Source organism: Chamaea fasciata, unplaced genomic scaffold (assembly GCF_029207755.1).
Source record: "Chamaea fasciata isolate MVZ Bird 193981 ecotype frontalis unplaced genomic scaffold, bChaFas1.0.hap1 SCAF_32, whole genome shotgun sequence".
Taxonomy (NCBI): domain Eukaryota; kingdom Metazoa; phylum Chordata; class Aves; order Passeriformes; family Sylviidae; genus Chamaea; species Chamaea fasciata.
Window position 1 is genome coordinate 1807617 of NW_027094117.1, and position 68265 is coordinate 1875881.

At 54.9% G+C, this 68265-nt stretch overlaps 5 protein-coding genes and 1 pseudogene across 7 annotated transcripts; 2 read left to right on the forward strand and 4 right to left on the reverse strand.

Annotated features, from left to right (window-relative positions):
• Positions 1–2201: 2201 nt before the first annotated feature.
• On the reverse strand, positions 2202–4596 carry LOC136303357 (zinc finger protein 3-like). 3 transcript variants are annotated; one of them, XM_066207049.1, is made up of 3 exons: positions 3768–4596; positions 3282–3347; positions 2202–2810 (listed from the first exon to the last, which is right to left on the reverse strand). In XM_066207049.1, exons 2-3 carry the CDS (start codon positions 3288–3290, stop codon positions 2295–2297), a joined length of 525 nt encoding a protein of 174 aa, XP_066063146.1. In that variant the 5' UTR covers positions 3291–3347; positions 3768–4596; the 3' UTR covers positions 2202–2294. The 3 variants fall into 3 exon arrangements, with proteins under 3 accessions (XP_066063146.1, XP_066063147.1, XP_066063148.1); XM_066207050.1 differs by lacking the exon at positions 3282–3347; XM_066207051.1 differs by lacking the exon at positions 3768–4596 and having other exon boundaries at positions 3282–3409.
• A 1814-nt stretch (positions 4597–6410) lies between these two features.
• On the reverse strand, positions 6411–7777 carry LOC136303302 (class I histocompatibility antigen, F10 alpha chain-like; the record flags this gene model as incomplete). Its single annotated transcript, XM_066206997.1, has 5 exons — positions 6411–6563; positions 6637–7000; positions 7056–7162; positions 7211–7317; positions 7495–7777. Coding segments are annotated over 5 exons (1014 nt in total), but the record flags the coding sequence as incomplete, so codon positions are not given.
• A 4683-nt stretch (positions 7778–12460) lies between these two features.
• On the reverse strand, positions 12461–15742 carry LOC136303303 (uncharacterized). The gene is made up of 4 exons (XM_066206999.1): positions 15656–15742; positions 14638–15330; positions 14076–14216; positions 12461–12637 (listed from the first exon to the last, which is right to left on the reverse strand). Exons 1-4 carry the CDS (start codon positions 15668–15670, stop codon positions 12461–12463), a joined length of 1026 nt encoding a protein of 341 aa, XP_066063096.1. The 5' UTR covers positions 15671–15742.
• Positions 15743–17620: 1878 nt separating this feature from the next.
• LOC136303328 (zinc finger protein 135-like) lies at positions 17621–25907 on the forward strand (annotated as a pseudogene).
• Positions 25908–27391: 1484 nt separating this feature from the next.
• On the forward strand, positions 27392–29824 carry LOC136303365 (class II histocompatibility antigen, B-L beta chain-like). Its single transcript, XM_066207056.1, is given in 7 exon segments — positions 27392–27536; positions 28033–28098; positions 28101–28187; positions 28190–28294; positions 28732–29012; positions 29581–29688; positions 29789–29824. Coding segments are annotated over 7 exon segments (741 nt in total). The 5' UTR covers positions 27392–27451; the 3' UTR covers positions 29798–29824.
• Positions 29825–38445: 8621 nt separating this feature from the next.
• LOC136303347 (zinc finger protein 892-like) lies at positions 38446–44535 on the reverse strand. Its single transcript, XM_066207039.1, has 2 exons — positions 44477–44535; positions 38446–40010 (listed from the first exon to the last, which is right to left on the reverse strand). The coding sequence occupies exon 2, from the start codon at positions 39981–39983 to the stop codon at positions 39075–39077; it is 909 nt and encodes a 302-aa protein (XP_066063136.1). The 5' UTR covers positions 39984–40010; positions 44477–44535; the 3' UTR covers positions 38446–39074.
• Between the last annotated feature and the right edge of the window lie 23730 nt (positions 44536–68265).

The window sequence follows — 68265 nt, forward strand, 5'->3', positions numbered from 1 at the left end:
TGGCGACCAGAGTGACAGCAGGGCTTGGAGGGACACATGATCCCCCCAAATCAGCGCGGGGACGGAGCAGGGGGGCCCGGCCGGGCCCGAGGCCACGGGGAGGGGCAGCGGCCGCCGGCGGCTCAGGAGCTCTGTGGGCAGAGAAAAGGGGGTGACACCGGGCTGGGGGCCCCGGGGGGAGCACACACGCTGCGGGGGAGGGTGGACACGACCCCAAGGAGCCCCCCTCACCTTCTTGCGCAGGTAGAAGCCCAGCCCCAGTGCCGGGAAGACCAAGCCCAACCCGAAGGCCCCGATCCCCGTCAGCACCTTGCTGTGGGCAGCGTCCGGCGGCATCTCTGGGGGCCCGCAGGGTCAGCCCGGGCTGCAGCCCCAGGGCTCTGCAGGGCGGGGCTGGGGCTGTCGGGGGCACCGTGGCCAAAGCCTCCCGGGGCTCTGGGCACGGCACGGGCTACAAGGCCACAAGGCCGGGGCTGCTCTTGGCGCTTCCAGTCTGTCCCTCTGCTGTTGGGGGCCGGGTGTGGCCCTTTGTGACACGGGCGGTGTCAGCGCCCTCGGTGATGCAGGACATGGTGGTGCTGTCATGAATGAGTGTTTGAGATTGCTTAAAAATCAGTGGCAGGGGCATGAACAAAAGTCAGATTTAATATGAAGGGACAGAGCACAACAAGTTGGTTGGGAAGATTCACTCTGCTGCCTACAGCACAGCTAAGGCACAACAAGGGAAAACAAGCAAAAACAAAACCAAACCAAATCCAGGCAACCAAACCGGAAATGAACTGAGAACTCTCTAGGTGGTGTGGATGGGTGTGTGTTGTGTTTGAGTGAATGGGACAAAAGACAAGGCTGCCAAGGATTGAAAGGATCACAGCCCAAAAGCTTAACAACACTGAGCAGCATTTTAACTTCTACCTTAATTTGTAACCTAACTTATACCTTAGGCCTAGCAATTCATTGAGGAACAACACTGAACTTATACCTCACTTAACTTACAGCTTAACCTTCATTCAACAGAGGAATAACACTTAATAGCATTTAACCTAACTTACAGTATAACTTCCAAGTTCTACTTAGCAACTTAACAGAAAAACTACATTTAGCAACACATAACTTTGCTCAAAACTTCCATTTAACAACTTAGGAAAAAGGACAACACTTCCCTGCATTTCAGTATGTTCATAACTATAACTGAACCTTACTAACAGGCCTAACTTAGATGTCCAAGGTACTTCCACAGCTAAGAAAGCAGTATTTCTCCCAGATTTACTATAGCAAATGTGCAGGTGCACACTCACAGACAGGAACAGTCAGTGCAAGCAATGACTGTGACAAATTCCCCTCAGAGCTCAGTGAAATCCTCACTTGGGATGTTTTTGCATCTCCCGCTGGGTGAAGGATGGGGCCTTGAGGAGTGAGGGCATCGGCCCAGGACACGTCGTGTTTCAGGGATCCTCCAGGCAGAGCCAACCCGAGGGTTTGCTGGCTGTGAGAGGCCCCTCAGAGGGACATTGCTGTCACAGCCCACGGTGGCCCAGGAGAGCTCAAAGGGTCTCCTTTGGGACCACTGTTGATGGGGCCACAGGAGAGTGGGCTTCAGTCATAACAATGTTTCACCCCGGGCACAGTTTGGGTCAGCACTTTCTCGAAATGTGTGAGAACAGGAATGTTGAGCCATTCCGGCAAGAGGAATATTTTCCAAGGCTGGTCATAAGGAAAACAGGAGCCTGTTGGCAATTCCTGGTGGCGGGCAGTATTTCTGATAAGCTTGGAAAAGGCTGAGCCCAGGTGCTGTTTCCAAGGACAAGACCTAACGAGCGTTTCTCAGATCACACTGCAGCCTGGAAAGGAGGAGGGGGGAATGCAGCCCCACACTGGGATCTCAGGGGTGCCCATGGCAGGGGGTGATGCTGGCCCGATGCCAGGCACCCACCAAAGCCACTCTGTCCCTGCCCCCCACAGCTGCACAGGGGACAGAAAATGGAACTGAGGGGTCCTGGATGGGGACAAGGACAGGGAGAGATCCCTCAGCAAACTCCAGCACGGCCACAACAGACCCAGCGTGGCCACAGGGAAGGAATTTATTCCCAACCAAACCACAGCAGCAGAAGGAGAAGGGAAAGAAATCTCTCCAACACCTTCCCCACACCCAACACGGATCACCAGGACCATGGATCACCGGGGCTCTGCCCAACGGGGGTCACTGGGGATCATCCAACGCCGATCCTCCCATGGGGGATGGAGCTGGAGCAGCGCACGAAGCTCTTCCCGCACTCGGGGCACTCGCAGGGCTTCCCTTAGTGCTGCCTCCATTGGTGTTTGGTCAAGTTAGAGCTCCTGGAGAAGCTCTTCCCACACTCAGGACACTCGTAGGGCCTCTCCCCGGTGTGGACGCGCCGGTGCCTGATAAGGTGGGAGTTGCGATTAAAACGCTTCCCACATTTCCCACGCTTGTAGGGCCGTTCCTCAGTATGGATTGTCTGGTGCCGGATGAGGCTGGAGCTCCGCTGGAAGCTTTGCCCACATTCCCCACACTCGTAGTGCCGTTCCCCAGTGTGGATCTTGCGCTGGTTGTTGAGGCCAGACTTGCAGCTGAAGCTCTTCCAACATTCCAAGCACTCGTAGGGCTTCTCCCCAGCCTGAGGCTTCTCCACCAGTTCTGAGCTCCGGCTGGATCTCCAGCTGCCCTCCTGGCACAGGGAGGGTCTTTCCTCCTCGCAGCTCCCTGGGCTGGGTTTGCAGCCCCTCCTCCTGCGGGATCTCCGGGGCTTTTCCACCTTCTCCATCGGGCCAAGGCTTGGGAATGAGAAATCCTGGTTTGGGGGAATAAACAAGGGGTGAGTGCCTTGGGATGGGGGTTTCTACTGCCTAAGTCCATGTCAGGAAGTCACCGGGCATTCTGTGTCCGTCAAATTTTTCAAACTACCAAGATTCATCCCAAAACACCCTCCCAGGAGTTCCCCCTCTCTGATCTGCACACTTTGGTGTTTTGCGGGTCCCCTTCCCCGGGCCGATGGAGGTCCCGTGGTTCCTGCGGTCCCCCCTCTCTAGGATCTCGCTTAGGGATGATCCGGCGATCCCACATCCGCCCACGCTCCGCCGGCAGTGACCACCTGCACCCCTCCCCAAGAGAGAACCCCAAGCCGTCGTGGACCCCCATTATCTGCCAAGGGGCATTTGTGGTTCAGCTTTGCGGCCCTCCAAGGTCTGAATATCCACAACCCCCAGAAAAACCACCAGGAACGCCCCGGGATATTTGGGGGGAGCTTCCCGTCTCCGCTCACCTGCGGCATGTGGGGTGGAGGCGGGTGATGCTGCCGAGGCCAAAGGTGCTGCGGACACAGCGGGCGCTGGAACCGAGAATTTCCTCCTGTTCCTGTTCCGTTTCCTGCTCCTCTTCCTCTCTCCCTCTTCTTCCTCCCACATGGCCCCAACTCCTCCTCTATCACTCCACTGCTCCTTCCTCATCCCTCCTCCGCCACCACCCCTTCTCCCGCTCCCCCCGGGCCCAGCGCCCACCCTTTGTCCCCCTTTTTCCAACGCCGCGTCATCCGGCGGGAGGAGCCGGGATGGAGCCGGGGCAGGTCGGGCTGGGGCAGCGCTGGGCTCTGGGCCCGGCCTGGGCGCCCCCCAAGCGCCCCCTCCCAAATTCCCCTGGCGGCTTACGGGGGGTCCCGGCACCTTTTGGGGTTCGCTGGATGCCCTGCTGGGGTTCAGGTGCCTCTCAAGGCCCCCCCAGGGCAGGGTGATCTCGGGTTTGGTTCTCTCACCTGAGGTTCAGGTGGTTAAAAGTCTTTTGCCTCTGAAGGTCCTGAGCCAGACATGAGAAAGAAACGGAGTCTTCAAGGCCTTGTTTTTCTTGGTTTCCCGCGTTGTTTATTATTTTGTTATCTCACAATGTTCTGTGTGCCCGGCCGAGGTCTGTTCTGCTGCTCGGACACAGGACGACTCCCCCCGCAATGAGAGGTCGCTGTTTTTTTATCCAGATAACTACGTGTATATTATTTACAATTACGTGCCAATGCCTATCACCTATACCAAATGGGTCATCTCTACTCTGACCCAATCTCCTTGAACTACTTTGTGCCACCGTCACCAGAAGATGGAGGCCAGGGGAGAAGGAAGAACTCAGGGCACCACCCTAAATCCTCCCATCTTGTTCCCCATGCACCTATATACTAAGGACCCTAAAACTACAAAATTTTCCACCCTGTGACACACTGCACTACTGTCTGTCACACCTTTGTGACTTCTAATTAATTCTTCTCTCAGTGTTAGAAGCTTTTTTCCACGGACTGAAGTCAAAGGCTGGGTCTCTCTGGGCTCTGTGCCAGGGTCTCCAACCTGCCTGGACCGGCTCCACACCCCCCGGTCCAGCAATCAAACCCTCTTGTACAGATCTCAAACCCTCTTGCTCGGGTCCCAGTCCTCTCTGCTGAGGTCTGTGACCTGCCAGGGCGTCCAGAGGGATGCCCGGGACTCCAACACCCTTCATGTGTTCCCATCCCGTTCCTAGTGTCCCCAACCTGGTGTCCCCACCCTGCTCCTGGTGTCCCGATCCTGTTCCTGGTGTCCCCATTCCCCTTCCTGTGTCCCCACTCCTGTTCCTGGTGTTCCCATTGCATTCCTGGTGTCCCCAACCTGGTGTCTCCACCCTGCTCCTGGTGTCCCCATTTCCTTTCATGTGTCCCCACTCCTGTTCCTGGTGTTCCCATCCCACTTCTGGTGTCCCCAACTTGATTTTGGTGTCCCCACCCTGCTCCTGGTGTCCCCATCCCTGTCCCCACTGTCCCCACCATCCCCATTCCCACTCCTGACTCCCAGAGAGGAACTGCCGGACACTGGAGGAGGGAACGGGGATTTATTGCCTGTAGCACTGTGGGCTTAGATGGCGGTCGCTGCCGCCCGGTTCCCAGTAACCATCTCCTGTGGAAAAGCCACCTGGGGGGAATTCAGGCGAGGCGGTCAAGCCCACGCCCCGCACACGCCACGGCTGAGCTCAGCAAGGAGAGGCCGAAGGGCCTTGGCAGGATTAATTCCGTCAAAGGTTCATTCCAGCACGCCAAAGGGAGATCGGGAACAAAGGTCGGGCCACGAGCTGTGCACAGGCCTGAACAGAGGTCAGGAACCAAGGGTTTGAGGGCACGGGGGCAGGGCAAAGGGCAGGGCAAAGGGCAGAGACCTTTGGGGACAACGGGACGGTCACCAGGGGCACCATGGCCAGGGAAAGGAGAGACCGCGGGAATTGGGAGCACAGGGGAGACCAGCCTGGGGCAGGTCACACCGTGTCACAGGGCACTGCGAGGAGAAGACTTCTCTTCCAGACTCTGCGGTGTATTCCTCCAAGGCGAGGCCTGGGATTTTCCCCTGAGGGGTTCCAGGGATTCTGCAATTGCCCAAGCAGGATTTACTGCCCAAAGCAGGATAATTTCACACCAGAAATAAAGCATTGGGAACTATCATCATTCTTGACTTTAAAACATTGGGAAATGGGAAATTGATCCGTTAGCAAGAGTTGGGTGGGCGGGAGCAGCGGGGTGAGCTCTGTCGGCAGCTCTCAGTTTTCCTTGGAAGAGGGAGGGGCTGGATCCAGCTCTGTGGATCGCTCAGGCGGTGATTCCTGCCGGGATGAGAGAGGGTCACGGTGGCACCCTGTCCCTGTCCCCATCGCAAAGGATGGACCTGGCTGGAGCCCATGGAGAGCGGGAGCTGCTTCAGAATCCCACCTGATCCCACCCCAATCCTGCCTCAATCCCTTTCTGGAATTCTAATCTGATCCCACACCATCCATCCTGCTCCAATCCTGCTCCATCCTTCCCAGCTAATCCCACACTGGAATCCTGCCTTGATCCAGAATCCCACCTGATCCTGCCCCATCCCTCCTGCCCCACTCCTGCTCCATTCCATCCCACCTGATTCTTGTCTGGAATCCAGCCCTGATCCTGCTCTATCCATTTCACCTGATCCCACTCCAGAATCCAGCCCTGATCCCACTCTTCAATTCCATCTGATCCTGCTGTGATCCAGAATCCCCCCCTGATCCCATTCCATCCATCCTGCCCCAGTCTCCCTCAGGAATCCCACCCTGATCCCATTCCGTACCTGCAGTCGAGCCGTTGGTTCCCACATGTTTTCCTGCAGAAAGAGAAGATCCATGAGATTCCAGCACAGATCACACACCAGCATTAACCCCAGGATCCATCCTGGAATCCACACAGAGGGGATCCAGAGCTGGATCCGCCACTGGAACTCACCGGCTGCCATGCTGTATCCATTCCTGTCCCTCTTCCCTGTGAAAAAACAGTGGGATCAGCGTCAGTGGCACAGGATTCCTGGAATGGTGCTGGGTGGAGCCGTGACCCTTCCTGACCCCCATCCTGTGTGTTACCAGATTGGCGCTTCCAGATGAGTAATTAGATGAGGACAATGAGGATGAGGATGAGGATGAGGATGAGGATGAGGATGAGGATGAGGATGAGGATGAGGATGAGGATGAGGATGAGGATGAGGATGGCAGTGGTGATGGACACAGCAACAACCATGGTGAGATTTCCGCCCGATGTCAGCTCTGGGAAATGCAGGATGGTAAGGAGGGGAAGGGGAATCCCCATCTGGGAATTCCAAATCCCCAATTCCCACATTCCCAGCCTCACCCCAAGCGAAGATCCCAGGCTCCGGCATTCCAGGATGCTCCACCCTGCACCGGTACTGCTCCCACTCCTTCGGCAGCGCCTGGATCCTGGCCCAGGTGCGGAAGGTGCCGTTGCTGCTGGGAACGATCCCGACCCGCTCCATCTCCTGATCCCACATTTCATCCCCCTTCATGCAGTTGACTGCCATGGTGTTGGGGTAGAATCCGTACGCGTGGCAGGACAAGATCAGCGTCCCATGTTCCTCTTTGCTGGACACATGGACATCAGGGGGCTCTGGAATGGGATAACGGTGAGATGCATCCATGGAATTCCATGGGAATGGGATGGGGGTGAGATCTGCCCATGGAATTCTGACATGAATTACCGTGTTCTCCAATCCTCCATTCCCAAATCCCAAATTCCCACCCACCTTTGTGCTCCAGCTCATTCTGCCCGTATCCGACGTATTTCTGGAGCCATTCTGGGCATTTGTGCTTCAGGTAATTTGTCCAACCCTCAGCCTCGGTCCTGTCCTATTCCCAGCGCCTCCTGGTGACCTCAGCACCGCTGTCAGCTGGCACGAATCTCCTGAATCCCAGATCGAAGGAGATGAAATCCTGCGCGCTGTAGCCATCCTTGAAGGATCCACGGACACTCCCGTCGGACAGGAGGTCACAGCCATAAAGCACTGTGTGAAGACCTGGGGGGATTGTACCCATAGGGATCCATGAAATTGTGTCCCACCCCCACAGAGCCCCATTCCAGCCCTATGGAGCTCCAGAGCCTGATGGAGACCCACAGAGCCAAATCCCAGCCCCTTCGACCCCATGGATCTACATCCCACCCCCATGGATCCCATCCCAACCCCACAGATCCCCCCACTCAGCCCCGCTCTGGTTGCACTGGTCCCGCAGTGTCTCCAGGCTCCTGGCAGCCACGTGCTGGTTCTGCACACAGATCTGGGTCTGGCTATCCCAATATCCCGGCTCAGCTCCGTCCTTCATCCACTGTGTCAGCGGCTCCATCCGGCCCTGCTCGCTGTCGTAGCGCACGGAGGGGATCCCATCCACAAACCCCATTGCCATGAACTGGGGGACCCCCGGGCTGGGCTCTGACACTGCCACATCCAGGTAATGCGGGGAGTGGAGAAGTGGGGGGACACAGAGGTTTGGGGGGTGGTGGGGGAGAGGTCATGGATCAATCAAAGGGGAAACTGGGAGAGCTGGGAAGGGGTTTGGGGATCCCAGGGCCAAGAAAAGGGTTTTCAGGGGTGGGAGAGCTGGGATGGACAGGAAAGGGCGTGCAGGGGGGTCCCGGTGTCCAGGAATGGGGGCTCAGGGGGTTCCAGAGTCATGGAATGGGGGGAGTAGAAGGACTGGGAGAGGTGGGATGAGGGTTCCAGGGGATCCTCAGTCCAGGGAAAGGCATCCAGGGGTGCCTCCTCCCTCCCGTCCCCGGCCCCACCGCCTGCCTCAGTTTCCCCGTCTGACAAGCAGGCGCAGTGCCGAGGAGTCCTGGGGAGAGACAGTGCAGCTGCCAGAGGCTCCAGCCAGGAAATCCCTGGACGCGGAACAAGGGGACCCTTGAGCCTCCGGCAACTGGGTCGCCCCGGCGTCTCCTCCTGAGACAGGGGCGCTGCAGCCCCCAGTTTCCCGGAGATTCCCCCAAACCGGGATCCACCCCTGCTCGGGGAGGGCAAACCGCCTCTGGAGCCCGCCCCTGCGCTGGGCATCCTCGGGGAGGGTGACCCGGGTGTCGCCGCTGCTGGGTGACCTGGATGTCACCAGCAGGGCCCCGTCAGGGTGGGGTCCCGTGCCCCGCCGCGAGGGTGATGCCGGGCGAAGTCCCCGGGCCGTGACGAGCACCGAAACGGCCCGCACTTGTCAGCGCCTCGGACGTGCCGCCGGTGCCAGGTAATCCAAGCCTCGATTTATTTGCCCTACCCAGGTGGGAGAGGGTTTACCTGGGTGTGTTCCGACCCCCGACCCGCCGCTCCCCTCCCGCACGGGACGGGGGGACCCTGCCTCCCCGCGCCCCCAGGGCCCCGGGTGTTCCCACGGGATGCAGATTCCCTGACCGCTCACGAGCCCCTCTCGCTGCGTCCCCTCGGCCGCTGCTTCTGCCCATTTCACGGCTGGGCAGGGGGAGGCTCGGCACCCACCTGTGCCAGGGGCTGGGTGGGTGGGGGGTCCCAGGTGGGTGCTGCCCCGTGGGACCCCCCAGAACGGCTTCTGCGGTGGGGGCTGCTCCCTCCAACCCTCCTCCTGTACTTGGCAGCCTCCCCATCCTTCCAGTGCTCCCGACACGGCAGCGCCTCGCGGCATCGGGAGACCCAGAAGGAGGAAAAGCAGGAGGGGGGGCGAAAGTATTTAACAGTACAAAAAAAAAAAATCCCCCCCCTTTTTCTTTACCTGCCGGCACGAACTTCATTGTGAACCGCGTCCCGGGAGCGACTTAATAGGGATTGGTGTTGGCAGAGGAAGTTTTCAGAAATTCATATTCGTACTGGGGGACTTCTCGGGGTTTATATACCGGTCCGGCAGCCTGTGTTGTAAGAGGGGAGGAGAGGGGCTGGGGGAGAATCAGCCGCTATCGTACTTCTATTGAAACTGGAAATGAGGAAGTCGAGGCTTTGGAAATCATGAATGATTCTTAGAAATAAACTTCTGAAAAAAAGTTGATGTCAGAGGAATTTAGTGTCGTCTTTTGTTTCAGGCTCGCGGGTGGGTGGGCTGGGAACGATGAATTGAAACTCCCCAAGGGAGATGCGCGGTCGCATGGGGGGTTCGGGGGTGTTGAGGCACGGTGGCGAACGCGCGGTGCTGTCACTCAGGAGCCGCAAGCACTTTCACCCCCCCGTTTCCCCTCCCCGGGCCGGGGCTTCCCCGCTGGCTGCCAGAGCAGGCAATAAAACGAAGGAGGTAAAAAAAGGTCTGGTTTCAGGTTTTTTGGGAGTCTTGGAAAGATGGAAGGTGCGGGGCAGTGGTGGTGAGGTACCGCACTCTTTGGTCACGGTGGGATGGCCGCGGTGGCAGCGGTGTCCTCCAGCCCGCCGCAGGCTCATCTCTTTGGGCAAAAGTATTATCAGTAAAGGGTGGGTTTTCTGCAGGAAAAAGAACAAACCCACCCAGAGGGAGAGGCCCAGGGTTAACCCTTCCGTCGGCGGGGCTGCCCCCTGCCCGGAGCAGGCAGAGGGTGCTGGAGCAGACAGGAGGGCTCCGAGCCACCGTCTCGTGGGGATCCCATGGGATCAGGACACTGCGAGGCTGTTTGCTGCCCGATTTGGGTGAAAAACAGGTTAAATGGAGATTTTTTTTTCCTTCTCTGCATTTTTTTCTCACCGGGGCCAAACTGGAACTTTAATTAGGTTTAGCAAGTTTGTGTCCCGGCAGGTGAACCAGCGGTGACAGCCCAGGAATGATGACACAAGAGCCACCACAACCCTGGGTGTCCTCCCTTGGCGGGGAGGACACGGAGAAGGGGGACACGAAGACCCTCCCTGTGCTGATGGAGTTGGGCCATAGCTGCTGCGTGCCTCAGTTTCCCCACGCAAGGACCAGCCTGGTTTGCCGGTGGCATCGATGACCCAGTCCAGTTTAGCCCAGTCCGGTCTTAGTGGGACATCAGCGATGAACTGGGGACTGTGGAGGGTGGGGACCATGAGCTCCATCTCCCGCCCTGCAGCCTCATCCCAAATCTTTTTGGGATATGGGGAGCAGCACATCACATATTGATGGACATCTGATGGCCTGACGCACTTAATTAACTGAGGAATTTATCACACTTGATTATTACCATAGGAAACGTCCTGGGGGGTTGTGTGCAGGGGTTGACATGGATTTTACCTTTTCCTGGATTTCTCAGGAACTACTCAGTCCAGGCTGGAGCTGAGCTGGGGCCCCCTGAGGGGTGTGGGACCCCTGGTCATGGTGGAATCATCAAGGTGGCACCGATGGGGACATCGGTGCCTCCACCGGTGTCCCCACCAGCTCAGCCGTTCGGGCAAAAGCGCTAGGATTAAAGGATGGGTTTTCTCTAGGAAAAAAGACAAACCCGTGGGGAGATGCTGAGCCACTGCTGGCGGGAATGCTCTGGTGGGAAAACCCGAATTCCTGGTCCAGATAGGCTGGATAGGGAGATGACAGAATGGGAGATGCCAGGGTGGGAGGTACCAGGATGGGAGATGATGCCCAGGAATATTCCCTTTTCCAATCCCTTTGGAAACAGGAATATCCCCGCACGGATCCTGTGCCGATGCCCCCTGGAGACGGGCAGCAGGAAGAGGGATGCAGGAGCCTGAGGAGACGGTGACAGGGGTGGGGGGTCCCAGTGCGCCCCAAGGAGGGAGCAGGAAATGGGCAAGGGGGGAGCCAGCCTTTCCGGTCAGAAAAGATTGAGGGTCCTGGGGGGTCTGGGGGTGCCAGGAGGGGCTGGGGCAGGTTGATCAGGGGACAGTTGTTCCCGCTGTCCCCACTGTCCTCACTGTCCCCTCCATCCCCACCACCGACCTGCCCAGGGTGTTCCAAGGGCACCGCTGCCATGCTGCTGCTCCGTGCCCCTCCGAGAGGTCCCCTCTGAGCATCCCTGCCCATAACTGTCCTCAGCTCCATTGCAGACATCCCACCCTATCCCTGTCCCCTTCCCTGTCCCCATGACGCCTCACTGCCGCATCCCTGTCCCCGTGCTGTTCCCTCTTCCCTGTCCCTATGCTGCCCCCTTCTCATCCCTGTTCCATGCCCTCCCATCCCTCCCCCATCCCTGTTCCCATCCGTCTCCGTGCTTCCCCCTGCTGCCCCAGCCAGAACTGGCCTCTCTCCATCCCATAATCGCCCCCACCGCCCAACTCAGAACTGATCCATCCCCATCCCTGCTCCGGAGCTGCCCCCTGCCCCTTCCCCACCCCAGACCTCTCCTCTCCCAGCCAGCAACTGTTCCCTCCTGCCCCTCCCCATCCCATCATTGCCCCCGCACCCCAGCCCCTCCCAGAACTGCCCCAGCCCCTCTCAGAACTGCCCCAGCTCCCCCCATTACTGCCCCACCCCATAATTCCCCCCCACACCCCCCTTATCCCCCTCTGGCTCCCCTCCAGGTCCCCATCCCGTGGTGTCCCCGTGCAGGGGGGACACACAGATTCCAGGGTCACCAAAAGCCCCAGGTGTCCCCAGGTGTGGGGCTGGGGCTGTGGTGGGATTGGGGGTGTCCGGGGGCCGTCCCGGGGGGCTGAGCAAGGGCTGAGTGGGGCAGGTGCTCCTGTCCCAGAGAAACCCAGAGCCCAGTAACGGAGGGCACCAAATTCCCCTTTGACTCACGGTGGGGCCCTGCTGGGGCTGCTTCACCCCACCCCTGTGCCCCACCGGTGCAACCCCAGCAGTGCCACCCCAGCAGTGCCATCTCACAGGTATCACCCACAGGCTTTTCCCACGAGTGGCCTTGGGGACACCAGAGAAGCCACCACCCCTTCAGTGACACTCATCTGGTGTCACCCCGTGTTTGGGGACCCCCAGCCCTTTCCACGGTGCCAGGGGGGTCACATACCTGCACCCTCCCCTCTGAAGCCCTCTCCAGAGCTGGGTGGGCAGCTTGGCGGTGGCACAGTCACGGTCACTGTCACGGGCACCCACAGCACGCCAAGCCGGCCCAGGCTGCTTCATGGTGACATTGTCCCAGCACGTGTGTCCCCAGAGGGCCGTGGTGGCCGTCCTGGTGGCGATGTTCCTGGGACTGACTCAGGGCCGGCGGCAGAGCCGGGCAGTGCAGTGGCACCGCACATGGCACCCATGGGGAATGAGTGACTCCATGGGGACACATGACCAGGTCTTAGGATTTTTGACTCAGAGGGACTGGTGGCAGTGGGTGGCTCGGTCCCCATGGTGGCCCTGGCCAGACTGCAGGACGCTGCGCTCAGTGTGGCGGTGGCGCTGGCCCAGACAGGGCTGTGACATGTGGCCGGAGGTGCCGTGCGGCCCGTGCCACACCATGGCGTGGCACATTCCTGGCAGTGCCAGGCCCTGTCATGGCACACCACAGCCTGTCATGTCACATGCCCTGTGCCACACTGTGTCGTGTGCCACATCCTGTGCCACATCCCACCATGTGCCACATTCTGTGCCATGGCATGGGCCACATCCCAGCATGTGCCATGCCATGTGTCACACCATGTTGTCCCACATGCCCCACTCCATGTCACACCCCATGTGCCTTGGCAAGGACATCAGGCACAACCTGGCCAGCAGAATACCTGCCCACAGGCACTGGGACAGACACAGGGACAAAGGGACCCAGGGACACGACGTCCCAGTGGCCCATTGGCCAAGGCCAGCACTTTATTCCCTTCTGCCATTGTACAAAAAAAAGAAATGCCACATGGGTGGGGGTACTGCCCTTCTATGTGTACCAAAAATATCAATATACATAAATAAATCCTTGCAATGTCCATACTTTAGCACCATACAAAAAATGTAAGAAAAAAGAGATATTTACATATTAGAAATGTCCTTAAATACTTCTGCAAGCTGCAGTAGTTAAATTAACTCTAATAATCAAGAAACACACAAATATTAATGTATAAATTAGGGGGGAGGCAGTGAGGGCTGACACCCACTGTCTCAGTGCAGCGGTCAGAGCTAAGTCCCTGCTGGGCATGGTCAGGGCTGTGGTGGCCCCTGTCCCTTCCGTGTCCCCTCCTGGCCTGAGAGGCTCAGGGAGGACACGGAGGGGACAGGGATGCTGGGAGTGTGGAACACCCAGTGTGCCAGAGTGAGCCTGGGGACACTGAGAGCACAGGGACACCGAGCACAGGGGGCACTGAGCATACAGGGATGAGGACAGGGATGTGCAAAGGGACACTGAGCTCGGGGACACTAAGCACGGAGACTGTGCAGGGACACTGACTGTGCAGGGACACAGGATTCCACTCGCAGCTGCTCCCTGGGAGCAGAGCCGGCCCAGGGCAGGCAGGGTGTGACAACACCGGTGACAGCAGCGCTCTCCATGGGCCCGGTGGCAGGCGCTGGGTGAGCAGCTCTTAGGCTGTGTCACCTGACCCATTGAATCACTCGAAAATCCGGGAGGGCTCGGGGACAGGGAACAGCACCCGGGGGACACCCGGCTCCACTGGGGCCACCTGGATCCACGGAGAAGTGGTGCAGGATGTGGGAGAGCCAACCAGGGCAGTCCTGAGGCCGAGTGGTGGCACGGGGACAGCAGGGTCCCCACGAGGAGCCGAAGAGGCGGGAGATGCCGTTAGTGCCTCTGAGCCCTCGCTCCGGCGAGGTGAGAGGGGCTCCGTGGGGCATCCCGGCCATCGGCTGCATCTCCATCCTGGGAATGCGGTTGGGATCCTGTCACATGGGATGGCCATGATGGAGACGATGGAGATGATGGACATGCAAACGGGAGTTCCGGTGCCGGCGGGGCTGCCCTAGGGGCGTGCAGACAGCCGTGAGCCCGGGTGCGATCTCCGGCTCGTCTGGCGGCCGCGCTGCGCTCGGCCATGAAGCGGGCGAAGCTCCAGAGGTTCTGGCACCCCTGCACCTTCTGCCGGAAGATGCCGCGGGGCTGGCGAGGGGCCGGCGGCCGGGGCGGGGGCTGGGGGCCGGGAAGAGCCCCGCCACGTTGTTGAGGAGCTCTCGCACCTTCTCCAGTGCCAAGGAAAGAGAGACGACAAGGTGGGGAGACCTGGGAATAGGAGGCTCAGGGATCCTTGAGGCAGAGGAAAGGGGGGCCTGGGGGCTGGGAAAAGCAGGAATGGGGGTCCACGGCCTCTTAGGGTCAATGAAAAGGGATTGGGGAAGGAAGGATGGATGGGGAGTGCAGAGGGGGATTGGTGGAGGAAAAGGGAGTGCAGAGGGGTCCCAGTGCCCAGGCATGGAAATTCAGGAGGGTACCAGGGCCCAGAACCCCCCACGGGATCCTCCACGAGCCCCAGGGACCATCCCGGACCCCCTGGGTCCCCCCATACACAGGGTGAAGAACTCGAGAGAAGGAAGTCAATTTCCCAAAGTGTCACCAGCAGATGACACGTGGTCAGGTGGGCGCTGGCCTCCCACAGCAGCTCAGCCTTGGCCACCATGGTCACCAAGGCCTTTGGGACATCAGGGGACACCTCCTCTGCCCCCTCCACGGCAGCCTTGATGTACCAGAGCTGGTGCAGCAGCTTCCAGGGGAACACAATGGCTTCGTCACACGCATCTAAGAACTGCTCCAGCAGCTCCCAGGCCTCCTCCATCCGCTCTTCCCTCTTGGTGGCCACCCCCGCCTGCCTGGTGGCCACCACGGCCTCTTCCCTGGCCAGGCCAGTGGTCGTGGCCTCATTGGTGTCCTCAGTGATGGCCTCGGCGATGGCCTTGTCTTCCATGGTGTTGAGGAGCCTCCTGGACTCCCAGGACAGCCGGGCCCACCTGTCCTCGAACACGAACATCAACTCCCACCAGGCTCTGGCCGCAGCTCTCACATTGTCCCGGGTGGCCCCCGGGGTGGCCTTGAGGGCGGCCAGGGCCTGGCCCAGGGGGGTGACACCACACCGGTGCAGGGAGGTGACATTGCCGTGGTCCAGGGTGTCCCGGAGGCGCCAGGTGAATCTCCTCAGGTCTGCGTGCAGGGACTCTGGGTACAGGAGTGGCCGCACGCGCCTGCGTGGTGCAGTCACGGTGGCCGCCAGCTTGCCCAGGGTGGCCACGGGGGCTACCAGCAGCTCCAGCACCTGGGGAGGGGACAGGGGAGGTGGCGGGGACCTCGTGGCACTTGTGGCCTCCTGGGATGGCCCCTGTGCCACTCCCGGGGTGGCCCCTGTGCCCCTCCCGGGGTCCCCTTTGTCCCCTCCCTGGAGGGTTCAGCTGTCCTGTCTGTCACTTTGCCACCCCCTCATCCACTCTGCCACCCTCCTTCCACCACCTGCTCTTCCTGTGTCCTCCTGCCACGCTCGGTCCCCTCCACCCCTCTGTCACCTCCTCCCTTCCTCCCAGGCCCTCCTGTCCCCTTTGCGGCCCCCTGTCCCCTACCACCACCCCGCCCGAGAATTGTTGCACCTCCCGGGGCTCCATGGCTGCTGGGGACACTCTGGGGACACTCCGGGGGGCGAACAGGACCCAGTGACAGTCGCAGACACGCGAGGTTGTGGCATGGCCGGGAGCAAACAGGAAGAAGAAACAGGAAGAAGTGACGTCACCACCCCAGTGTCACCATGGCAATGTCACCAGCCCAGTGCCACCACCCCCGTGTCACCAGCCCAGTGTCCCCACCCCCACTGTCACCATCCCAGTGAGCCATCCCAGTATCCCCAGTGCCACCCATGGCATCAGCCCAGTGTCCCCGGTCCCCTCCCAGTGTCCCCATCCTGGGGCAGGGGAAGGTCTGAACTGGTCTGAACTGATCTGAACTGGTTCATACTGGTCAGAGCAGGTAGAAGTCTCTACTGGTCTGTATATATACATACTGGTCTGAACTGGTCTGAACCGGTTTGTACTGCTCTATACTGGTCCACATTTGGTCCATACTGGTCCATACTGGTCCATACTGGTTTTTACCCCCACACGGCCGCACACAGCACCATCAGCCCCACGGCCAGCCTGTGCTCAGCCCGCAGCCAGCGCTGGCACCGCCGTGCCCGTCGCTCCTCACGCTCCAGCTCCGCTGCTGCCACCTCGGCCACCGCCCCGAGCAGCCACAGCCGCTCCGGGTCCTCGTCCCCTGGGCCACTGCCGGGGCCACCACGGCCTCCTGGGCCACCTCCAGCCCCCTCAGGGCCGCCCGGGCCTGGCCCAGCTCGGCCTCAGCCCGGGCCAGCACCACGGGGTCACTGCCCGGTGTCCCCAAGGCCTTGGCCAGGGCCACCAGAGCCACCAGAGCCCCATGCCACACGGCCACTGCCGGGGCCACCTCAGACGGGAGGGCGGGGGGGACACCTGGGGACAGGAAAGGGGGTTCAGGAGGTGAGGGAAGGTTTGGGGGGTCCCAGGTGGGGTTTGGGGGATTCCAGGGGGAGTTTGGAGGGTCCTGAGGGGACTTTGGGAGTCCCAGGTGGGGTTTGGGGGGGTCTCAGGCAAAGTTTTAGAGGGGGTGGGGGGTCCCAGATGAAGTTTTGGGGATCCTGAGGGGCCTTTGGGAGGCCCTGGGAGGGTTTCAGGGGGACCCTGGAAGGGTTTCGGGGGATCCCAGGTGAGGTTTGGGCATCCCAGGTGAGGTTTGGGCGTCCCAGGTGAGCAGGGGACATTGAGGGGACATGGCACAGGGGGGGCAGAGTGGACACGAGGCGAGGAGGGGTGTCCCAGGTGAGGCTCCCGAGGGATTGGAGGGTTCCCAGGTGAGGTTTTGGGTTTCCCAGGTGAGAATTCCAAAAGATTTGGGCTATCCCAGCTGCCCAGGTGAGGATTTGGGGTTTCCCAGGTGTCCTAGGTGAGGTCCCAGGGAGGTTTTGGGGCTCTCAGGTACACAGGTGAGATTTTGGGGAGTCCCACCTGAATCCCGCCGGGAATTTGGGGGCTCCCACTCCCCCTTTTCTCCTTCCCCGCCCCTCTGAACTCCATAGACACTGGAACTTTCCACTCCCCTTTTCCCTCCTAGCCACAGAAATGGCCCTGAGGGTTCCAAACTTCACCAAAACCCCCCAATCCCCCCCCCCGCCCAGAGTCCCCCAAGCTCCACAAATACCCCAGACCCTCCGGTGCCTGCTGGGGGTAACCTCGGGGGCATCCTCCCCCAAGGGGTAGAATTCACCCTGCCAGGGCCACAGTGACCGTTTTGGAGCCGGCTTCAACCCCTCGGGGCCCAGATTGATCCTCCAGGACTCCATTTCCCATGCGCCTTTCCCCTCACACAGCCCGGGGGCGGGGCCTGAGAGCGCGGGGCGGGTGTGGGCCGTGCACAGAGCCCGCCCCTGGCTCGCTGCCATTGGCGAATTGTGGCCTCACTCCAGAATCTCGCGCGCTGATTGGGCCGAGCGGGGCCAAGCCCGGCCCCGGGGCCGCCCCCCGGGCTGCCGTTGACCGGCAGAGGCGCCATTGGCGGAGCGTGTGTGCGGGCCCGGGAGCGGCGGCAGCGGCCGGAGCCCGGTGAGGCGGCGGCGGAGCTCGGAGGCGGCCCCAGCGCGGGTGGGAGCCGCGCTCGGTTCTGCCGGGGCTCGGGGCCGGCTGCGGGCGGAGGGGGCGGCAGGGGGCTCTGGCGGGTTCCTTGTGCCGTGTCGGCGCCGTGTTCCCCGTGGCCTGAGGGCGCTGCGGGAGCGGCTGCCCGCGGTCTCCTTCCCGCCGCTGCCTCGGCAGGAGCCGGTGCCGGAGCAGCGCTGCCTCGTCCCGCTTCCTGCGGGTAGGACGGAGGTGGCCGCCCTGTCCCCGGGGCTGTGCGGGAAAATTCCCGTCGCCAGAGGTTTGTGTCCCCAGAGGAGACCGAGGAGTCCTGTAAAAGTGACTTTATTCTTGAACAAAGGGAGAGGCCGTGCGGCATTTGCCGTGGGGTCTCTCCAGTTGTTGTCGTACACGGCCTCCTTTTTATCCTGATTTTCCCTTCTGCATCTCCCTGTCCCTTTATCCAGTGGTGAAGGTCCTTGGAAACTTCTGACTTCCCGATCCGCCTCCAGCATGTCCTCGTTAATATGCCCCCCCTTTTCTATAACATCCGATATTCACGGCTCTGTTCAGTCTTTGTTCTTCTTCTCCGTGTTCAGGAATTTTCGCAGGATCTTGGCTGCAGTCCTTGTCAATGAGTAACATTTTCTCAATCTGATGGTTTCTCCCGTTCCTTCCTTATCTCCAAGTCCCTGTCCCTGTCTCCAAGCAGATTGACTCTGTTTTTCCTTGCTGGGTCCTCTTTGGTTTTGGGATTATTGTAAGTGCCCTCATTCCCTGTCCTTTTGTCCCATTCCCATCCTTTCCACATTTCGACCGGCACATGATCTGCTTTCTTATTTCCTTTGTTATCTGTTTCACCACTTTTCAGTTATCATCTGTTTGTCAACAGCAGCTTGAGTCATTTAATTTTCCACCCTGTCCTCCTCCTTCTGCTAATAGATAATCTGATCCCATCCCACGGTGAGATGTTGCATTCTTTGAGTGGATTGGTGGGCCAGGCTGAGGAGCTGGATGTGTCTGGTTGGTTATTATTTTGTGGACATCTTGTAATCTAATTCTGCCATTGAAATGATCAGTGGGTTCTCTGGCTCCTGATCTGAATTGGTTCGGGTTCCCAGGGGCTGGTCCATGGTGTTGCAGGATTTGTTCTGATGGCCGTTCATCTTTTCCCCATTTTTGGGTGCTCTGTCCAGCCAGTGCTGTATCAATTTTTGTCTTTTCTCTAATTAAATCCTCACACACTTGGATTCCCAAGTGATTTCTCTGAACTTGTGGTAGCACAAACACCCCAGTGGTCTAATGCTCCCTGTGTGACACAGACAGTGAGAGCACATGTTGGAGTGGGGAGAGGGATGATTCCCCTCCACTTCTTTTAGTGAAGTTTTCACAACATTCTCCATTTGCTGTTTCCCTTTGCAGCTGAAGCAATTTGTGTTGCAGAGTCAGATCTCCTCCCTGTGGGCTCTGCCTTTGGCTGTGCCAATTCCATCTGTGCCAGCAGGCAGAGCTTGGGGTGAGGGACAGAGGGAATGAGCCCAATTCCTCCCCCGGGCAAGTAGAGCCTGGTGCATTGTCCACACTTTTCCCCAGCAGTGTTAATTTGCATTTCTAAAGCTCCTCTCCTGGCTGCCTGGAAGGAAGCTTCTCTTCCAGAGCAGCCTTTGGATGACTCACATGTGGTCCCCCCAGAGTCTGTCATTTGTTTATTTGTTTCTAACAACATTCTTTTAACTGTTTATGGGAAAAGGGTCACCTTCAAAGCTCTTCTAGTTTTGCAAAATGCAGCCTAAAGATGAACATCGAAAAACCCAAACCGAAGTTTTGCCATCACTAAGAGCCTCACACAAACATACACAAAAAACATCCCAAAACAATCAAATTTCTTCTACTGCTCCTAGGACTAAAAATTGTTTCTCACACCCCTGGTCAAATCTAACTGACCACATAAAAGTAGGATTATTACCGAAAATGTTCCAATGGTGTAATCCTTTCACTGAAACTGCGAGAAAAACGAAAATTCTCCAGCAAGATTTTTAGTGTTAGAGAGTCAAGGCATTACTTCATTTTGGCCAGGATGTGCAACACAAATCATTTCATCCACACATAGCCTGGGTGTGCAGAGAAAATCATTCCATGACACGTGAGTTTTACTGGATTTTCCCTAAACCTTAAACAGTCTGAACCCATAGAAATCCATGGGTTTGATATTCATTGCTTCCAAGTTGTGAAGTTCTCAGTATTTGGTTTCCTATTGGAGCTGGATTTCTTTGCCTCTGCTGTTAATTAGGTCGGCATTCCTGGATTTCCTTACCAGCCTTTTCCAGACCAGGTGTCTCCAGCTATTCCAGGGGCAGTGTCTGGGGTAGATGTTGGTTGCTGTTTGCTGATGGTCGTTGATGTTTTGTTGCTGGTCGTTATCTCTGTGGGTGTCTTTTGGGCTATTCCCAGTCTGTTGAGATGTTAAACTCATCTCTGTTGAGTGGTGTAACATCCCTTTTAAAAAAATCTTCTAAAATTCCTTTCCCCAGGGCAAAGGCAAACCAAGCCTGAGTGGAGAAATTCAAAACCCCCTAAATTTAAAGCCGGTATGTTTTCCCACAATGTAATCCCTTCCAGCCCAGTGTGTGAGTGTGATTGAGACCCAGAGTGGAATTCTCCCCTTGTCTTCCCCAGCCCTGTGGCGAGTGCAGGCACAGAAACCACTGAAGCTCCAGCAGTGGCAGCAAGGCTTGGTCCCCAGTGTGTGGAGATGCCCCAGGAGGTGCCCAGGCAGACGATTCCAGCAGAGGATCTGTGGGCAGGCACAGGGGCTTCCCCCGCTGTGGAGCCCTGGCTGCTGCTCCGGTGCCTTTAGTGCGGGGTCAGTCGTGGCCTGTTGAACATCCACAGACAATTCCAATTCCTTTTGGGAGTCTGGGAGAGCCATGGCTGGGGCATCAATCATTTTGTTTTTTCATTTTCTCAAGTTCTCTTTCTCATGTCCATACCGCAAAATTGAGGCTGTCTGGGGTTAAAAAGTCATACAATGTTCTGAGTAGAACAGAGAATCCTCAATCCAGGTCCTTCAATTCCCCATTAATCCTCAGAGTTGTCCCAGCTCCATTTTAGTCCTGGGTAACATTACTTCTGAGATTCTCTGGACCCTCTGTGGGTCCATACACCACAAACCTTCAGTCAAAATATGTCCCAAATATTTAACTTTTTTCTCGAACTTTTGCGCTTTTTTTTTTGGTTTTTTGGGGTTTTTTTTTTTTTTTTCAAATACTCCATGGTGCTTTTTAGCCTGAAAATTGAGCCAATTCACAGAGGCTTCTTCTACCACTTCTTGACCTCCTGACTGAAGCACGTCATCCACATCCTGCATTACAGGGATTCAATATCAGGCTGTAAGCCCTTCCTTCCCTCCCTTGGAACACGGGATTGCTTTTAGACATCACTTGTCCTGGTTGCTTCAGAGTAATTTGGAGAGGCTGGGTATCTGATTTTCCCTCTTTCCCTGGGGCTGCCCACACTTGTGGGTTCACTTCAGCACAGGCCTTGCCAGACATTTGACACAAAGGTACAAGAGAACTAGCCTGTATTTCACCTTTTACAATATTGATTTGCATTTCCAATATAGCCATCAAATACCTCCCCATTAAATTACAATCACAATTAGGAGCAAATAAAAATTCCTGCATTTCAAACCCATCCCCCACATCTGCCGATAGTGGTTGACTAAAACACATCTTTCCCACTTGTCCCCTGAATAATCAAAGACATTTTTGGGATTTTCCCCCCTTAGGTCTAAGATCCAGAGTGGATGGAGAGGCCCCTGTGTGTATGAGGAAAGGCCTCGTGTGGATGCAGCCCCAGCCTGAATGTTGTCAAGGGCTGCAGTGTGGTGGGTCCCTGGTGGAATGGGAGCTCTGGCAGCCCCAGGAATCCATGTCCATGCAGGGGTGGACTTGCTCCTGCTGAGGGTGCTGCCGTGTGTGCCTGCAGTGTCCTTGTGGCCTGCAGATGGAACCCTGCTTCCTTGCCAGGGGCTGTTTGGGTGGGCTCTCCCCCGCCGAGGAGGGCAATGCCTGTGCCAGGTGCTTGTGGCCGAGCCCGTCCCCTCGGTGCTGGGGCCCCCTTGGGCGCTGGGGTTCATCCCTCAGGGGCTGTAGAAACTCTGCCATGGCCTTTGCCTCCAGCTTGGCCTTTTCCTCCTCCCTTCTTGCCTTCACCTGCTGTGCCTTTGTGCCCAAGGGCTCCAGGGGCTTCTTGTGCCGCTCCTGCAGCCCCCCTGAGTGCCTGTGGGTGCTCCTCCTCTGACAGCTGCTGAGCTTTCTGCAGAGTCATTCCTTTCTCCAGCGACCCAAACAAAATCCTTAAAGGAGAATCTCGATCCTTCCCTGAGTAATCCACATTTCCCAGCTGTTCCTTCCTTCCTGCTGAGCCCCGGCTGCCCCACAGCTCCCCACAGGCCCCCAGCCCGTGCTCCCGGTGCCGCACCTCTGCGCCCGCTGCTGCCGCTCCCCAGCACGGAGAACCCCCCTGGGATCCTGACCTCCTTGTTTTCCTCTCCTGGAAACCGGGGGTTCAAAGGATCTGCAGCAGCTGGCAAATTTAGAGGATAAGACCCTGCTGAAAAATGTCCCAGTCCTCAGTATTTTTCTCTTCCTCCTCTTTTCCATCATCCTTATTTTTACTGCAGAGATTCCTCCTGCTGCTTCTTGCATTAACCATATTCCTGCACACTCCCCTTCACCCAGTGCCTTCCCAGCACACCAACGCCATCCATCCCCACTTGTCTAAATCCCTTCTGGACTTCCTTTATTGCCTTGCTGGGTGTCCATGTCCTTAATTACCTCTGGGAGTAATTAATGAGAATGTGCAGACTGCCTCAACATTCTCCAAAGGGACCCTTCAGACATATTTCGGGATCATCATCCCTTTTGCCAGGACGCCTTCCTGGCTTTCCCTTTTCCACCCTCCATGGATGCCCTGCCATGTTCACTCCCTGAAGATCCCAGTGTCCTCACTGATGAGATTTTCAGTGCTCTCTCCCTGCCGACTCTTCACAGACCCCCCTGATGTGTCACTGCTGATCTGTCTCCTGGACACTCTCGGGTCCCCAGTCAAACCCCCGGTGCCGCCGTCACCCCAGGGAGCCGATCACCCAAACTGGGTGAGGCACCTTCAGCTCCACTCACTGCCCGCCGCCCCGGACGGTGGAAGGAATTCCAGAGGAGCCCCAAGGTGTGTGGAAAAATTGACATCACCAGGGGTTTGTGTCCACAAAGAAGACAGAGGAGTCTTGTAAAAGTAATTTCATTTATAGAAAAAGGGAGAAGCTATGGGATATTTCCCATGGGATCTCTACAGCTGTTGGAGCACACAGTCTCCTTTCCATCCTAATTTTCCTGGCTGCATCTCCCTCTCCTTTTCCCCATTGGCTGAAGTATTGGGAGGTACAGACTTCCCAATCCACCTACTACATACCCCCCTTAATATGCACTCCACTTCTGTATAGGTAACGATGTTCATATCTCTATTAAGTCCTTGTTCTTCTTCTCAATGTTCATGGATTTAGCAGGACCTTGGCTGAGCAGCAGTCTGTGTGGTCAGTTAGTAACATTTTGTGGAAGTGATGGCTTCTTCTGTCCCTTCCTTATGTCCAAGTGCCTGGCCCTATCCCCAAGCAGATTCGCAGCATCTGTTTCTAAAGACACTTTCCTTTCTTCCTTTCATGGGGGTTCCCTGTTTACAGGTCTTCATCATTTTCGTGGGAGTGAATCTTGGTTTTTCTGAGTATTATTGGGCCTAAATGTTGGTGTCTCGGTTTATTGCAAGGGGCTGCATCTTTATATTTTGGAGAAAGTTTGGTGTAAAGTACAGTATTTGTGGAGTTTTTGATCTGTATCTTGACATTTGGAGGACTTGTGCGCTGAATCTTGGTGTTTTGGAGGTTCTTACAGACACGAGGTAGCAATGACTTCCTGAGATGAACTTGGGCAAGGAGAAACCCCCAGCCTAAAGCACTCTCCTCTTGTTTTCTCCCCAAACCAGGATTTGTCGTTCCCAAGGAGTGTCCATATGGAGAAGGAGGAAAAGCCCCGGAGATCCTGCAGGAGGAGGGGCTGCAAACCCAGCCCAGGGAGCTGCGAGGAGGAAAGACCTCCCCTGTGCCAGGAGGGCGGCCGGAGATCCAGCCGGAGCTCAGAGCTGGTGGAGAAGCCTCATGGAGGGGAGAAGCCCCACAAGTGCCTGGAATGTGGGAAGGGTTTCAGCTACAGCTCTGCCCTGATCCAGCACCAGGTGATCCACACTGGCGAACGGCCCTACGAGTGTGGGGAATGTGGGAAGAGCTTCAACCACAGCTCCAGCCTGATCCGGCACAAGAGGGTCCACACTGGGGAACGGACCTTTAACTGTCGGGAGTGTGGGAACAGCTTCAGGCACAGCTCTGGCCTGAGGAAACACCAGATGATCCATACTGGGGAAAAGCCCTACAAGTGTGCGGAATGTGGGAAGAGCTTCAGAGAAAGTTCGGCCCTGATCCAGCACCAGGTGATCCACACTGGGGAAGGGCCCTACACCTGCTTGGAATGTGGGAAGAGCTTTGGATGGAAGTCCATCCTGAAAAAACACCAGCGCATCCACACAGGGGAGAGGCCCTACGAGTGTCCTGAGTGTGGGAAGAGGTTTCAGACCAGCTCTGATCTCCTCGTACATCAGCGGATTCACCGAGAGGAGAGGCCCTTCCGCTGCCCCAACTGCGGGAAGGGCTTCAAGCAAAACTCACACCTCATCAAGCACCGACGTATCCACATTGGAGAGAGGCCCTACGAGTGTCTTGAGTGTGGGAAGAGGTTTCAGACCAGCTCCACTCTCCTCGTACATCAGCGGATTCACACGGAGGAGAGGCCCTTCCGCTGCCCCGACTGCGGGAAGGGTTTCAAGCAAAACTCACACCTCACTGTCCACCGGCGCATCCACACCGGGGAGAGGCTTTACGAGTGTCCTGAGTGTGGGAAGAGATTCTCCAGGAGCTCTCACTTGACCAAACACCAACAGAGGCACCAGAAGGGAAGCCCTGCGAGTGCCCCGAGTGCGGGAAGAGCTTTGTGCGCTGCTCCAGCTCCATCCCCCATGGGAGGATCGGTGTTGGATGATCCCCAGTGACCCGTGTTGGGCAGAGCCCTGGTCACCTGTGGTCCTGGTGATCACTGTTGGGAAGACACCTGGCTGCGGGGGATCCACATCTTCCTGTCTCCCTGTGGGTGCCTGGGTGAATGCAGGGGCAGGAACATCCATTGTGACACAGACCGACACTGGGAATTCCTTGGGGAGAGCAGATTTGTTGACTTTCAACCCCAGAAGTTCAATCCTATCTTCTGGTGGCATCAAGGAATACTGGATGGTCTTGGAGGTCTTTTCTAACCTCAGGGATTCCAGAATTTTGATTTTCTATTGCCCAAGGGTGTCTTCTGCAGCCAAATGTTGAATTGGGCCAAGACCAAGATTTTGGAGACAGTGGGGTGGAAATCCCTCCAAAAAAGGTTCTTCCCTCCCACTCAAGCACGTGGATCCTCAGCTGGCATGGACCAGGGAAATCCTTTTCTTCTGGCCTTGATTTGCTTTTCGTTTCTCTTCATCCCTTTAAAATATCCAACTGGGGTAAAAAAGATATTGAACTAAGACATCTGGCGGGTGATGGGGGGACATGGACATGGAGAGCGACATGGGGACACATGGACGTGGTGGGGATGTGGCCATTCATGGAGACTTGAGGAGACATAGGCACAGATGGAGACGTGGGGGACAATGACAGGGATGGAAACATGTTGGGGTGACAGCCATGGGTGAGGACATGGTGGGATGTTGGAGTCCAGGGCACGGGGAAAACCCCTCAAACTGCCCTGGGGTGTCTGGGACCCTTGCCTTTGACCTTAGTCCATGGGAAAAACTGCCAACACTTATGGATGAAATGAAAACAATATAAAATAAATTAGATAGTAGTTTAGTTTGTCACAGGGTGAAAATTTGTAGTTTTGGGTTTTTAGAATGGAAGTAGATAGAAGCAAGATGGAGAATTTTGGATGGTGTCTTTAGTTCTTCTGCTCCATCTTCTGCTGTTCTGGCGGCACGAAGACATCGGTAGAATGTAGGTGATGTAGAAAATTGCGTGTCTAGAATTGGTAGCAATTATTGGTACAAAATTGTACATATAGTACATTTTAAGAGTTAATTGGATTAGAAATCTTTAAGAGACCTTGGACAGCAGGTCTTGTGTTCTTGGCAGTGACGTCTTTCAGCGCGTTAAGCCTGGTGTAAGGTGGCACACTGAACTTTAAGGTAAGAAATGAATCAACAGCTTCTAAGGCCGAGCTGCAAGTTCTGCTTTTCTTTTGAACCCTGGCACAGAACTTTGAAAAGGAAAAAAACCCTGTTTAGGGGGATGTTGGACACAAAATACAAGAGTGAGACGTGGCCAGTGACATGTGGGGACATGGCCATGGCTGGTGCCATGGGGGAAACTTGCAGGGGCTGTGGGGGATGCTGGGTTTGAGGGAGTTGAGTGTTCCTGGGAGGGCCTTGGGGCTTGCTGAGGGCTTTGGGGACCCCAGGCCCAGCGGCTCTGGCTGTGCTGGGAGACCCTGGTGGAGGTTCTGGAGCAGCTGCTTCAGCTGCTCCCTGGGATTGGGGCGAACTGGGAAGCTTTATTGGGAACACTGGGAGCAGCTGGGCGGGGACAGAGGGACAGCAGGGCTTGGAGGGACACACGACCCCCCCCCAAATCATCATGAGGACAGAGTGGGGGGTCCCAGCCGGGCCCGAGGCCACAGGGAGGGGCAGCGGCCGCCGGCGGCTCAGGAGCTCTGTGGGCAGAGAAAAGGGGGTGACACCGGGCTGGGGGCCCCGGGGGGAGCACACACGCTGCGGGGGAGGGTGGACACGACCCCAAGGAGCCCGCCTCACCTTCTTGCGCAGGTAGAAGCCCAGCCCCAGTGCCGGGAAGACCAAGCCCAACCCGAAGGCCCCGATCCCCGTCAGCACCTTGCTGTGGGCAGCGTCCGGCGGCATCTCTGGGGGCCCGCAGGGTCAGCCCGGGCTGCAGCCCCAGGGCTCTGCGGGGCGGGGCTGGGGCTGTCGGGGGCACCGTGGCCAAAGCCTCCCGGGGCTCTGGGCACGGCACGGGCTACAAGGCCACAAGGCCGGGGCTGCTCCGGGCGCTTCCAGTCTGTCCCTCTGCTGTTGGGGGCCGGGTGTGGCCCTTTGTGACACGGGCGGTGTCAGGGCCCTCGGTGATGCGGGGTGCCATTTGCTGTGCCCCGCGCGGCTGCGGGGGCAGGGACAGAGCGGCTTTGGTGGGTGCCCGGCACCGGGCCGGCCTCAGCCCTGGCCACGGGCACCGCCCACATCCCGCGCCGCACCTGCCGACACATTTCTGGCCACACCTGAGCTCCCACCTGCCCCGCAGCCCGGGGCTCCGCCGTGCCCAAAAACCCCCAAAACCACCCAAAAAAACCCGGGGCGGGGCTGCGGCGGCCCGGAACCCGCTCAGCCAATCCCAACACGGGCGGGGCGCGCTGCAGCCAATGAGAGCGCGAGTTGGTGTTTTTGGGCCTCATCACTGGCCGGGTAGAGCCTGGGGAAAATCGGCTCCCAAAAGTGCTCTCGGCCAATCAGAGCGCGCGGCTTTGCTGCTGCTGAGCCCGCGCTGTGTCCGGGCTGGTGCTCCCCGGGCAGCGCGGCTGCTTTGGGGCTGGCGGCCCCTGGCCGGCGCTGGCCATGGGGCGAGTGGCGGCAGCTGGGGCCGGACTGGTGGCACTGGTGGTGCTGGGAGCGCCCCCGGCTGCGGGCGCGGGGCTGTCGGGTGAGCGAGGGGCGGGAGGCGGTGGGGCGGGGGGGAGAAGGGGGCAAAGGGGGGAGCCCGGAATGGAGCCGGGGGAGGAGGAGTAGGGGACCCCCGAAAGGAAGAGCGTCATGGGCTGAGGGTCGGGGGAAGGTGAGGGAGGGCTGGGAGAGGGTGGGAAAAAGGGGAAAAGGGGAGGGTGGGACACGAAAACTGAGCGGGAGAGGGCTGGAAATTGGGGGGATTGTGTTTAAAATGTTGGGAAAGGCGGGAAAAGCGCAAAAAAAGCGGAGCGGGACCCCAAAATAGATTTGCGGCGTGGCTGGAGGTGGGAGGGGAAGGGAGAGGGTGTGAAAGGGGAAGTGGGGGAAGGGTGGGAAAGAGGAAGCGGCAGCGCGGGCAGGAGGGTCCCATGGCGGCCGTGGGGCACAGGGGTGCAGAGTGGGGATCCGGGGTGGCCCCCGGAGCTCTGGGGGTGCTGGGGGGGCACCCCCTGACCTGTGTCCTGCACACTCAGGGGTGTTCCAGGAGGTGCATAAGGCCGAGTGTCACTTCATTAACGGCACGGAGAAAGTGAGGTTCGTCACATCTACAACCGGGAGCAGAACGCGATATTCGACAGCGACTTGGGGTGCTTCGTGGGCTACACGCCCTGGGGGGAGAAGTGGGCCCGGCATGGAACAGCGACCCGAAATGGATGGAATACATACGGGGTTTTGGGGACAGTTGCTGCCGGCAGAACTACATGATTTGTGCCCCGTTCAGCGTGGAGCGCAAAGGTGAGCGTAGGGCAGAGCGTGTCCCCCGGGGCCCTGCCCTGGCAATGACCCTGGAGTTCCTCAAAACCTCCCTGCGAATCACCCCAGAGGCGTCAGCCCTCCTTGGGACCGTCCCCGGGGACTCCTGTCCATCCCAGTGAAACCCGTGGTCTCCCAGTCCATCCCAGTCCATCCCAGTGTTCCCCCGCGCGTTCATCCCGGCCCCGCGTGGAGATGACGCCTCTCAGCCAATGAGAGCGCGTCTCTCTGATGACTCACCAGTTGCCAGGCAGACTCTCAGAACCGAGTGCCCCGCGCTGGACTCGGCTTCCCAGCGCCGCGCACTTCATTCCCAGTCCCTCCCAGTCCTTCCCAGTCTATCCCAAGCCCACACCGCCCCTCCCCTCTCTCTCCCAGTTCTCTTCAGCTGATCCCAGTGTGTCTCCGCTCTCTCCCAGTGCCCCCCAGCGTTTCCATCTCGCTGCTGCCCTCCAGCTCCCAGGCCGGCCCCAGAGGCCTGCTGTGCTCCGTGATGGATTTCTACCCTGCCCACATCCAGGTGAGGTGGTTCCAGGGCCAGCAGGAGCTGTCGGGACACGTGGTGGCCACCGACGTGGTCCCCAACGGGGACTGGACCCACCAGCTGCTGGTGCTGCTGCAAACGCCGCCCCGGCGCGGGCTCACCTACACGTGCCAGGTGGAGCACGTCAGCCTGGAGCAGCCCCTGAGCCGGCACTGGGCTACGGGGGAGCCACTGGCCGGGCTGGCAGAGGCACTGGGATGTGCTGGGAGTGACTGGGAGGGAGCTGGGGAGAGGCCGGTGGGAAGTGGGAGAGGGGCTGGGGGGCTGTGGAAGGGCTGGGCAGGAGTTTGGAGGATGCTGGGGAGGATGGGATGGGGTTGCGGGGGTGCTGGTGGGTGCCGGGAGGGAGTTTGGGGGTGCTGGGTGGAACTGGGAGGGATCGGAGTGAGGCTGGAGGGGCTGGGAGGAGCTGGGCGATGGGAAAGCGGGGCTCGGGCTGAGGTTGGTTGTGCTGGGAAGGGACTGGGAGGGGTGTGGGAGAGTCCTGGAGGGGCTGGGAAGGGACTGGGAGAGGGTTTGGAGGTCCTGGGAGGCAAGTGGGAGGGGGTTGTGGGATGCCGAGAGGGACAGGAGGGGCTTTGGTGGGTGGTGGGGAGGCCGGGAAGGGATTGGGAGGAGGTTTCAGGGGCTCCTGGGTGGGCTGGGGGAAAGCAGGAGGGAACTTGGAGGGACTCGGGGTTTCTGTGAGAGGTTTTGGGGGGTTCTGAGCCCCACGGCCCCTCCAGAGATGCCGCTGGACGCCACCCGCAGCAAGATGCTGACGGGGATTGGGGGCTTCATGTTGGGCTCGGTGTTCCTGGCGCTGGGGCTGGGCTTCTACCTGCGCAAGAAGGTGAGGGGGGGTCCCGGGGCTGGTGGCCCCCCATGGCCGGAGCGTGTGTGCTCCCCCTGGGGCCCCCAGCCCGGTGTCACCCCCTTTTCTCTGCCCACAGAGCTCCTGAGCCGCCGGCAGCCACTGCCCCTCCCCGTGGCCTCGGGCCCGGCCGGGCCCCCCACTCTGTCCCCGCGCTGATTTTTGGGGGGTCGTGTGTCCCCCCAGCCCCGCTGTCACTCTGTCCCTGCCCGGCTGCTCCCAGTGTTCCCAGTAAAGCTTCCTAGTTAGACCCAGTCCCAGTTATGGGGGGCAGTGGGGAGGGACCTGGGGGCACCCTGTGGGTGGACCATGATTGGCGATGGAGGCAGAACCGTCCTGGGATGGATCGAGAATGGGGAGCCCCATGTGTCCCCCCTATGTCACCCCACTCTCAGACTCCCTGGGAGACACCTGAACCCCAGCACGGCACCCAGCGATCCCCAAAAAGTGCAGGGACCCCTCTAAGCCACCAGGGAAATTTGAGGGGGGGGGCGCCCAGGCCGGGCCAAGAGCCCAGAGCTGCCCCAGCCCGACCTACCCCGGCTCCATCCTGGGGATTAGAGAGGAGATGTAGTGCATGCCCCACTGGGTTCCCCAGGGGGACAGAAGGATACAGGGGTTGAATTAAAGTCTTTAGAGAAATTAAAATATATTAAGCCATGTAAATATGAAGTAGAAGTTTAGACTTCAGTTGTAAGTAAACAGACTCTAAGTGCCTTAAGAATTTGCTAGGTAGCCCAGAGCCCTAAGGCCTGGTAACTTGGCTTTAGACATAACAAAAACATCGCTCACAGTACTAGATAGAAGAGGTACAATTTTTACGTGAATGAGATACAACCTTTTACATTAATAGAGATGCTATATGCGTAGGTTTTTGTGTAAGGATTGATACCATCCTTCGCAGTTTTTTGTAGTTTTATGTACTTTCAAAATTAGGTTTAGACTGGTGTAGAAAGAATGTTTTAGATTTGTGTTCTTAGTTAATTGGAAAACCCATAGATAAGGATATGAATATGCATTTATGGTTTATGAATAAAATCCACTGTTAATGGGGACACCCCTGGAAGCCACCGCCCATGCTCAGCACACAAGGGACCGTGCGGAAGTTGCTGTGCGCCCCGACCCACCACCCAGCCCGTACCGTGCCTCGGAGCCAAAAACATCTTCAGCAGCGTCAGTGCCGCCGTTGTCGCGCCACGTGAATCCCCCTGAACGTGGAAGGGGCCCAGCACATCCGATTCACGTCACCCCAGCGCTGAACCACGCCATCCTGCCGACACCACGCCATGCTGCCGACACCACGCCATGCTGCCGACACCACGCCATGCTGCCGACACCACGCCATGCTGCCGACACCACGCCATGCTGCCGACGCCACGCCATCCTGCCGACACCACGCCATGCTGCCGACACCACGCCATGCTGCCGACACCACGCCATCCTGCTGACACCACGCCATCCTGCCGACACCACGCCATCCTGCAGACACCACGCCATCCTGCTGACTGTGCCTGCGGTTGTCATCGCCCTCCACATCACCCAAAGTGTCTCCTCACACCCCCTGGGCTGCTCCCACCCTCCCAACCCCAGCACTGGACATGGACCACAACAATAACGTGTCAACAAGGAGGGGGATGAGGAGGGAACATGACGGGACACCAGGACAAGGCATTGATGGAAGACACCAGAGGGCTGTTATGGATCAGAGGGGAGGCACCAGTGATATTGTTTCGGACAATGATTCGGATTCATCTATCTCAGATATAGCAGACTCAAACTGGGAAAGAGACTTTCTGTCCCCTGACCAGGTACACCGCCCAGCTCTGCCTGAGTCAAGGCACCCTCCGAGAAGGACTCAGCATCTGTCTCTAACAGACTGGGCAGCAGTCAGACACCAAGCAATCAAAGACAAGGACTTTAATTTGGCTGAAGGATCACTTTTAGCTTTGCCAGTTACCGATGCCAGAGGGGGTGTCAATCAAGGTGGGAACCACCGAATCATGAATACATTGAAAATGCTGTTTGCAAAGCTCTGCTGTTGACTCAGCTGGTGGGAATCCCTGAAAGGACTTATACAGAAATAAAGCAAGGAACATCAGAGCCATTTCTTACATTCGTAGATCGCCTGATAGATGCAATAGAGAGACAATGCAAGGATGACCTGGCATGTCTTTATCTGCTTCAAAATTTTGCCTTTGTTAATACTAGTGAAGAAAGTAAACAAATAATTAGAGCCTTGCATGATCCACAGCCTTCTATACATCAAATGATCTAGGTTTGTAGAGAAAAAGAAATTTCACCATATATTACAAAAACTATTGCTGCTCTAAAGGTAACACCTCAAGCAGAAGCAAGGGGTGAAAAATCAGTAAAAGCCCTTGAAGTTCTCAGCTCAGCACTTCAGCAAAACAACAAGACATCACAGAATGACAAGAGACTGTGTTTCCGATGTGGGAAGCCTGGACACATATCAAAGTTTTGCACAGAGCCAGCACAAAACTCAAACCCACCTTTCTGCTGTCCAAGATGTAAAAAGAAAAGACACCATGCCAAGCAGTGCCACTCCAAACCTCTGTCTAGCATCCCTTCCAGGCTCCTTCAGTCCGGTCGTAGGGAAAGTAGCCACTACCAAACAGAACAATACCTAACTTGTAGTCTGATCTATATTAACAAAACAATCAGAGTTACAGGTCTCCTGGATTCAGGAGCGCAGGTAACAGTGATTTCTCATCTGTGCTGGCCAAGGGGCTGGACTTTGGTGACACCTTTAGATCCTCCTACAGAAACTGGGGGAGTCACCGGATGTCTACAAAGTAGATGCACGATTACAGTTAAAGGACCTGAAGCAGCTATTCGCCCCTTCATTGTACAGAAACTTATCGCAATGGGGAGTAAAGTAGAGTGAAATTTTACTTGGAGTCACTTAGTATATTTATGTCTGAGTTAAGTTATATTTTAATATTCTGTCAAGATTAATTTCTATGTGGTTTGGTTTAAGTATAGGCTAAGTATTGGTCAGTTAAATTATGTTGTTTTAAGTTCTGTTAAGTTTGGGCCCTGTTAAATTCAGGTTATTTTTAAGTTTCGACAAGTTTAATTTTTATAGAATTTAGATGATATTAAGTCTATATCCTATTAATTTAAGGTTTTATTACATGTAACTTTTATTAGCTCATATAATTTAAAAATTCTTTCATATAATTTAAAACTCTGTCAAAATTTATTCATATTAAGCACTGTTTGATTTTAGAATTACCTGAAGCTCTGTTAAAATATGCTCATCTTATTTGCAAAGTTTAATTATTTTTAGAGAGAAGACACTTTGACCGAAACAGCTGTGATGAAATATTGGTAAACACCTGTTTGGGGATGGAAGAAGATGCAGTTTACCACATCCTTGGTTTCATGAAAGGTTTTATTGCTTGTTACAATTTCACAAATCCACGTCGTAAGCTGTTTTAGTGGGGTTTTTTGTAGGTCATAAGTATATGATAGTTTAGAAAGGTGTTATTTCAACTTCCTAAGATGATTAGTGTTTATGTATTAATTATATAATGTAAATTTGTTAATTTTCCTAACTTACAGCTGATTTTTTAATATGCTTGAATATCCTTTTTCTAATTATCCAAAAGACATGTGAACTTCAAGATCCTTCCTTTTATTTTTTAACTGTTTAAGCATTTTATAACGTCGATTGTTAAGAGCCTTGTTTTAAGAAATGTATTAAGGGACATCACTCCAGTTTAGAGCTTGAGTCCTGGCCAGACCCTTCACTTTGTCTGGATGGATGTTCTGCCAACAAGCTCCGATGTTTTTTGCATCAAAAATAAATTCAAGTCACTTTCACTTGGCAATTTGACCTTACAAGTAAGACAGCTGGACCGATTTTTGGAGTGCACTTGAGCACCTTGCCAGGGAAAGGGTGTCCTGGTCCTCACTGGAAAAAGATTCTATAAGCTGTTTGCAGACTCTGAGATGATAGTGCAATATTTTAGTAATTAATAATTATCCGATTTCACACGTGTTATCGTTAACAACCATTAATTACGCTTTTCATCTGAAATATTCTTAATTGTTATACCTGAATTTTTCCTGATTGCTATCAGTTCTTAAGAGTCATACATTTTTTCAGAGTACCTATGCACTTATGCAATGTTTGTATTTCCAGGTACCAAGTTAAAGCAAACATAAATACATGTGCAGTCTATCAGCTGGTGCAACCCCCTGTATCTACAGGAGCAGTCAACTCATGAGGATTGAAGAGCTTGTGTTTATAGTAAACAAATCTTATCAAATACTCATTTTTTGAGAAATACAAAATATCCATCTGTCAGTGGATATATCTTTAAGTCCAATTGTACATTGGTACACAGGGAAAATTAAAAGAAAATCCTTTAGCTCAGAAATCCAGAGACGGGACAAATTGAAGGTCCACTTTCTCTATTAACTTGGGGCAAAGGGGCTTGCTTCCATTTCTGCAGATTTAGAACCCAGGTGAATTATTCCAACAAAGAATGTGAAGGATATATCAAGCACAGAAAAACACTGACCACTCTGCAGGCAAAGAAGAGAGCACACAGACGTGAACTGTGCAGAGACTCCAGCTTGCACCTGCTGTCGTGTGCTTCAGCCATTGGAGACTGTGAACTTTGGGATTTAGTGTGGGAATCAGTAGTAATGTAGAACCTTCTGTTGGTCAGCGTGGGGATCAATTGTATGCTTTTGCTCTTTTGCTTTGCTTGCTTTTAGTAGCACAGATTTACCCATTAGTCAACCTAGAACAAATGTTTGGGTAGCTTTAGCTAATGCTTAAGGTTTAGATACTATGTTTGTCTTACACAACCCCAGAAAAACCATTTTCCACCAGTTTAGTTGGTATACCAGTGGACAACTGGCCAATTCCAAAAGAAATTGATGAAGCCATGCAAGGTGTATATATATAGAAACAGCTATATAGGATCTTGGACCCCAGTAGATGAGTGGGATTGGTGGGTTCCTCACCTTCCCAAGGCATCTCTCGAACCTTAAAAATTAGAAATCTTTGGTTCCGTGAAAATGACCTTTTGTGCCAAATTTAATTACACGGGAAAAAAATCAAGCTTTGGTTAAAGATATTTCTCCCTATCATGATATATATAAAAATCAGAGCTTTTGATGTAATCATACTGCTTTAGTGCAGTCTGCAATCAGTAACATTTCCTATCAATTGCCATGACAAGTATTTTTATTTGTGATGACAGAACTTAGCCTGCTATCCCAGCACATATTGTAGGTGGACCACGTAGCATTGGAAAACTTACTCTGTTAACACCCGATGTAAATTGGGGCGTTGGCTGAGTAAGGAGTTCAATTTTACTTCTCTTGCATTAAGTAACAGGCACGCAATTTTGTAAAAAAGGGCTGCAATTTTTCTTTTATTAGCACAGGGACATGGATGTGAAGGTTTTGAGGGAATGTGTTGTATGAATTTGTCTGATCACTCAGAATCTATCCGCAAAAGCATACAACAACTTAAGGAAGGCGTATCAAAAATTGGAGTTAATGATGGTGAGATAAATAAGCCCTACCCCAGAAATGACAGAAGTTGTGGTTCAGTATTCCATGTTGCTGTGTTCCAGGTTGTCAGTTCAGTGTTCTGTGTTGGCAGTTCAGTGTCCCCGGTAACCCCCTGTAAGTGTTTCCCTTTCCGTCCAGTCACGGTCAGGCCCTGCTGCTCCCCAGGATGGTGACAGGACGTGAATGCAAATCAGCCACCGGCACAACACCTTCCTGACAGAAAACCCGACAGACAACGAGCCAATGCTTGAAATAGAAAACCAAAGAGCACATGTTGCAGTCGGGAAAGAGGGGCATCATCCCCCAGCTTTGCCCTCCCCGCCATGACCAGCATGAGACTGACCCAGAGAGACACCCCTGGACTTTCGAGCCAACAGCGACTCCGGGTGTTCCCGCGAGGACAGAAGTCCCGGCTCTGCCTGCATTGCACTCCAGTGGGAAGAGCTGCACACCTCCTCCTCCGAGTCGCTTCTGGGAGCAGCGGCGGTGTGCGCGCGACCCGTCGGGCCCCCACCCCGAGCTGATTCCAATAAGGGTGTTAAAAAAGAGGAAAGGCCTCCTGCCCTGTTTTTATCAATGGGACTTGGTTAGATAGCCTGTTTGATGGAGGGAATTTGACATCATGGATGAAAAAATTTCTAAAAATGGGATTGCACATTTAAGCGAATCATGATGCCTTGTTTGCTCCAATGCACTCAACAAAAAATTAACAAAGCTATTAAGGGAGTCTACATGAATCAACAAGGAGATGTTGAAGTGCACCCCCCCCCCCCCCCCCCCGGGTTCTCCAGGGCGGGAGAAAGATACAGGGATTGAGTTAAAGCCTTTAGAGAAATTAAAATATATTAAACCACATAAATATGTAGCTTAGACTTTAGTTTTAAGTAAACAGACTCTAAGTGCCTTAAGAATTTGCTGGCTAGCATGTTGTGGTGCATGTTTCTCCCAGTGGTTTGTACCTGAGTTCCCCACCGTTCTTCCCGGAGCTGGTTCAGCCCTAAGGTCGTTCCCTCCCTTTTTCTATCTAGCAAGGTAATCCTACCCCCTCCTCCAGAACCCTCTCTGTCAAGCCCTGGTTGTCCCAACCCCTTGCCGTGCCCCCTCCCTGCTATTCCCCTAATCCTCGAAGCCCTATTAGTCAGTTCAAATTGTATCCACCCCCTCTACCACCCTTGGTTGTGGGCTTTGAAAGTCCCTCCCTGCACTCCTGCCCTGTTGAATTCTGATTGGTCATGCTGTTGTGTCCACCCACTGTTCCACCCCTGTTTAAAAACCGTGTTCACTCCTGCTGGCAGCTCTCCTCAGCTCCTGAACCCTTCAGCAATAAACCTACCCTGCTGGAACCTCAGACCGAGAGCCTCCGTCTCCTCCTTTACCTGGTCCTCAATGCCGCCTGGCACAGGGTCCTAGAGCTGGTGGCTCTAAGGTTCTGCCCGTGGCAAGGCTAATGCCAGGGCAGTTCCCCACTCCTGGCACAGCACGGCTGTGCCCCCTGGAGCCAGTGGGACACCGGTGACTGAGGGCGTGCGTCACTAGCACAGAGCCCAGAGCCCTAAGGCCTGGTGATTTGGCTTTAGACATAACAAAAACATCGCTCACAGAACTAGACAGAAAAGGTACAATTTTTACATGAGTGAGATAGAACCTTTTACGTTAATAGACACGTTATATGATAGAACCTTTTATGTTAATAGATATGCTATACGCCTTTGTGTAAGGATTGATACCATCCTTCCCAGTTTTACATACTTTCAAAATTAAGTTTAGATTGGTGTAGAAAGAATGTTTTAGAATTGTGTTCTTATTTAATTGGAAAACCTATAGATAAGGATATGAATATGCATTTATGGTTCATGGATAAAAATCCTGTTTCGGGGGCAATGGCATCGACTCATCGATTCTTCAATGACGGATCCATCCTCCTGCCATCTACAACAAGAGACAACGGGGCTCTGCCAGGGAGCCGTGGCCAGGGGGCCGTGGCCAGGACTTTGTCAGGTATCACCACTTGGGGGGTGCAGCTGCTGCTGCCGCTGTTACAGCTGAAGCCTTTGCTGCTGCGGCCACTGCTGCAGAGAGCGCTGCTCGAAATGGGACTCTGGGCCAGGAATCTGCCTTTTCCTTCTGGCTGGGAGCCCTTGTCAATCTGCCTTCCCCCCGTGGCTGGGATTCCTTGTTAGTAAGTTATTGCCCCCGAGGTTGGAACTGTCTGTTAACCTGCTTCTACGCCCCACTGGGACTTTAAGTATTGCAACTTTTAGTAAGACTACATACTTAGGACTCCTGCTTTTTGGATTGATGCATTTATATAATAAACAACTCGTAATAACCAGAAAATGTTCTTGGCCATTTAAGACCCTATACCCACGAACAGCTTGACAGAGTAGGACCCCTCCCAAAGCAATCTGGTGGTCCCAACCCCTCCCCCACTCTTTTGGGGTCCCAGGCCCCCCATTTCCCCCACTCTTCCACCTCTTCCCCACTGCCCCCCAATCCCCCACCACCATCTCCCCATGCTTGGTTCTAGGGGTTCCAGGCCCTTCCTGCTCAGTCTGGGGGTCCCATCCCCCCTTTCCCTGAATTCAGGCAGCTCCTGGCAGCTTTTTTTCTGGGAGGAATCCCTGAGTTTGGGATTTTTGGGGTGCAGTTGTTAGGGGGGACAGCTCTGACTGGCTTTCCCCTCCCTTTTGTGGCCTCTCAGCTGCCCACGACACCCTGGGAGTGCTGGGATTTCCCTCCTGGGGACAAGGACGTTCATTCCTTTCCAGGAGCCCAATGCCCGGCTGGGGGTCCAGGTCAGGAGGTCCTTGAGCAGCTGCCCCAGAACCTCCACCAGGGTCTCCCAACGCAGCCGGAGCCGCTGGGCCTGGGGTCCCCAAAGCCCTCAGCAAGCCCCAAGGCCCTCCCAGGAACCCTCAACTCCCTCAAACCCAGCATCCCCCACAGCCCCTGCAAGTTCCCCCCATGGCACCGGCCATGGCCATGTCCCCACTTGCCACTGGCCACGTCCCACCATGTCCTCACCCATGGCTGCCTCCCCACCGTGTCTCCATCCTTGTCATTGTCCCCCACGTCTCCATCTGTGCCCGTGTCCCCTCATGTCCCCATGAATGGCCACGTCACCCTCCATGTCCATGTGTCCCAAAGTCACTCCCCATGTCTTATGTCCCCAGCCATGTCTTAGTTCAACGTCTTTATTTTTACCCCAGTGTTGGACATTTAAAAGGCATGAAGAGAAATGAAAAGCAAATCAAGGCCAAAAGAAAAGGATATTCCTGTCTGTGCCAGCTGAGGATCCACATGCTTGGGTGGGAGGGAAGAACCTTTTTTGGAGCGGTTTCCACCCCACTGCCTCCACAGTCATGGTCTTTGCCCCAGTTCATCACCATTTGTCTGTGGAAAACACCCATGGGCAACAGGAAAGCAAAATCGTGGAATCCTGACACTGGAAATTACCTCCAAGACCATCCAGCATTCCTTGATGCCCCCAGAAGATAGGACTGAGCACAAAAGATTTTCTGGGGTTGAAAGTCAACAAATCCGCTCTCCCCAAGGAATTCCCAATGTCGGTCTGTGTCCCGATGGATGTTCCTGCCCCTGTGTTCATCCAGGTGCCCACAGGGAGACAGGAAGATGTGGAGCCCCCTCAGCCACATCTCTTCCCAACACAGATCACCAGGACCACGGATCACCAGGGCTCTGCCCAACGGGGGTCACTGGGGATCATCCAACGCCGATCCTCCCATGGGGGATGGAGCTGGAGCAGCGCACGAAGCTCTTCCCGCACTCGGGCACTCGCAGGGCTTCCCTCAGTGCTGCCTCCGTTGGTGTCTGGTCACTTTAGATCTGTCTGAGAAGCTCTCCCCACACTCAGGACACTTGCAGGGCCTCTCCCCGGTGTGGATGCGCCGGTGGACAGTGAGGTGTGAGTTGCGGTTGAAGCCCTTCCCGCAGTCGGGGCAGCGGAAGGGCCTCTCATCCGTGTGAATCCGCTGATGTAAGAGGAGAGTGGAGCTCCTTGCAAACCTCTTCCCACACTGGAGACACTCGTAGGGCCTCTCCCAGCTGTGGATGCGCTGGTGTTTTCTCAGGTCGGAGCACAATCCAAAGCTCTTCCCACATTCCAAGCAGGTGTAGGGCCCTTCCCCCGTGTGGATCACTCGGTGCCGGACGAGACTGGAGCTGTCTCTGAAGCTCCTCCCACATTCCCCACACACGTATGGTTTTTCCCCACTGTGGATCATCTGGTGTTTCCACAGGGTAGAGCTGTCTCTGAAGCTGTTCCCACATTCCCCACACTCGTAGGGTTTTTCCCCAGTGTGGATCATCTGGTGTTTCCACAGGGCGGAGCTGTTCCTGAAGCTGTTCCCACACTCCCCACACTTGTAGGGTTTTTCCCCAGTGTGGATCCTCTCATGTCTCCTCAGGCTACTGCTGTGGCTGAAGCTCTTCCCACATTCCCCACACTCGTAGGGCTGTTCCCCACTGTGGATCCTCTGGTGCCGGATCAGGTGGCAGCTGTAGCTGAAACCCTTCCCACATTCCAGGCACTTGTGGGGCTTCTCCCCTCCATGAGGCTTCTCCACCAGCTCTGAGCTCTGGCTGGATCTCCGGCCGCCCTCCTGGCACAGGGCAGGTCTTTCCTCCTTGCAGCTCCCTGGGCTGGGTTTGCAGCCCCTCCTCCTGCGGGATCTCCGGGGCTTTTCCTCCTTCTCCATCTGGGCACTCCTTGGGAATGACAGATCCTGGTTTAGGGAGAAAACAAGAGGAGAGCACCTTAGGCTGGGGGTTCCTCCTTGCCCAAGTTATTCTCAAAAAGTCAGCGGGCACCTTGTGTCTGTGAAAATCTCCAAAACACCAAGATTCAGCCTAGAAGTCCTCCAAACATCGACACAGATCAAAAACTCCCCACACATCGAGACTCAGACAAAAACTTTTCCACAATATAAAGATTCAGCCCCTCGCAAAACCTCCCCCCTCCCACCTCCCCAAATTCCCCTCGCGGGGGCGCTGGGGCCTAGGGCAGGGCGCACGTGGGGTCCAGGGGGGCACCGCTGGGACCTGCGGGTCTGCCTGGCAACTGGTGAGTCATCAGCGCCGCGCGCTCCCATTGGCTGAGCCTGCCCGAGGGGTGGGGCTGCAGCAACGGGGGACACCCTGCTCCAGGGGGGATGTCCCGCAAACGGGGAACCCCCATGAAAGGGAGAAGAGGAAAGTGTCTTTACAAACAGATGCTGCGAATCTGCTTGGGGATAGGGCCAGGCACTCGGACATAAGGAAGGGACAGAAGAAGGCATCACTTCCAGAAAATATTAACTGACCACGCAGCCTGCTGCTCTTGTAACATTAATTTTGAAGAATTAAAGATTTTAGTTAAACCAGATATTGCTGAAGTAAGACAGATAGACTTCCCTTTTGATAAGCAGAAGCTGGATTTAAGGAACTGATAAATCCCTAAAATGTCTTTGATTATTCAGGGACAAGTGGGAAAGATGAGCAGATGTGTTTTAGTCAACCACTATCGGCAGATGTGGGGGATGGGTTTGAAATGCAGGAATTTTTACTTGTTCCTAATTGTGATTGTAATTTACTGGGAAGGCATTTGATGGCTAAACTGGGAATGCAAATTAATACTGTAAAAGATGATACAGAGGCCAGTTCTGTGGTACCTTTGTGTCAAATGTCTGGCAAGGCCTGTGCTGAAGTGAACCCACAAGTGTGGGCAGCCCCAGGGAAAGAGGGAAAATCAGATACCCAGCCTCTCCAAATGACTCTGCGGCAATCAGGACAAGTGGTGTCTAAAAGCAATCCCCTATTCCAAGGGAGGGAAGGAAGGGCGTACAGCCTGTTATCCAGCCCCTGTTCAAGGCAGGGTTTTGGGAGCCAGGCATCTCTCCCTATAATGCTCCTCCTATGCTGCCAACCAAGAAATCAGATGGAATCCACAGAATGGTGCAGGACCTAAGAAGAAATGAGATTATCAAACCCAGGCACCCCACAGTCTCAGATCCTTACACCACCTGGAACCAGGTTCCCTCCTCACACTGCTGCCATTCAGGATTTGATGTCAAAGATGCTTTGGGGGATGCCCACTGACACAGGATGCTGAACAGGATTTGGCCTTTGAGTGGGAACAAGAGGGAGAAGGGAAAATGGGAAAGACATGGACGGTCCTTCTGCAGGGATGCACAGAAGCACCAACCTTATTCGGGCAAGCTTTGCAGAAAATATCAAAAGAATTTACCTCACCCCCAGGGACAGGGATAATGCAGGATGAGGATGACTTGCTCCAGTCAGGAGGACACGAAGTGGTAGAAGAAGCCTCTTTGGAATGGCTCCATTTTCAGGCTAAAAAGCATTTTGGAGTATTTGAAAGAAAAAGCGCAAAAGGTGGAGAAAGAAGTTAAATATTTGGGGCATTATTTGACTGAAAGTTTGTAGTGAATTGACCAACAGAAGGTCAAGGGAATCTCAGAAGTAACTTTACCCAGGATAAAAAGGAGCTGCAACAATTCTGAGGATTAATAGGGAATTGGAGGACTGGATTGAGGACTCTCTGTTCTATCCAGAACATTGTGTGACATTTTAACCCCAGACAGCCTCAATGTTATGGTATGGACATGAGAAAGAGAACAAAACATGAGAAAATGAAAAAACGAAAATGATGGATGCCCCAGCCATGGCTCTCCCAGACTCCCAAAAGGAATTGGAATTGTCTGTGGATGTTAAACAGGCCACGACTGACCCCGCACTGAAGGCACCGGAGCAGCAGCCAGGGCTCCACAGCGGGGGAAGCCCCTGTGCCTGCCCACAGATCCTCTGCTGGATCTGTGGGTCAGACTGTAGAAAGTTTAGGGAAAATCCAGTAAAAGTCACGTGTCATGGAATGATTTTTGCTGCACACCCAGGCTACGTGTAGATGAAATGGTTTCTGTTGCACATCCTGGCCAAAATCAAGTAATGCCTTGACTCTCCAACACTAAATGTATTATTGGAGAATTACTGTTTTTCTCGCAGTTTCAGAGAAACGATTGCACCATCAGAATAATCTCTCATAATAATCCTACTTTTAAATTGTCAGTAATGTTTGGACCAGGGGTGTGAGAAACAATTTTTAGTCCTAGGAGAAGAAGCAGAAAAAACTTGATGGCTTCGGAATGTTTTTGTGTATGTTTGTGGAAGGCATTTAGTGATGGCAAAATTTTGGTATGGGTTTTTCGATGTTCACCGTTAGGTTGCATTTTACAAAACCAGAAGAGCTTTAAAAGCGAGCCTTTAACAGTAAACAGTGAAAAGAATTAAACAGTTAAATTCACAGTTAAAACAAAAGTAGATTGTAGGGAACCACATGAGAGTCATTCAATCGCTGGTCTGGAAGAGAAGCTTCCTTCCAGGCAGCCAGGAGAGGAGCTTTAGAAATGCAAATTAACACTGCTGGGGAAAAGTGTGGACAATGCATCAGGCTCTACTTGCCCGGGGGAGGAATTGGGCTGATTCCCTCTGTCCCTCACCCCAAGCTCTGCCTGCTGGCACAGATGGAATTGGCACAGCCAAAGGCAGAGCCCACAGTGAGGAGATCTGACTCTGCAACACAAATTGCTTCAGCTGCAAAGGGAAACAGCAAATGGAGAATGTTGTGAAAACTTCACTAAAATAAGAGGGGGGGAATCATCCCTCTCCCCACTCCAACATGTGCTCTCACTGTCTGTGTCACACAGGGAGCATTAGACCACTGGGGTGTTTGTGCTACCACAAGTTCAGAGAAATCACTTGGGAATCCAAGTGTGTGAGGATTTAATTAGAAAAAAGAGATCAATTGTTGCAGCCCTGGCTGGAGGGAGCACCCAAAAATGGGGAAAAGATGAACGGCCATCAGAACAAATCCTGCAACACCATGGACCAGCCCCAGGGAACCCGAACCAATTCAGATCAGGGGCCAGAGAACCCACTGATCATTTCAATGGCAGAATTAGATTACAAGACGTCCACAAGACAGATCCAGCTCCTCAGTCTGGCTCACCAATCCACTCAAACGAAGAATGCAACATTTCACCGGGGGATGGGATCAGATTATATATTAGCAGAAGGAGGAGGACAGGGTGGAAAATTAAATGACTCAAGATGTCGTTGACAAATAGATGACAACAGAAAACTGGTGAAACAGATAACAAAGGAAATAAGAAAGCAGCTCATGTGCCGGTCCAAACGTGGAAAGGATGGGAATGGGACACAGTTTCGTGGTTCCCTGGCACACCATGGGTTAAACGAAGGCTCTTTCTCCTCTGTTGTGCTCCAGCAACTCTCATCTTTGGACCGTGCACACACCTTGCTGAGGGCAGCTCATTCAGCAGCTGAGCAAGGGGATGCAGGTGGCAGCCAGGCCTCCTGATCCACACACGGCTACAAAAGGACAGGGAATGAGGGCACTGACAATAATCCCAAAGTCAAAGAGGACCCAGCAAGAAAAAACAGAGTGAATCAGTGAATCTGCTTGGACATAGGGACAGGGACTTGGAGAAAGGAAGGAATGAGAAAAACCATCAGTTTCAGAAAACGTTACTCATTGACATGGACTGCTGCTCAGCCAAGGTCCTGCGAAATTCCTGAACATCAAAAAGAAGAAAAAAGACTGAACAGAGCCATGAATATCGGATGTTATACAAAAGGGGGGGCATATTAACGAGGACATGCAGGCGGCGGATCGGGAAGTCGGAACTTTCCAAGGACCTTCACCACTGGACAAAGGGACAGGGAGATGCAGAAGGGAAAATCAGGATAAAAAGGAGGTCGAGTACGACAACAACTGGAGAGACCCCACGGCAAACGCCGCACGGCCTCTCCCTTTGTTCAGGAATAAAGTCACTTTTACAGGACTCCTCGGTCTCCTCCGGGGACACAAACCTCTGGCCACGGGAATTTTCCCGCACAGCCCCGGGGACAGGGCGGCCACCTCCGTCCTACCCGCAGGAAGCGGGACGAGGCAGCGCTGCTCCGGCACCGGCTCCTGCCGAGGCAGCGGCGGGAAGGAGACCGCGGGCAGCCGCTCCCGCAGCGCCCTCCGGCCACGGGGAACACGGCGCCGACACGGCACAAGGAACCCGCCAGAGCCCCCTGCCGCCCCCTCCGCCCGCAGCCGGCCCCGAGCCCCGGCAGAACCGAGCGCGGCTCCCACCCGCGCTGGGGCCGCCTCCGAGCTCCGCCGCCGCCTCACCGGGCTCCGGCCGCTGCCGCCGCTCCCGGGCCCGCACACACGCTCCGCCAATGGCGCCTCTGCCGGTCAACGGCAGCCCGGGGGGCGGCCCCGGGGCCGGGCTTGGCCCCGCTCGGCCCAATCAGCGCGCGAGATTCTAGAGTGACGGTACGATACGCCAATGGCAGCGAGCCAGGGGCGGGCTCTGCACACGGCCCACCCCCGCCCCGCGCTCTCAGGCCCCGCCCCCGGGCTGTGTGAGGGGAAAGCCGCAGATGAGGAACAGCGCTGGGACGGGCCCGGGCCCGAGTCGGGATTGAGCTGGAAACACAAACAAACTTCTCCGCACCTCCCGGCCCGCCTATCCCAGCCCGGCGTGTTCGCCGGTACCGGCTCCAAGGAAAGCCGTGAGTTCTCCTGGCCCTAATTATGAGCATGAACTGCACGGCTTTGATTTCGCCAAATAAAAGGGAAAACCCCCCAGGCCCTTGGGCTGAGTGGAGGAGGGGAGAGATTTCTGGCAGAAACTTCCAAAAATCTTTTTTCCTGAGGCTGGGAAGAGCAAACCAAACCCAAGCGAGGTGGGTCCCACCCCTCAGCATCGCCCCCCTGCCGTCCCAGCTGAAGCCCTCGCCGGCTGCTCCGGGCTGGATGGGCAGACTGGGAGCGCTGGGAAGGGGCCCCGGCTCAGGGCGCAGCCCCCGGGGCAGCCCCACGGCCCCCACGGCAGCTCCAAGGCTCCGCCAGCCCGGACGGGACGTGGGAGGGGGAGCAGGGCAGGGACGGGGCTGCCGGCGCCGGGGGAACACGAGGGACACCGGGGGCACTTTGCAAGCATTCAGTAAAAACCCCAAAATTATAAAGAATACAAAAACAGCAGCAACAGTGGCACCCTAAATACTGATGGAGGACATGCAGGGTCATTCCACAGAAGGCTCTGAATTGGAAGGGACCCACAAGGATCGAGTCCAACCCTTAAGGTAATGGTACCTGTGAGGTTAAATCACACATTGGCATTATTGGCACCTTGCCCCAACCAAGGTCACATCCACATGGAAGCACTTGTTTGTGGTCTGTATTCACAGTGTTATACCAATATAGATATAAAAGCTTAGTGTATAAATACAGTGTTAGAAGAATGCATTTGAAATTTGTTTCCAGAGTGTTGTACCTACATATATATACAGGCTTAGTGTATAAATGTGTAGTGCAAGAGAAACAGGATGAGTCCTGGAGTGGCTGCAGAAGGAGAAAGGAACCCCCAGGCCCTGCACAGGCAGCCACACGTCAGCTTCCACATCACGTCCTATTCCTGCAGGTTCATCTCCTGGAGACCAGGCACTGAGGTGACCCTGAGACCAAACAGGGTGAGATGTTGATGAGATCAGGTACTGAGGTGACCCTGAGGGTCAGTGCAAGGCAGACACTGCGCCTGAGGAAGGACATCCCAGGGTTTGGAAAAGGGGCAAAGCTGTGACTGCCCAGCACAGAGAAGGTGCTTTGTCCATCCCCTGCCACAGGCGAGTTTGGGGTCTGCTGCACAGATAGGGCATTGGATTTGAGCAGGTCACACTCCCAAAATGATTCTCAGCCAGGTATACACACTCTGCATCGCCCAGGACAGGAACCCTGCAAGGAGGAGCAGAGACAATGCTGGCACACAAAAGGACACTTCCTGCCCCATCCCCTGTCCATCCGCACATGCCCCGACATGCCCCCCAGGTTCTGCTCGGCTCCCTGGGACTCACCAGGAGTTGAAGCTGCTGCCGTCCTCCCACTGAAGCTGCTGTCCCCGTCTGCGAAGCCCAAGCCAGTAACCGACTTTCCAGCTGAGGCGGAATAGGAACTCCTGGGAAGTGGAGAGGAGCCGGCAGTGGGAGCTGCACCCCCAGCCCAGGAGCCCCCAGGCTCCCCTCGGCCACCCCACACCCTCCCAGCCCCTCACTCACCATTTCCTCATCGCTGAGCACGGCCAGGGAGGCCCCGAGCTCAGAGCACTGAGCCTGACCCTGATCCCAGGTGCGCTCATCCTTCGAGAGGAAGTGGCACTTCCCGTTGTACCCAACCCACCCAGCAGGACAGGCCAGCAGCTGCGGAGTGTCAGGAACAACTGGAATATTTCCTTGTCTTCCCCCTGCAGAGGGGAGAGGAGAAGGTCCAGGATTCCCCTCCACAGGCAATAGGGACCCTGCTGTGCCCCCAGGGGCTGGGCTGAGGCAGCTGCCCCTCCCTTACCTGACAGCACAGCCAAGGCCGGCACCAAAGCCAGGACCAGGATCACGAGCAGAGCCAGGACCAGAGTGACCTTGGGATGGGATATGAACCTCTCCCCTGAAGCAGTAAAGAGCCTCTGGCTGTGAGGACGGGGCTGTCCTGAGTGCGCCCAGCCCTCACATCCCCCCACCCAACACCTGGGGGACACAGGAGGGACCCCCATTCTGCGGGGGGTCCCCAGGTCACTTGAAAGCCAGGGCTGGGGCTGAGAGAGGCGGGCAGATCCCGGTGGTGCAGTTTGGGAGAGGGGGAAGTGAAAGTGACAGAGGGAGTGTGAGGGGACAGGGGGACAGGGGGAAAGGGGGAATATTAGGGAATTCACCTGGGTCCCCTCCTCAGACCTCCCTGGATCTCCCCAGACTGCCCTGACACCCTCCATGGCCACGCACTGTGGGACCCCCGGGCCGGGCTGTGCTGAGCTCCGGGGCCCTGCACTCATACTCTGCCTGCAACTTGCTGGGTTTGTCCCAAAGCAGGGGAAGCAGCGGGAGCAGTGGATCCAGTTTTTCTTGTGGGGAGGGGTTCCTGACCCTGGGCCGGTAGATCCCCAGTTAGCTCTGATTGCTGGCAGCGCCAGGGGCCGTTCCTGAATCTGCTTGCAGTCTCAGGTAATGGTGCAGAACAAGGCTGTTGTTCTACGGCAACAGGTGTTGGAGTGTCCAGGTTTCAGAGCAAGGACCAGAGAAAGCTCTTTTCCATATGGTTTCTCAGAGATCTTTATTCCCGAAGAGAGGGGGGACGAAAAAGAGATCGAACAAAGCCTGTGTGCCCACCTTTCAACTGGGGGATAGAGAGCGCGAAGCAGAAAGGTGATTGACCCCAGGCTGGACTGACAGGTATTTCTCTATAACATAGGGCAGGGTCAGGGGGAAAATGGACAGCTGACCAAAGCTTCCAGAGCAAGGGCAGGGTCAGGAGAGATGGACAGAGGGACGGGGGAGGAGATACCTTTGGATGGTACCTGATTTATTGGGGGGAGAAGCAGGGATGAACCATTGGGTTCCAACTCCAAAACAGCTTGACAAAACCCACCACCAGAGGTTCCCATCCCCAGGGGAGTAGGACTGGGCACTGGGACTCCAATCCCTGATTCCAAATCTCCTCTCCTCTCTCCTCTCCTCTCCTCTCCTCTCCTCTCCTCTCCTCTCCTCTCCTCTCCTCTCCTCTCCTCTCCTCTCCTCTCCTCTCCTCTCCTCTCCTCTCCTCTCCTCTCCTCTCCTCTCCTCTCCTCTCCTCTCCTCTCCTCTCCTCTCCTCTCCTCTCCTCTCCTCTCCTCTCCTCTCCTCTCCTCTCCTCTCCTCTCCTCTCCTCTCCTCTCCTCTCCTCTCCTCTCTCTCCCTTTGGGTGATCATAAATCCCAGAGCAGCTTAAGAGCCCCATTGCAAGTTCAGGTTTCCCAGGAAAGGGAGGCCTGGGTGTGAGGTGCCCCAGGATGGCCAGGAGTGTGGGTCTGGGGGCCCCCGAGGCCACGGAAACAGGGGATCAAGGGTCTGGGAGAGGAGGATAGGCGGGAAAGAGGGTGCAGGGGGGTGTTGGTGGGAGATAAGGGGCTGCAGGGCATCCCGGAGCTGAGGATGGAGATGCAGGGGGGTCCCAGTGCCCAGGAACGCGGCAGGGGGGCAGGATCTGGGAAACAGTGGTGGTTGCCAGGAAGAGACCGGGACAGAGAGGGATGGACTGGGACAGACTGGGACGCTGAGACACGCCAGGACTGGGACAAGAACCCATTGGCAGCAGAATTGGGGCAACAGGGATCGTACTGGGATCTACTGGGACCACACTGAGGGCTACTGGGAGCATACTGGAGACAACTGGGAGCAGATGAGCATGACTGGGAGCATGCTGGGGACAACTGAGATGTACTGCGAGAGACTGGGAGTGGTTTGGATCATCCTGACACTGACTGAAATCATACTGGGAGTGATCAGATCTATCGTAGGAGTGAACAAGAGAAACTGGAACAATGCAGGGAATAACTGGGATCATGCTGGGAGGAGGTGGGCCAATGCTGGGGTCATGCTGGGGTCATACAAGATCACTTGGAGTGACTGGCAAAGTCCTGGGGATGTCTGGAATCATACTGGGTGTGACAGGGATCAAACTGGACTGATATTGGGAGTGTCTGGAGGTTACCGGGATCATACTGGGTAACTGGACTTACACTGTGAGCAAATGGGACCACACCAGGGGCAAAAGGAATCATAGAAGGTGTCACTGGGTTCGTAGTGGAATTGACTGGGGCCACACTGAGCTGTTCCTGAGAGGGACTGAAAGGAACCGTACAGGGCATGAGTGGGAGCCACTGGGACCATGTTGTGGACAACTGGGATCCTAGCGGGGGCGATTTGGAACATCCTGGGGATGACCGGGATCATCCTGGGGGTGACCAGGAACCACCACTGAGGCGGCGGCAGAGCTCGGAGGCGGCCCCAGCGCAGGTGGGAGCCGCGCTCGGTTCTGCCGGGGCTCGGGGCCGGCTGCGGGCAGAGGGGGCGGCAGGGGGCTCTGGTGGGTTCCTTGTGCCGTGTTGGCGCCGGGTTCCCCGTGGCCTGAGGGCGCTGCGGGAGCGGCTGCCCGCGGTCTCCTTCCCGCCGCTGCCTCGGCTGAGCCCATTCCCCTGCTTGCGCTGGCAGGTGCCATCAAATGCATCCCTGGATCCCATCTCCCCACCTGAAGCCTCCAGTGCCCAGCCTGTCCTGGGCTGGTGGCAGCCAGCCTGACAAAAACCAACAGCCACGGGCCACCAGCGCCCAGGGGCTCAGAAGCAGGCGAGGGACGCTTTGGTTGGCAGGAGCGGAAGGGCCGGGGCTGCTCCCCTGCCTCTCTTTGCCTTGGTTTAGGATTCAATTTTCTTGCCTCTGTCCGAGGGGATAAAGGCATGGTCTTTCTCCAAGACAGGGCAGGTTTTTCCCTAGCATGGAGCCTTCCCCATGGCCCTTCTGGCCTTCCCCAGGCCCCTTCTGCCCTCTTGCAGAACCAGTGGCATTTTCCGCCACACGCAGTTTGTAACCCAGAGTCGAGTGCAGCCCAGAAGGCTCCAAGCAAGTCCTTCCAGGCTGACTCTGCAGATGCCGAGGCTGCTCTGGCCTCTGCCAGGCCTCTGCTGGGGCTCAGCTCTGGGCAAGGCTGGGCCCACTGTGGCCTCGCATTGCTCCGCGCAGCTGAGTCACAGGGGGAGAAGGATGGCACATGTCAAGGGAGTTGAGGTTGAAGGGAGTTTTTATTCCAAAAGCTGCCATAACAAACAGGGTGTCACAACAACCAGAACAAACAGGCTGTCCTAACTACCAGAACTAACTGGCAGTGCTAACTACCAGAACTAAGTAGTTGTCCCAAGTAGAAGAGAAAGCGCTTCATGTCCTCCGCTGCTCTTTCAGTTGCTTTGCTGCAGTGATCAGAGGGGTCAGGCTGGAGAGAGGCTTGGCTGATGCTAAAAATGGGTGCTGGCCAAAGGATAAAAAAGAAAGAAGTGAAGCGTTACTTTCCAAAGTCAAGTTCCTCCCAGGCTCTGTTGCAACAGGACAAAGGGGAATGGATTTGAAGTGCAGGGAGGGAAGCAGGCTCAGATTAGATGTAAGGGAGAATTTTGGTTTTTTACCAGGAGAGTGGGGAACACACTGACAGAAGGTGCCCAGAGATGTGGGAGGTGCCTCCTCCCTGGAAAGAGCCAAGCTCAGCTCAGGCACGGCTCTGGGGCACCTGATCTGCTTGAAGATGTCTGCGCCCATTGAGGGCACCAGGTGCAGAGGACCTGGAAAGGAGCCTGCCAAGCCAAACCGGGCGAGGATTCTGCTTGCTTTGCGCGTGCAAAGCAGCCAGCCTGGAGATTACGGGAGAGGGCCCCAGAAGAAAAGCCCTCCCTGCCGCTGCTGTTTCCCCTGCAGCCGCTTGGCATTCACCTGCAGCAGCTCCTGGGCAGACCAGCGCCGCTCCTCGTCCCACTCCAGGCTGCACTCGAGGAAGTCCCGCAGCAGAGCCGACAGGCGCCGGGGCTCCTGCAGCCGCGGGGTCCCGTTCTGCCGGATCAGAGTGCGAGCCTGCAGGAAAAGCAAACACAGCGCTCTGCCAGCTTCCGTCACACCCACAGTGCTCACATTGAGCCCAGCTTCTCAGCCCCAGCTCCAGGGGCACTTTCCTCCCTGGCAGAGATGCTGCTCATTTTTCTTTACCAACCAAAAAACCCAAAGCCTGATTCAGCCACAGCCATTGCAACATCCAAATGATCTGGCCTGGAGAGCCAATCTCATTGGCTTTCTTAGTAGGCACTTCCATCAGAAAGAGCAGATTTTGCTTCTCCAAATACCGACACCAGCGTTCCAGGCCATTTGCAAGAGTCACTGTGGTCTGACTGTTATTTCAAAGGATTCTTACATCAAACGCATCTCTGCAGGGACACTGACAGTCAAGGAAATTCATTTGTGATGCCCCATCCCAGAAACTGCCAGACAAGAAACAGGTTTGTGTTGCTGAAAGCTCAGGCTTGGTGACATGGAGAAAGGAGCTTGGGCTAGGAAAGAAACGTGTTAGACTTTGGGCATGTTAAATAATCATCTTGAGGTGTTAGACAACTTTCCCAGTGATAAGAGCCGGGAGGGACTTAATCTCGCCAAACCTGTTTTACAAACTCCTTCATAGATTTCTTGTGTTTGGGGGTGGCTTTTGGGGTGCGTTTGGGGTTTTTTTGCAAGATAACATTGGAGCTGATACTGGCTTCACGTTTTCAGGTCATCCTCACAGATAGAAGAGCTGAACACCTTAAAGCCCAAAGCACATTGTTGCCAGAGACTGCAGAATATTGGTCTGTGTTCAGGCTCGAGTCCTCTGGGAATTCCCTTCCCCATGTCCAGAAACCTTCATCTGCTCCTGCCAGGGCAGGGCCACGCTGTGCTCACAGGCCTCTGCAAACACTGGAGAATCTGCCTCTTACCATGGCCGCCGTTTCCTTGAAGTAAGGAGGTTCTCCTTCCACCATCTCGATGGTCACAATGCCCAAGGACCAGATGTCCACCTTGGGGCCGTAAGGAGAACTGGTGACAACTTCTGGGGCCATCCAGTGAGCAGTGCCCACCATGGAGCTGGGCTGGTCCTGCTCAGGGCTGAGCTGAGCGCAGAGGCCAAAATCAGCTGAGGACAGAAACAAACCCTGTCAAAGGCAGCTGGAATGAGGAAACCAACCCCAAAGATTCCCCACTCTCAGTGTGAGAATGCAGTCGTGAATACAGCTGCAAAAGTCCTCACGGCTGGAGGCAAGGAAAGATGGAACTGGACCCTTCAAGAAACCCTCAGCTTTCATGCAGTGGCTTTTACTGATTCCCTTGAAGATTTCCATTCCAAGTCCTGCCCCTCTGCAAGGGCCATAGCCAGAGCAAAGCCACTCCTGACACTCCTGCTCCTCCCCTGAGCTCTCTGCAGGGGCAGCAGGAGCGCTTGTGGCAGTGCCACCAGCAGCACTTGTGGGGCTCTGGCCGCCACTGGCAAGCAGCCCCACACCCGCAGCCCGGGAGCGCCGTGCCTGGCCAGGAACACTCACCCAGCTTGACAGAGCCGTCCATTCCCAGAAGGATGTTGGAGCTCTTCAGATCTCTGTGGATCACCTGGTTGGAATGGAGGAAATCCAGGCCCTGCAGACACTGAGAGAGAAAAAGAAACACCGGGGTAAAAATCAATGGCTGGAATATATCAGCCAAGAAAGGAGAGTTTAGAATTCTGCCAGCAGAAACTTTGCTGTGACAGGCCAGGAGTGCAGTGCACACAAGCTCCAGGCAAATGGTTCCAAGGCAAAGCTGAGAAGAGCAAATCAAACCCAAAAAAGACAGAGGACCCCAACAGCAGGAAAGGGGACAAGAACAGAAGTGCAGTGATGCTGGCAGGCCATTCATTTCAGTGGCTCTTTCCTCTCCAGCTCATAAAAACAAGGCAGAAACAAAGCCCTGAGCATGGAGCCGCTCCTCTTCTCCTGCCCTTCTGGAAGGAGCATCGTGTCCAAGCCATGGGAGGCACAAGCAGGATCCCTCACCTCCCGACTGACAGCTGCCATGTCTCCTTCAGCCATGCGTGTCTGTCTGACCACATCCTGCAAAGTTCCTCCATCCATGTATTCCATTACCAGCCAGAGATCTCCATCAACAAGGAAGCTGGAAAAGGAAAACAATGGCACAGAGATGAATGTGCAGTGCTCAATTCCCCCATGGCAAAGCCTCCAGTGGGGTTTTCTTTCCAGGTCACTTGTCAATGAGGACAGAATCCCATCTGATTTTCACAGGAGACACCTGTGAAAAAGGAGAGGCCTTAGATGGCAAGCAAGTGAAAAATGCACTTTTAGCAACAGCCCAGATCAATGTGAAACCACACCACTTGCCCCCAGCTGCTTCAGCATCTGAACTCATCACTTCCACCATTCACTCCACAACAAGGCAACACAACTTCCAGAGCTATCCAGGGAGGGAGGCCGTGCAGCACTTGGGATAAAAGTTGTCAACTCTTTGGAAAACCTTGCAGAAAGTCTCTTCAGCAACAGGCAGGGCCATTGAAAAATGGGCAGATGAGGCCTTTTTGGAAACAAGAACCTGCTCTTCCTGGTAACTGAAGCAATGGAAAAGATTTGGGAAGAAGACACCAAGGGAAATAATTTCTGCCATGGATTATCAGCACTTGTTGTAAGACACGGAAAATAGGGTCCGCTTGAAGAGAAAACCAAAGTGGTGCAACAAAGGAACATGGAGGGAGTGAACTGCCAGGCTGTTCTTTTGGCAAGATATGGCCGGGTCAGGCTTCTCAAAACAGGCCACGGACTGCGGATGCCAGGAAAGATTAACGCAGGGCTCGTGCACGGGATGAGAGCTGAAGCACTCACCTGTCCAAAGAGTTGATAATGTTGGGGTTCTTCTTGTCCTTCAGGAGCAGGAGCTCATTCACAGCTCGTTCCCTCTTCTGCCCTCGGAGACTCATTTTCTTTATGGCCACCTGAAGGGACATTGCAGACCTTCAACTGGAGGAGTCTGTGGCAGGAGGCCACAGCAAACACGGAGCGAGTCTTTTTGGAGCGCCGCAGCCAGGCTGTGCCAAACTGCCTTGGGATGGGACACCAGAGCTCAGCAAGTGCCATTCCCACAGCCCATTGCTCTGCTGGCTGGGGGCTGCTTACAGGACACGTGGCCAGAGACATTTGGCCTTGTGAGCTCTGCAGAAATGGTCCCTCAGCTTCAAAGCTCTAACAACCTTCTCTGCACCTACACTCTTCTCAAATGGCCCTAGTTTACCACCACTCTTAGAATGATGATGATGATGTTCATTATTATTCAAACACATTTTGCAAGCAGGAGGTAATTCTGGTTCTGTGCAAACAGAGCAAAAGAGCTGGGAACCCTTTAGCAATTCTATGGCATTTGCTCATGATTTCAAATGCAGCTGCTCTGCTTGGGCTTGCACAACAAAGCAAACACACACATCCCATGCTCAGATGATCCCTGTCACAGGCTGGCACCCACACCAGAGCCAAAGACAACTGCAGGCTTTAGGAGAGAGCTTTGCTCTGGACATCCATCTTCTCATTGCTCTCCCTCTCTCTCTGTCAGCAGACACTCACCTCTCGTCCAGTGGCCCTGTCGAGTCCTTTACAAACGGCTCCGAAAGCCCTGCAGACAAAACAGCAGAGAGGAAAGAAGCAGTGCTTTAGACCCTGGGAGTGAAAGTCAGGCAGACAGGAGATCTCTTCTGCCTGTAACATTCAGAAAACACCTGGGGGCGTCAAGCCTTGAAAGAAGGGTGCGGCAGCCACCAGCCCTCTGCCATGCAAGGTGTGCAAGGGAAAACTGAGGCCAAACATGAAGGAAAAGTGCTGGAGCAAACCCCAAATGTCCGTGATGAATTCCTTTAGTTCAAAACCTGGGCTGGGGGCCGGCTGTCTAAAGAACTAGAAAAGAATGTATTTCATCCTTTTGCATTTCCTGCCTAAGAGCTGCAGGATCCACAAGAGCCCTGCATCAGGGCATCATGCATTTTCCCCTTGAGTGCAGCAGCTCTGTGTCTGTTACTGGATGTGTGGGGTCTACTACTTGTGCTGAAAAGAGCCCTTCTTAGTTCATCTCTGCTTTCTGTTTGGAAGCCATTCTCTTGATAATCCTGAGCGGTGAATAGTTTTGCAAGTAAAAGATTTGAAAGCAATCTTGTTGAGAACTCTTCTCTGACAGTCAGCAGATGGTGAGTTGCTCTCTTAGGCAATCCAATTGCATGGACAGAAGATCTTCCATGTCCTGCTCCTTGCTGCAGGCAGGACACTGCCAGCCTCAGGGGCCTTTGGAGGTGCCATCTGACCACAGTTGTCAATTCTGATCAGGACTGAGAGACAGCAGCATCATCCCCCAGTGCCTGAAGGTGTCTGCAGCTCTCCTGACTTCTCACTTGATCCTGCACCAGCAAAATACCTGGGCCCTGCTCGTGTAGAAGTAACTGCCTTGCACTTACCCTTGGCCAATCTGCTCCAGTTCCAGGTATTTCTCCGCAGGTTCCCCCACGCTCACGCTGTTTCCTGAAAGAAACCACATGGAAGACACTCTCTCCCAGACAGAGACCCCACCTTGCAGCAGAGCCAGAATGCAGCCCCACTCCCTGGGGGCCCTTGTTCTCATCTGGGGAAGGACAATCAGTCACTCTGGGACATTCAGCTGCAGAGCAACACCGGCTGCAGCTGATGCTGAGACACACACACAGCACCTGCTCTGGCACACAGGAACAGAGCAGACGTACTCAGCTGCATCAGGCACTGCTCCCCTCTTTCCTCTGCCTGCAGGGCTGTGCTGCTGCCAGAACCTTCAGCCCAGGATCCCGCAGCAGAGGGAGGTTCTCCGTCCTCTTCGCAAAACGCTGCAGGTTCTCCGTCCTCTTCCCAAAATGCTGCAGGTTGGCCATGGTCTTTCCAAGCCATGGGACGTTCAGCCTCCACTTCCCATGCTGGGAGACATTCACCCTCCTCTTCCCAAGCCACAGGATGTCCTCCGTCCTCATCCCACACCGGGAGATGTCCGTCATCCTCGTCCCACGCCATGGCAGCTTGGCCATTCTCGCCCTGTGCCGAGTGACGTCCACCATCCTCGTCCCACGCTGGGAGATGTCCACTGTCCTTGTCCCACACGGCGGGAGCCTCGCCGTTGTATTCCCAATCGGCGGGATGTTCACCCTCATCTCCCAGAAGAGCGGGAAGTTCACTGTCGTCTCCCGGCACAGAGGGAAGTTCACCATTATCTCCCTGAAGAGTGGGAAGTTCACCGCTGCCTTCCTCCTCTTTGGCCTCCTCTTTGGAGGCAGAGGGAGCTGGAGGAGGTGCTGATGCTGCTTTTGTGCCCTGTGGACAGACGGTAGTGTGAGGGACGGGAAGTTCCATCTCAGTTATCACCTTATTTATCCTCAGCTACACATCCAGCTGCACTAAGCAGAAATAGGGTTCCCAGCTGTTCAAACAAACAAACAATGGGCTAAAGTCGACATTGCCACTTATTGTTGGGAATTTGATACTCCACCATGGCTAAAGCCAGCAAGCAATCTTCTGCCTGCAAAACCACACCTGCAGCTCTTCAAAAGCATTTCAACAGAAAAGGAGAAAACTGCCAGGGATGCCTTTGCTGCTGCTGCTGCTGCTGCTGCTGCTGCAAAGACACTGACAGGAACTTTCCTTCAGCCTCCCAGGCTTGCACTCGGCTGCCACACGCTGAGCTCACAACTTGCTGCACAATTCCAAACACCAAAGGTTCCCTTTGAACTCACCAAAGGAGGAGCTGCTCGAGATCCACCTGTCAGGTGCCCTGCAATGGGAGAAGGAACATGAACCAGATGCTGTCAGGAAAAGAAATGCCTGTGGTGGGAAATGCCACAGAGCAAAGCAACCCCAAGAGAGCATTTTGCTCTCACAGCATCCCTCCAGGAGCCACAGTCCCTTCACACAGCAAGCAAGAGAACAGCACCAAATACTGGGCTGTGTCAGTTCTGGGCCGGAGCAGCAAACGGAGGGAGTTCCAGGCTCGGCTGCCACACACTCTCCCCTTGAGAGTACGCAACTCCCCCAGCAACTCTCCCCTGCAAATGCTGTGCCCACCCTGCTGGCTGCAGACACCCCCTTTTTTCAGCTGCAGCTGCTGGCAGCAGCTCTCCCAAACCAATGGTGTCTTCATGGCAATTTGGTTACAAAGCCAACCCAGTTGCCGAGGAAGAACAGAAAGCACACAGCAAGCTCAAAGCCACAGATGCTGCACCGAGGGAAAAGCTTGACTTACGTGCCAAGTGGGTCAAGAAATACACCGAATAAGCCACAGAGTACAGGCTGCAAACTGCAGCAACCAAATTCTGGAACATTTTGGCTGCGCTGCACACGTCTGCAGACTGTAGCCCTGCAAGCACAGAAGGACAGCCGTCAGGGTGTGGGCTGACCGCTGGGAATGCCTCGGGCAGGAGGATCCTCCTGCAAGGAGCAGGCGCCCAGAGCCGCTCTGGACACTGCGGCCTCTGTGTCCCACAGCAAGAGCAACACCACGGGGACGTGGCAATGCTCCTGTGACATCACAGCAGCAGCTCATGCAAAAACCGCCTGGAAGGTTCTCCTGTGTCGCCAAGGAGCAGAAAGAATCCTCCCAGGGCACAGGCTATTGCCCAAAGGATGCAAGAGGAACTGTGAAAATGCAGCCCTAAGGACGCCTGATAGCCCAGCCTGAACACTGAGGAGGAACAAGGATGGGAGAAAACCAAAGGAAACGTGACCTTTGGTCACTGATGCTTCTGACTGAAACCAGCAAGGCTCCTTCCATCTGGCATCTTTGTTCTAGTTCTAAAAACTAATTCTTGGCTTGAAACAGGGGAAAATGGGAAGTTGATCCATGGGGAAGAGAGGTGGCGGGGCCGGGTGGGTGGGAGCAGCGGGATGAGCTCTTGCGGGAGCTCTTGGCTTTCCCTGGGAAGAGGAAAGGGGCTGGATGCAGCTCCTTGCGCAGGACTGCACAGGCAGTGATTCCTGCAGGGATGAGAGTGGGTCGTGGTGTTATCTTGTCCCAGGTGCACAAGATGGACCGCGGAGGATTTCGGCGAGGGAAGAATGCAATCAATCATTATGATTGGTAAAGCATTGTTCAACTTCATTGCTCATAACATCCGTTATTATACTTTTGCCCGAAGCGTTCAGCATACTTGTCAATATATAATTGGTTAGCATCCACTACTCATCTATACTTGATTGGCTATATCAAGCGTGAGAAGGTTCTTCCCCTTGGCATGCTGAAAACTTTGGATACGTGCTTACTGCTACGCTCTATTAACCACAAGTTCTTTTATCTTTGGCCTGTAACCGTGCTTACTGCTGTCCCAAGGACAGCTTGTCTTAGCAGCACGTAGGCTGCTAGCACTTGGTATCGGGCCATAAGGCCTCTAATGATCCGTGGCCTTGCTCTGCTAACCATTCTTCAACAATGGACCTGGGCTGTGGAGCCCATGGAGAGCGGGAGCTGCTCCCAAATCCCACCTGATCCTGCTTCATCCACCCTGTCCCAGTCCTGCTCCACCCATGCCACCTGTTCCCACTCCAGAATCCAAGCCTGATCCTGCTCCATCCATTCCACACCAATCCTGCCCCATTCATCCTGCACCAAACCTGCCTCATCTATCCATGCCCACTGATCCTGCTCCATCCAACCTGCACCAATCCTGCCTCATCCATCCCAACTGATCCCCCTCCAGCATCCAGCCCCGATCCCACTCCACAATTTCATCTGATCCTGCTCTGGACCCCTGCTCTGATTGGAATCCCCCCCTGATCCAAGTCCGTCCATCCTGCCCCAATCTCCCTCTGGAATCCCACGCTGATCCCCTTCCGTACCTAAGGTCAGGCCCTTGGTTCCCACATCTTTTCCTGCAGAAAGAGAAGATCCATCAGATTCCAGCACAGATCACACACCAGGATTAATCCCAGCATCCATCCTGGGATCCACACAGAGGGGATCCAGAGCTGGATCTGCCACTGGCACTCACTGGCTGCCATGTTGTGTCCATTCCTGTCCCTCTTCCCTTGGGAAACAAAGTGGGATCAGTGTCAGTGGCACAGGATTCCCGGAGCGGTGCTGGGTGGATGCCCCTTCCTGACCCCCCTGCAGTGTCTTACCAGATTGGAGCTTCCAGACTGTAAGAGACGGTCTGAAGATCCCTCATCTGCCTCACCACCATGGTCAAGGACAGAGACTGAAACCCCTCGAAGGGACTTGAAAATCTCAAGACGGGAGTTGTGGCCTGGCTGAGCTGGGATGTTGGCCAAGTGCTGCCTGCAGGTGTGTTTGATGGAAAAACCCAGCACCCACATGGGAACATCAGAACCTGAGCAGAAACAATGGGCAAGTCACGGTGAAGTGACCGCGCCTGCTGACTCGTACTGGTCGACACCGTACCTGCTGACGACCGACTTGTTCTGAGTTCTCTAAATGAACACACTGCAATGATTTCCCCCACCTGTTTGGCCAACTGCCTGTCGCTTCGGACAGGACTATAAAAACCCTAGAGACCCCCGCTCACTTTTGAGATCTCCCCACTGGAGAAACTCACGTCTATAGGTATCTTCAAAAGCCTCGAAGACTCCACCCTCCATGCTGGTAGCTATAATCCCCTTGCCCTCTTTTCTGTCTTTCTTGCTATTCTCTTTTCTCTCCCCACTATGGCATTTGTTGGCACGAAATCAAAGTGCATTTGTGATTGAGTAAACTGAGTTTGTCCCCCGCTGTGTCTTTTGTAGTCTGAGATCCCTAAAACGAACCATCCTGAACCCCGCCTCTGGGAGCGGATCGTGACACGCTGCGGGAGCGGCTGCCCGCGGTCTCCTTCCCACCGCTGCCTCGGCTGAGCCCATTCCCCTGCTTGCGCTGGCAGGTGCCATCAAATGCATCCCAGGATCCCATCTCCCCACCTGAAGCCTCCAGTGCCCAGCCTGTCCTGGGCTGGTGGCAGCCAGCCTGACAAAAACCAACAGCCACGGACCACCAGCGCCCAGGGGTGCAGAAGCAGGTGATGGACGCTTTGGTTGGCAGGAGTGGAAGGGCCGGGGCTGCTCCCCTGCCTCTCTTTGCCTTGGTTTAGGATTCAATTTTCTTGCCTCTGTCCGAGGTGATAAAGGCATGGTTTTTCTCCAACACAGGGCAGGTTTTTTCTCTAGCATGGAGCCTTCCCCATGGCCCTTCTGGCCTTCCCCAGGCCCCTTCTGCCCTCTTGCAGAACCAGTGGCATTTTCCGCCACACACAATTTGTAACCCAGAGTCGAGTGCAGCCCAGAAGGCTCCAAGCAAGTCCTTCCAGGCTGACTCTGCAGATGCCGAGGCTGCTCTGGCCTCTGCCAGGCCTCTGCTGGGGCTCAGCTCTGGGCAAGGCTGGGCCCACTGTGGCCTCGCATTGCTCCGCGCAGCTGAGTCACAGGGGGAGAAGGATGGCACATGTCAAGGGAGTTGAGGTTGACGGGAGTTTTTATTCTAAAAGCTGCCATAACAAACAGGGTGTCACAACAACCAGAACAAACAGGCTGTCCTAACTACCAGAACTAACTGGCAGTGCTAACTACCAGAACTAAGTAGTTGTCCCAAGTAGAAGAGAAAGCGCTTCATGTCCTCCGCTGCTCTTTCAGTCGCTTTGCTGCAGTGATCAGAGGGGTCAGGCTGGAGAGAGGCTTGGCTGATGCTAAAAATGGGTGCTGGCCAAAGGATAAAAAAGAAAGAAGTGAAGCGTTACTTTCCAAAGTCAACTTCCTCCCAGGCTCTGTTGCAGCAGGACAAAGGGGAATGGATTTGAACTGCAGAGAGGGAAGCAGGCTCAGATTAGATGTAAGGGAGAATTTTGTTTTTTTACCAGGAGAGTGGGGAACACACTGACAGAAGGTGCCCAGAGATGTGGGAGGTGCCTCCTCCCTGGAAAGAGCCAAGCTCAGCTCAGGCAGGGCTCTGGGGCACCTGATCTGCTTGAAGATGTCTGCGCCCATTGAGGGCACCAGGTTCAAAGGACCTGGAAAGGAGCCTGCCAACCCAAACCGGGCGAGGATTCTGCTTGCTTTGCGCGTGCAAAGCAGCAAGCCTGGAGATTACGGGAGAGGGCCCCAGAAGAAAACCCCTCCCTGCCGCTGCTGTTTCCCCTGCAGCCGCTTGGCATTCACCTGCAGCAGCTCCTGGGCAGACCAGCGCCGCTCCTCGTCCCACTCCAGGCTGCACTCGAGGAAGTCCCGCAGCAGAGCCGACAGGCGCCGGGGCTCCTGCAGCCGCGGGGTCCCGTTCTGCCGGATCAGAGTGCGAGCCTGCAGGAAAAGCAAACACAGCGCTCTGCCAGCTTCCATCACACCCACAGTGCTCACATTGAGCCCAGCTTCTCAGCCCCAGCTCCAGGGGCACTTTCCTCCCTGGCAGAGATGCTGCTCATTTTTCTTTACCAACCAAAAAACCCAAAGCCTGATTCAGCCACAGCCATTGCAACATCCAAATGATCAGGCCTGGAGAGCCAATCTCATTGGCTTTCTTAGTAGGCACTTCCATCAGAAAGAGCAGATTTTGCTTCTCCAAATACCGACACCAGCGTTCCAGGCCATTTGCAAGAGTCACTGTGGTCTGACTGTTATTTCAAAGGATTCTTACATCAAACGCATCTCTGCAGGGACACTGACACTCAAGGAAATTCATTTGTGATGCCCCATCCCAGAAACTGCCAGACAAGAAACAGGTTTGTGTTGCTGAAAGCTCAGGCTTGGTGACATGGAGAAAGGAGCTTGGGCTAGGAAAGAAACGTGTTAGACTTTGGGCATGTTAAATAATCATCTTGACGTGTTAGACAACTTTCCCAGTGAGAAGAGCCGGAAGGGACTTAATCTCGCCAAACCTGTTTTACAAACTCCTTCATAGATTTCTTGTGTTTGGGGGTGGCTTTTGGGGTGCGTTTGGGGTTTTTTTGCAAGATAACATTGGAGCTGATACTGGCTTCACGTTTTCAGGTCATCCTCACAGATAGAAGAGCTGAACACCTTAAAGCCCAAAGCACATTGTTGCCAGAGACTGCAGAATATTGGTCTGTGTTCAGGCTCGAGTCCTCTGGGAATTCCCTTCCCCATGTCCAGAAACCTTCATCTGCTCCTGCCAGGGCAGGGTCACGCTGTGCTCACAGGCCTCTGCAAACACTGGAGAATCTGACGCTTACCATGGCCGCCGTTTCCTTGAAGTAAGGAGGTTCTCCTTCCACCATCTCGATGGTCACAATGCCCAAGGACCAGATGTCCACCTTGGGGCCGTAAGGAGAACTGGTGACAACTTCTGGGGCCATCCAGTGAGCAGTGCCCACCATGGAGCTGGGCTGGTCCTGCTCAGGGCTGAGCTGAGCGCAGAGGCCAAAATCAGCTGAGGACAGAAACAAACCCTGTCAAAGGCAGCTGGAATGAGGAAACCAACCCCAAAGATTCCCCGCTCTCAGTGTGAGAATGCAGTCGTGAATACAGCTGCAAAAGTCCTCATGGCTGGAGGCAAGGAAAGATGGAACTGGACCCTTCAAGAAACCCTCAGCTTTCATGCAGTGGCTTTTACTGATTCCCTTGAAGATTTCCATTCCAACTCCTGCCCCTCTGCAAGGGCCATAGCCAGAGCAAAGCCACTCCTGACACTCCTGCTCCTCCCCTGAGCTCTCTGCAGGGGCAGCAGGAGCGCTTGTGGCAGTGCCACCAGCAGCACTTGTGGGGCTCTGGCCGTCACTGGCAAGCAGCCCCACACCCGCAGCCCGGGAGCGCCGTGCCTGGCCAGGAGCACTCACCCAGCTTGACAGAGCCGTCCATTCCCAGAAGGATGTTGGAGCTCTTCAGATCTCTGTGGATCACCTGGTTGGAATGGAGGAAATCCAGGCCCTGCAGACACTGAGAGAGAAAAAGAAACACCAGGGTAAAAATCAATGGCTGGAATATATCAGCCAAGAAAGGAGAGTTTAGAATTCTGCCAGCAGAAACTTTGCTGTGACAGGCCAGGAGTGCAGTGCACACAAGCTCCAGGCAAATGGTTCCAAGGCAAAGCTGAGAAGAGCAAATCAAACCCAAAAAAGACAGAGTACCCCAACAGCAGGAAAGGGGACAAGAACAGAAGTGCAGTGATGCTGGCAGGCCATTCATTTCAGTGGCTCTTTCCTCTCCAGCTCATAAAAACAAGACAGAAACAAAGCCCTGAGCATGGAGCCGCTCCTCTTCTCCTGCCCTTCTGGAAGGAGCATCGTGTCCAAGCCATGGGAGGCACAAACAGGATCCCTCACCTCCCGACTGACAGCTGCCATGTCTCCTTCAGCCATGCGTGTCTGTCTGACCACATCCTGCAAAGTTCCTCCATCCATGTATTCCATCACCAGCCAGAGATCTCCATCAACAAGGAAGCTGGAAAAGGAAAACAATGGCACAGAGATGAATGTGCAGTGCTCAATTCCCCCATGGCAAAGCCTCCAGTGGGGTTTTCTTTCCAGGTCACTTGTCAATGAGGACAGAATCCCATCTGATTTTCACAGGAGACACCTGTGAAAAAGGAGAGGCCTTAGATGGCAAGCAAGTGAAAGATGCACTTTTAGCAACAGCCCAGATCAATGTGAAACCACACCACTTGCCCCCAGCTGCTTCAGCATCTGAACTCATCACTTCCACCATTCACTCCACAACAAGGCAACACAACTTCCGGAGCTATCCAGGGAGGGAGGCCGTGCAGCACTTGGGATAAAAGTGGTCAACTCTTTGGAAAACCTTGCAGAAAGTCTCTTCAGCAACAGGCAGGGCCATTGAAAAATGGGCAGATGAGGCCTTTCTGGAAACAAGAACCTGCTCTTCCTGGTAACTGAAGCAATGGAAAAGATTTGGGAAGAAGACACCAAGGGAAATAATTTCTGCCATGGATTATCAGCACTTGTTGTAAGACACAGAAAATAGGGTCCGCTTGAAGAGAAAACCAAAGTGGTGCCACAAAGGAACATGGAGGGAGTGAACTGCCAGGCTGTTGTTTTGGGAAGATATGGCCGGGTCAGGCTTCTCAAAACAGGCCACGGACTACGGATGCCAGGAAAGATTAACGCAGGGCTCGTGCACGGGATGAGAGCTGAAGCACTCACCTGTCCAAAGAGTTGATAATGTTGGGGTTCTTCTTGTCCTTCAGGAGCAGGAGCTCATTCACAGCTCGTTCCCTCTTCTGCCCTCGGAGACTCATTTTCTTTATGGCCACCTGAAGGGACATTGCAGACCTTCAACTGGAGGAGTCTGTGGCAGGAGGCCACAGCAAACACGGAGCGAGTCTTTTTGGAGCGCCGCAGCCAGGCTGTGCCAAACTGCCTTGGGATGGGACACCAGAGCTCAGCAAGTGCCATTCCCACAGCCCATTGCTCTGCTGGCTGGGGGCTGCTTACAGGACACGTGGCCAGAGACATTTGGCCTTGTGAGCTCTGCAGAAATGGTCCCTCAGCTTCAAAGCTCTAACAACCTTCTCTGCACCTACACTCTTCTCAAATGGCCCTAGTTTACCACCACTCTTAGAATGATGATGATGATGTTCATTATTATTCAAACACATTTTGCAAGCAGGAGGTAATTCTGGTTCTGTGCAAACAGAGCAAAAGAGCTGGGAACCCTTTAGCAATTCTATGGCATTTGCTCATGATTTCAAACGCAGCTGCTCTGCTTGGGCTTGCACAACAAAGCAAACACACACATCCCATGCTCAGACGATCCCTGTCACAGGCTGGCAGCCACACCAGAGCCAAAGACAACTGCAGGCTTTAGGAGAGAGCTTTGCTCTGGACATCCATCTTCTCATTGCTCTCCCTCTCTCTCTGTCAGCAGACACTCACCTCTCGTCCAGTGGCCCTGTCGAGTCCTTTACAAACGGCTCCGAAAGCCCTGCAGACAAAACAGCAGAGAGGAAAGAAGCAGTGTTTTAGACCCTGGGAGTGAAAGTCAGGCAGACAGGAGATCTTTTCTACCTGTAGCATTCAGAAAACACCTGGGCGCGTCAAGCCTTGAAAGAAAGGCGCGGCAGCCACCAGCGCTCTGCCATGCAAGGTGTGCAAGGGAAAACTGAGGCCAAACATGAAGGAAAAGTGCTGGAGCAAACCCCAAATGTCCGTGATGAATTCCTGTAGTTCAAAACCTGGACTGGGGGCCGGCTGTCTAAAGAACTAGAAAAGAATGTATTTCATCCTTTTGCACTTCCTGCCTAAGAGCTGCAGGATCCACAAGAGCCCTGCATCAGGGCATCATGCATTTTCCCCTTGAGTGCAGCAGCTCTGTGTCTGTTACTGGATGTGTGGGGTCTACTACTTGTGCTGAAAAGAGCCCTTCTTAGTTCATCTCTGCTTTCTGTTTGGAAGCCATTCTCTTGATAATCCTGAGTGGTGAATAGTTTTGCAAGTAAAAGATTTGAAAGCAATCTTGTTGAGAACTCTTGTCTGACAGTCAGCAGATGCTGAGTTGCTCTCTTAGGCAATCCAATTGCATGGACAGAAGATCTTCCATGTCTGCTCCTTGCTGCAGGCAGGACACTGCCAGCCTCAGGGGCCTTTGGAGGTGCCATCTGACCACAGTTGTCAATTCTGATCAGGACTGAGAGACAGCAGCATCATCCCCCAGTGCCTGAAGGTGTCTGCAGCTCTCCTGACTTCTCACTTGATCCTGCACCAGCAAAATACCTGGGCCCTGCTCGTGTAGAAGTAACTGCCTTGCACTTACCCTTGGCCAATCTGCTCCAGTTCCAGGTATTTCTCCGCAGGCTCCCCCACGCTCACGCTGTTTCCTGAAAGAAACCACATGGAAGACACTCTCTCCCAGACAGAGACCCCACCTTGCAGCAGAGCCAGAATGCAGCCCCACTCCCTGGGGGCCCTTGTTCTCAGCTGGGGAAGGACAATCAGTCACTCTGGGACATTCAGCTGCAGAGCAACACCGGCTGCAGCTGATGCTGAGACACACACACAGCACCTGCTCTGGCACACAGGAACAGAGCAGACGTACTCAGCTGCATCAGGCACTGCTCCCCTCTTTCCTCTGCCTGCAGGGCTGTGCTGCTGCCAGAACCTTCAGCCCAGGACCCCGCAGCAGAGGGAGGTTCTCCGTCCTCTTCGCAAAACGCTGCAGGTTCTCCGTCCTCTTCCCAAAATGCTGCAGGTTGGCCATGGTCTTTCCAAGCCATGGGACGTTCACCCTCCACTTCCCATGCTGGGAGACATTCACCCTCCTCTTCCCAAGCCACAGGATGTCCTCCGTCCTCATCCCACACCGGGAGATGTCCGTCATCCTCGTCCCACGCCATGGCAGCTTGGCCATTCTCGCCCTGTGCCGAGTGACGTCCACCATCCTCGTCCCACAGTGGGAGATGTCCACTGTCCTTGTCCCACACGGCGGGAGCCTCGCCGTTGTATTCCCAATCGGCGGGATGTTCACCCTCATCTCCCAGAAGAGCGGGAAGTTCACTGTCGTCTCCCGGCACAGAGGGAAGTTCACCATTATCTCCCTGAAGAGTGGGAAGTTCACCGCTGCCTTCCTCCTCTTTGGCTTCCTCTTTGGAGGCAGAGGGAGCCGGAGGAGGTGCTGATGCTGCTTTTGTGCCCTGTGGACAGACGGTAGTGTGAGGGATGGGAAGTTCCATCTCAGTTATCACCTTATTTATCCTCAGCTACACATCCAGCTGCACTAAGCAGAAATAGGCTTCCAAGCTGTTCAAACAAACAAACAATGGGCTAAAGTCGACATTGCCACTTATTGTTGGGAATTTGATACTCCACCATGGCTAAAGCCAGCAAGCAATCTTCTGCCTGCAAAACCACACCTGCAGCTCTTCAAAAGCATTTCAACAGAAAAGGAGAAAACTGCCAGGGATGCCTTTGCTGCTGCTGCTGCTGCTGCTGCTGCTGCTGCTGCTGCTGCAAAGACACTGACAGGAACTTTCCTTCAGCCTCCCAGGCTTGCACTCGGCTGCCACACGCTGAGCTCACAACTTGCTGCACAATTCCAAACACCAAAGGTTCCCTTTGAACTCACCAAAGGAGGAGCTGCTCGAGATCCACCTGTCAGGTGCCCTGCAATGGGAGAAGGAACATGAACCAGATGCTGTCAGGAAAAGAAATGCCTGTGGTGGGAAATGCCACAGAGCAAAGCAAGCCCAAGAGAGCATTTTGCTTTCACAGCATCCCTCCAGGAGCCACAGTCCCTTCACACAGCAAGCAAGAGAACAGCACCAAATACTGGGCTGTGTCAGTTCTGGGCCGGACCAGCAAACGGAGGGAGTTCCAGGCTCGGCTGCCACACACTCTCCCCTTGAGAGTACGGAACTCCCCCAGCAACTCTCCCCTGCAAATGCTGTGCACACCCTGCTGGCTGCAGACACCCCCTTTTTTCAGCTGCAGCTGCTGGCAGCAGCTCTCCCAAACCAATGGTGTCTTCATGGCAATTTGGTTACAAAGTCAACCCAGTTGCCGAGGAAGAACAGAAAGCACACAGCAAGCTCAAAGCCACAGATGCTGCACCGAGGGAAAAGCTTGACTTACGTGCCAAGTGGGTCAAGAAATACACCGAATAAGCCACAGAGTACAGGCTGCAAACTGCAGCAACCAAATTCTGGAACATTTTGGCTGCGCTGCACACGTCTGCAGACTGTAGCCCTGCAAGCACAGAAGGACAGCCGTCAGGGTGTGGGCTGACCGCTGGGAATGCCTCGGGCAGGAGGATCCTCTTGCAAGGAGCAGGCGCCCAGAGTCGCTCTGGACACTGCGGCCTCTGTGTCCCACAGCAAGAGCAACACCACGGGGACGTGGCAATGCTCCTGTGACATCACAGCAGCAGCTCATGCAAAAACTGCCTGGAAGGTTCTCCTGTGTCACCAAGGAGCAGAAAGAATCCTCCCAGGGCACAGGCTATTGCCCAAAGGATGCAAGAGGAACTGTGAAAATGCAGCCCTAAGGACGCCTGATAGCCCAGCCTGAACACTGAGGAGGAACAAGGATGGGAGAAAACCAAAGGAAACGTGACCTTTGGTCACTGATGCTTCTGAGTGAAACCAGCAAGGCTCCTTCCATCTGGCATCTTTGTTCTAGTTCTAAAAACTAATTCTTGGCTTGAAACAGGGGAAAATGGGAAGCTGATCCATGGGGAAGAGAGGTGGCGGGGCCGGGTGGGTGGGAGCAGCGGGATGAGCTCTTGCGGGAGCTCTTGGCTTTCCCTGGGAAGAGGAAAGGGGCTGGATGCAGCTCCTTGCGCAGGACTGCACAGGCGGTGATTCCTGCAGGGATGAGAGCGGGTCGTGGTGTTATCTTGTCCCAGGTGCACAAGATGGACCGCGGAGGATTTCGGCGAGGGAAGAATGCAATCAATCATTATGATTGGTAAAGCATTGTTCAACTTTATTGCTCATAACATCCGTTATTATACTTTTGCCCGAAGCGTTCAGCATACTTGTCAAATTATAATTGGTTAGCATCCACTACTCATCTATACTTGATTGGCTATATCAAGCGTGAGAAGGTTCTTCCCCTTGGCATGCTGAAAACTT

Excerpts from the sequence above, each read along its gene's own strand:
- LOC136303347 (XM_066207039.1), bottom strand. The coding sequence starts at position 39,983 with ATGGAGAAGGAGGAAAAGCCCCGGAGATCCCGCAGGAGGAGGGGCTGC.
- LOC136303303 (XM_066206999.1), bottom strand. Across the intron at positions 14,217-14,637 it reads TGACCACGTGTCATCTGCTG|CCCCCGCCCCGGCCGCCGGC; the intron begins GTGACACTTTGG and ends CCCGGCCCCCAG. Across the intron at positions 12,638-14,075 it reads GAGCCGGAGATCGCACCCGG|GGCCTGGCACTGCCAGGAAT; the intron begins GCTCACGGCTGT and ends GTGCCATGACAG.